The sequence below is a fragment of the Salarias fasciatus genome (assembly GCF_902148845.1).
Source record: "Salarias fasciatus chromosome 7 unlocalized genomic scaffold, fSalaFa1.1 super_scaffold_4, whole genome shotgun sequence".
NCBI classification, from domain to species: Eukaryota; Metazoa; Chordata; class Actinopteri; order Blenniiformes; family Blenniidae; genus Salarias; species Salarias fasciatus.
This window is the reverse complement of record NW_021941229.1, coordinates 11,590,026-11,661,299: the sequence shown is the minus strand read 5'-3', so window position 1 is coordinate 11,661,299 and position 71,274 is coordinate 11,590,026. Positions and strand designations below refer to the sequence as shown.

The 71,274-nt window shown below is 43.4% G+C and overlaps 3 protein-coding genes and 4 non-coding genes across 7 annotated transcripts; 1 reads left to right on the top strand and 6 right to left on the bottom strand.

Annotated features, from left to right (window-relative positions):
- Positions 1–32,460: 32,460 nt before the first annotated feature.
- pgam2 (phosphoglycerate mutase 2 (muscle)) lies at positions 32,461–34,419 on the bottom strand. The gene is made up of 3 exons (XM_030084846.1): positions 33,917–34,419; positions 33,500–33,680; positions 32,461–32,934 (listed from the first exon to the last, which is right to left on the bottom strand). Exons 1-3 carry the CDS (start codon positions 34,331–34,333, stop codon positions 32,765–32,767), a joined length of 768 nt encoding a protein of 255 aa, XP_029940706.1. The 5' UTR covers positions 34,334–34,419; the 3' UTR covers positions 32,461–32,764.
- A 4,199-nt stretch (positions 34,420–38,618) lies between these two features.
- On the top strand, positions 38,619–42,207 carry nefla (neurofilament light chain a). Its single transcript, XM_030085226.1, has 4 exons — positions 38,619–39,766; positions 39,877–40,001; positions 40,854–41,410; positions 41,509–42,207. The coding sequence occupies exons 1-4, from the start codon at positions 38,723–38,725 to the stop codon at positions 41,916–41,918; spliced, it is 2,136 nt and encodes a 711-aa protein (XP_029941086.1). The 5' UTR covers positions 38,619–38,722; the 3' UTR covers positions 41,919–42,207.
- Positions 42,208–43,695: 1,488 nt separating this feature from the next.
- Positions 43,696–49,065, bottom strand: nefma (neurofilament medium chain a). Its single transcript, XM_030084567.1, has 4 exons — positions 47,916–49,065; positions 46,948–47,072; positions 44,864–46,859; positions 43,696–43,709 (listed from the first exon to the last, which is right to left on the bottom strand). The coding sequence occupies exons 1-3, from the start codon at positions 48,972–48,974 to the stop codon at positions 45,299–45,301; spliced, it is 2,745 nt and encodes a 914-aa protein (XP_029940427.1). The 5' UTR covers positions 48,975–49,065; the 3' UTR covers positions 43,696–43,709; positions 44,864–45,298.
- Positions 49,066–62,378: 13,313 nt separating this feature from the next.
- trnas-gcu (transfer RNA serine (anticodon GCU)) lies at positions 62,379–62,460 on the bottom strand. Its single transcript has one exon. It is a non-coding gene; the product is annotated as a tRNA-Ser (tRNA).
- A 552-nt stretch (positions 62,461–63,012) lies between these two features.
- trnas-gcu (transfer RNA serine (anticodon GCU)) lies at positions 63,013–63,094 on the bottom strand. Its single transcript has one exon. It is a non-coding gene; the product is annotated as a tRNA-Ser (tRNA).
- A 2,450-nt stretch (positions 63,095–65,544) lies between these two features.
- On the bottom strand, positions 65,545–65,626 carry trnas-gcu (transfer RNA serine (anticodon GCU)). Its single transcript has one exon. It is a non-coding gene; the product is annotated as a tRNA-Ser (tRNA).
- Positions 65,627–67,984: 2,358 nt separating this feature from the next.
- Positions 67,985–68,066, bottom strand: trnas-gcu (transfer RNA serine (anticodon GCU)). The gene has a single exon. It is a non-coding gene; the product is annotated as a tRNA-Ser (tRNA).
- Positions 68,067–71,274: the final 3,208 nt, after the last annotated feature.

Here is a 71,274-nt window from a genome sequence, read left to right as displayed (position 1 = left end):
GAGAAGCCACTCTTTCTTCAACCCATCTGGCAGTTTGGTTTCAATTGCTTTTGTCACCAGTGGGTTCTTTATGGCCCCAGTCCTGCCAAGGTCTTTTAGGTCAGAGAGTGCTTTTTCGACACACCGTATTAGCTCCATGATTTTCTTTGGTTGCTGGTCTCTTATGTTTGGGAGTCTCTGAAGATCTTCTACTATCTCGATAGCAATGTTCGTTTTGTTCCCAAATCGATTTTCCAGCACTCTGAAAATGTCTGCTGCTGTCTTGTTGCTTGACAGATAAAGTTCTCTGACAGTCTTGTCGTCAATGCTGTCGAGGAGTTGAAACTTCTTTATTTCAGGTGAGCCTGTAGGTTCTCCTTGGAGTTGAAGGGCCTCCCAATCTCTTTTCCATCTGTGGAATTCACGCTTTATTCCTGTGAACTTGGGGAGTGATGCTGGCTTTAATTTAATTTGAGGTGCAGGCACTACGATGTTTGAAGCACTTGCCTGCAAACCCCTGTTAGCATCTTCCTTCATTTTTGCCCGGATACAATCAGCTGTTCTTGCTGTGAGCTTGAGGAGCAGAACTTCAAGATCCCGGATGCGCCCTTTGAAGTCTCGCTGTTCTGCTTGTGGGGCCCAACAGTTCCATTTCAGGAACTGCTTCCTTGCAGTCTTTACGAGGAGGCCAAGGTGTTCCACTAGAAAACTAAATGCTTCTTTGTCTTCACTAGGCTCAATGGAAGCAACACTATCTGCTGCTGATTCTGCATTTTGCAGTGCAGTGGTTAGCTCCTCTTCACCATAGTTGGCCCACAAAGTTTTATGAATCAGGTCCCGAAGCTCATTCAGTTTTGCCTCACAGTCAGCGACTGTTTTAGCGACAGTTTTGTCTAGGTCGGCCTTTTGCTGTCTACTGAGCTCTTCAGATTCATTGTCAACAGTATATTGCGCTGCAACATCCTCATTTGTTTCCATAACTTTACTTGCTTCTAGCGTTAGGCTTTTGAGATTATCCTTGAGCTCATCTTCTGACATTATTGTGTGTTGTCGAACTATGTTGTTTGCTAGGCGTGTGAACTGTCTTTTTGCTGCTGCTCGGGCAGTTTTTAATTGGTCCACTGTCACTGAATCCGTCATCTTGACTGTTATGGCGCAACCTCCAGTTCCTCACTGTTGCCACTGTGGTGTCTTCGTCCTCTGCAACGGTTTTTTCCACTGTCAAGTGCGTGTAGGTTTGTGCAGAATCCCCACTTGAAAGGATGTCCCCCAACTGAAGCACACAGGACTCCACTCGTTGCCTTTTTAGTTTCTTTTATTGCAGTTGCAGCGTTAGTTTTAACGGCCGGGTTAGGCGTTAGGTGTTTGGCGTTAGGTGGAAAAACCGGCTGTTCTTCAGGTGTCTTTTTTGACCGTGTTGGGGAGATCGCCTGCACGATCGCTTTGAGGTAAGTACAGAACTCTCCAGGCTATTTTGGCTCGCGCTGCTCGCGCTGTTGAGCCACCCGTGTTCCTTCCTCATCTGGGCTCACCATGCTCTGTCTAATAAGGTCCAGGTGCGCACTCAGGAGGCTCTGCCAGCTGACGTAGTGACTTCGGATAGGATGAGGGAAAGTGGGGTGAAAGGCAGCTCGACTCCAACCAAACAGACAGAGAGACAAATGAGCTTTTTGTCTCTCTGCCTGAGTTTCAAAACAGACTAACTTAAACAAAATTCACAAAATAAAATTAGACAGAGAGACAAATTAGCTTTTTGTCTCTCTGCCTAAGTTTCACAACAGAATAACTTGAAAAAATCACAAATAACATTAGACATGACCTTTTTGTCTCACTGCCTAAGAATTAGAATAAGATTCAATGAAAAAACACAAAAAAAATAATATCAGACAAATAAAAAAAAAGAACTTTTTCTTTAAAAGCTTAAGATTTTAAATAGGTTTAACTTAAAAGTCACAAAATAACAATGGACAGTGAGACAAATGTCGTTTTTGTCTCTCTGTCGAAGATTTAGATTAAGATTCACTGAAAAAAAACTTAGAAAATAGCATTTTGTCTCTCTGCCTAACTTTCAAAACAGAATAACTTAATGTAATGGTTGTTTTTTTTACCATTGCATTCTTTTCTCCGTCTAGCAGTCAGGTCAGGTTGTTAAATCTGCTACTGGTTAACCTGTAATCCAGTACTACCTGCTTCAGGGTCGAGTTACCGGCGACTAAACTGGTACTCCCTCAGACAGTGAATACACTGGGCTGGGTGGCGGGCGGCTGGTCGTCCTGACGAAAGTTTAAAAAAAGATTCGTCAAAGGCTTGAGGTTCCGGTGAGCCGTTGACAGCCATCTAGATATGGGAGTAAACCCAGACAGAAAATCCTTTGTGACGGATACTCAACTGTGCACAACGTGACACAGTTTTTCATTTGTTTTCGGTTATTGGTTTGTTTTGTTTGTTTCTTGTTATCCTTTGTTTTCCACGGTAAGCAACTCTTCATTACATGTCTGAATGTTAAGATGGGTATTCTGTGGCAAATGTTGCAAACTGTTTTAATGTAATGGTTGTTTTTTTTAAACAAAATTCACAAAATAACATTAGACAGAGAGACAAATGAAGTTTTCGTCTCTCTGCCTAAGTTTCAAAATATGATAACTTAAATAAAAGTCACAAAATGACAATAGACAGTGAGACAAATGACGTTTTTGTCTCTCTGTCTAAGATTTAGAATAAGATTCACTGAAAAAAAACTTAAAAAATAGCATCAGATAGAGAGACAAATGAGCTTTTTGTCTCTCTAACGAAGTTTCAAAACAGTATAAATTAAACAATATTCACAAAATAACAATAGACAGAGAGACAGATTGACTGTGCCAGTCTTCAGCCATGGTCCGCGGCCCTGATCATCAGATTGACAGGTGTTTTGATGCAGCGCCTGCAGTGATGCAGTCATTATTTCAGTCCATTGTGGTGAAGAAGGATTTGGCGGCCAATCCACTTTACTTCCTGTCCTTTAATGTGAGTATTGGCCTGCCGTTTATACATGCTTTGACCCACATTGAGTCACAATCAAGATCCACAAAATCACCCATGAAACAGTTACTAATTGTTTCTCTTTCCTCTTCCTCCTTGAGCAAGTGGACTGCTGGTTGGAGACGGAAGGTGGAAGCCTGAGGACAGCCATCCTCACCGGCTGCATTCACCAGTTAGTGAGGCTGGACTGGAGTAACTGGAGGAGAGATGGAGCTTGAGATCACGACGCCACGTTTCCATGCCCTCGAGCCAGGCATTCAGAGTTTCCAGCTACCTCTTCAGCATCTTGAAGGTTCACCCCCAACCAACCACCACTTTTTCCACAGATACCTACAATTCATAATAAGATTAGCTTGAACTAAATTCACAAAATCACATTAGATGGAGAGACAAATGAGCTTTTTGTCTCTCAACCAAACATTTAGAATCAGATTCACTTCAACAAATTTCTCAAAATTATGTCAGATAGAGAAACAAATGACATTTTTTCTGTAAATGCTTCAGATTCAAAACAAGTCGACCTTGAAAAAAATCACAAATAACATCAGACAGAGAGACAAATGACCTTTTTGTCTGTGAAAGTTACAGTAAAATTACAATAATATGTGATATAAAAACTGTCTTGTCATGGCACGTTGAACCTCACGAACTGTACTTTAAAGACCATTTGGGGTGACATGGTTAATGATGAGCATATCCTCGATCAGAGTCCGACCAGTGTGATGTTTGTTTGTTCTTTCAGAGTGTATGTGGGCCTGAATGAATATAATGTAGAAAAGCAGCTGAGCAGACATCCGTTTCTTGAATAACTGTTTTAATAATTGTCAATGAAAAGGCTGGTTTTAAATTACAAACACTGAACAAAACTGAGTGCTGTGTTCTAAACTAAGAGTGTCAATTAGAAAGTGCTCTCCATGGTCAGACATATTGTACCAGCTTGATTTATTTATATATCTCATTTATTGCTGTCCAGGAGAAATGATGGAAAGTCATTTTACAATGAAGTATTTTTCTTTTTGTTTTTTTTGTACATCTTTCTGGGGACATACAGATGAGCAAATGCTTTGTCTTTGTTTTTTGTGGACATTTAATATGGAAAATTAGAATCAGTTTGAATTTAATGTCATGTTCCCATTTAGGAGTTATTGTTGTAACATTTTTTTAAAGCTCTGTATCTGTGAATCTAAAGATGAGTTTTGTAAATTAGGCATGTGCTTGTGCAGACGACTCTCAGATTTGTTACTGTTCAAGGAAATGTGTCAATGGTGCATCTTTAAAATGCAAGACATTTGGAACAACTATATTCTCAAACATCCTCAATAGCTCACCTCTTCTTGAGCCTAGAAGCACTTTCTTTCATTGATAGTTAGCCCAGTATATTGAATTTCCTCAAGGAAAGTTTAAAATCCTGATATACACAGGATAAAATGTTGCTCACTGTGAAGTTTCATTTGCAATGCAGCTCACTGCTTAACAGGTAATTCTATTCTAGTACCCAGAAAGTTCCCCCATCTCAAAGGCTGTAATAAGACCACCCAGCAGATAAAACATGTTTCTTTTTTTCCAAATACACGATGAGTACACTGAGGATTTTTAAAGTCTACTTTAGATGAAGTATTTTTTTTTAGCTGAAAAAAGTCACAAGATAACACCAGGCTGCCAAAATGTGTGTCCTCATTTCAGATCAGTCTGTGAAAGCCTGATGAATAAATCATTTATTTTTAATCACGACTTTAAGCATATCCTGACCATGATAAATTATGGTCCCATTCAGAGCAATTCTATTAATTTCATGTCATCACCTCCTCAGTTAGTTAGTTAGTTTTTATTTTTCCGGTCACTGTACATTCAAATGTAATATATCCATATATACATATACACGTACATCCACACACATGCACATATGTACATAATTACATACACATACATACAGCTACATGAAAATTGCTACATGACTACAGCTGCATGAAAATTGCATTTTAAATTTTATAATATTCATTAGGAAGATTCTTGGTTACTTATGAAAGCTACAAGTATCCAAAACGTATCAAATGTGCGGCACAAGATGGTGTTCCCAGACGTAATATTCATAATGAAAAAAAAAAAAAAAAAAAAAGAAAACTTTTCATACTCACGTCTCACGTCTCACCGCCAGACGCAAGAAAACGTGCCGTGCGTCATACGTACAGTCCGCCACAATTTAAAAAACACGTTGCCAGAGAGACAGAGATAAACACAGGAGCGGACAGACGACAGAGCTTCTCCGAGCAAAAGTGTTGGCTTCTCCGGTGTAGTTTCACCAAATGTCCAGTAAACGGCGCCAAAAGACCGAGTGAAAGATGAGGTACAACCTGATAGCAAGTTTCACCCATAGTTTGATACAGCTTTTGCTGTTTGTACGGGTCTTGGGCCAAAGTAGCGACCGTCTGCCCCTGGCGGCCATCTTGCTAGCTCTTTTAAAACACCGTGTTCATGCAGTTATACTGTGACTTGATCAATTCTCGACCCATTTTCGAATACCTTTTGGTTTGTTACAAACTTCAGAGATGTAATTACGACCCTGCATACGTAGGAATTATTCTCACCAAAGAGCTCTATTCACAAGCACAAGTGTTTGTGTTAAATCAAGAGAAAATCTACAAAAACCCAGGTGTAGAATGAAAACTTCCGAGATCTCTGTCTCTCTCTCTTTGTCATGTATATATATATATATATTTCATTTTCTTTATCCCCTCAAACATATCTTACTGTATCGTCCACCACCATTTTTTGTGACCACAATGTATATTTGTGACATGCATCCACTCCAGTCATCGTTTATCCACAAAACCTGTTTCCACAGCAAAAACTTTCACAGAACAACTTAACTATCACTAGAATAATAAAGAGTTATTCTTTTATTATTACATTATTACGTTATTCTTTTGTTTATGTACGATTGGAATGGTTTTACACTCCACAAGAATGAAGGAATTTCACATGAATTTTGAAGGTTTTGATTTGAAGAATAATGCATTTGTGTGCTTACGAAAGCCAACGTTGTGTGCAATTCTTATGGCTCTTTTTATGCAGAAGAATAAGTCTTTGTAGAGATGCATTTTTCCATACTTCCACACAGTAACTTAGACAAGATAAAATCAGCGACTTCAATGAATTTTAAAGAATGTAAAGAGAATTCTTGTCAGGAACTATAGGATTTTGTCTCTGTTTTTTGCAGATGGTGTTGTCCTGTTGGCGTCACCGAACCTGGAACTGCGGCAAGCACTGCGGCAGTGTGCTACAACTGTGACTTGATGGGGATGACGATCAGCACCTCCAGATCTAAAGTATGAAGTAGGTGGTCTGTCCGCTCCGGGTCAGCGGAGAGACATTGCCCCAAGTGGAGGAGTTCAAGTATCTCGAGGTATTGTTCATGAGTGGGGGAGGGATGGAACTTGAGATTGACAGGCGTACTAGTGCAGCGTCTGCAGCGATGCAGTTGTTTTATCGGTCCATCGTGGTGAAGGGCGAGCTTAGCTGAAAGGCGAAGCTCTTGGTTTACTGGTCAATCTATGTTCCAATCCTCACCTCGGGCCCGAGGCAACCCAGGTGGCCGCCAAAGGCACCAGGTAGTAGGAGATTTACGAACCCCCCTCTTCTGCCATCCACAAATTTTAGGTGGATGATCATTGTCCTGCGCCCCCTTCTGGGCGCATGGAAGAACAGTGAGTGCTAATGTAGTGTGGGACACAACATAGGGGGAAATTGCAGATTGCGTGTCTGTTTTTCAGCCTATATATCAAAATAAAGAAGAGAGAATAATCCATTTAAAGAAAATTAGGCAGAGCGACAGATGATGTGTTTATCTCTATAGTCACAAGTGAGCTTTAGATAGTGAGACAGATTGTGTGTTTGTCTCTCTGGCTAAGTTCGAAAATAAGATAGTAACTTGAACTACATTCACAATGGAACATTAGACAGAGAGACAGATGACATGTCTCATATCTGTCTCGCTGCCTAAGTTTCAAAATCAAATAACTTGTACTATATTCAGGGGTGCACATAAGTAGTCTTCTGGTGCACACGTGCACTAAAAAAAAAAAGAGTGCCAGACCAGATATGGCAATGCGTGTTTGTGTACCTCGAAACCACAAACAAAATGTCCAAGAGGACTTTGAGCAATTATTTTGGTGTCCGTCCGCCTCCAAAGACACATCGTCCAGATGAAACAATCCAGAAGACGTGCGTATTCTCGGACAAGTGGCCGAGGAAAGTAAGCTGGCTGAAGACGGATGACACTCGCACCGAGGTGTGGTGCAAATTATGCCGTGAAAACCTCACTGCGGCAGATCTGTGGGTCTCCACACCCTGCGTGGAGACAGGATACGCTGCTGAAATGGAAATTGTTACCAGCCATTCATATTCAAGTAACGAAAAGTGAATATCATTTTTTGAGTTTGACATTTTTGGTGCCTGAATGTGGAACGCTGATCCAAGGAGGATTGGATACTGGATTGGCGCTAGTGGGCTGACTACCCACGCAGAGAGAGCAGCACAGCGAGGAAGACCCTGTGTGCTTGGATTAAGTGACCCTGTGTGAGGAAGCCAAGTTACTGGGCGTCGGAGGAGAAACTGCAGTTCAGCTGAGCAGCCACAGCTGTCTGCCTTCATCCTTACTTGATGTACACTGAGAGGCTTTGAGTGGCAGACAAGTCAACCCACCAACAGGAGGAAAAGAGAGAACTGTGCAGTAGTTCTCACTTCCTGATGTCCTCTTCAAAGGAAAATCTGCAGGACCCTCAGCTGTCGCTGCAGCGCGGAGAAAACGGGGGTGAGGTGAGATCTTCCCCCGGGCACCAGCAGTGGAGAAAAACCCTGCAAAGCGGAGAGAGTGTTCGCCTCTGCAAGGAGAGAATGCGAGTCGTGAGGAGAACTGTTGTGAAGTTCTCTTCCATAGACAGGACCAACGTGAAATGCATCGAGCCCACACAGTCGTGTTGTGGGGTGACGGAATGCAGAGCTGGGAGGAAACGGTGTGGTATTTTGTGAAAATCCACAGCCCGTTAGGCGCTGTGAGGCTGACACAGCAGCTGAAAGAAGCATGTGAAGGAAACACTGGTGTATATTACTGTGGAAGAAAAAAATGAAGATAGCAAAGTAGTGGTGCTGAGATGTCCCACGCAGATTTCCACCAACAAGGATCTGAAGTGTGGTGGGAATTTTCCCTCCAATTGTTTGACCAGTGGAATTGTGTCTGGCCTGAATTTAGCATCAGCCCCTCCGAGAGCTATGATTCAGTAGTGAAAGCCAATGCTGGAGTGCTGGAGATCAGAGGGAGGATGGTGAAAGACAGAGGCACAGCAGCCTCCAAAGAATATAGTGAACATAAAGACCTTTTAACCCAAATAACACAGTGATCTGTGGAATTGAAGAGAAGATCTTTTGTTGAGCATGACAAGGTCAGTATTGCTGAAGAGTGTGATCTAAGCTGGACCATAAGCGATCATGAAGCAAATGACAGTGACTCGGGGGAGCAGGAAAACGTGGGAAATCAGTGAGCTGAGTTTCCTCTGAGAAAGCACAAATATGCTCACCTGCTGCCTCAAATAAATCAGTCTATCACACCGATGGTTGAAGGTTTGAGCATGGCTGCCCCCTTTCTGGAAGCTTGGCCTGATTTGAAGTGGAAAAAACCATGTGAGATCAACCCCATTCTGCCGGCCTTAATGTCCCTGCCTAGAGAGGATCAAGCATCAGTCGAGATCTATGGCTGGGCAGCATGTAGGGGACCTGTGGAGTTTGCTTGCATGAACTCCTGGTACTGGTGGCAGAGGAGGTGGTGATGACAAGTGGAGGGAATTCCTCTTATTATGGCATTCTCCACATTCAATCTGCGGAGTATCGGAGAGGAGAAGAAGGGAAGGGTTATGTGGAAAGATGAACAAAAGCCTGAGAAATGAACCTGATTTGGGTCAGTCAGTTGGAAACATGTTGATGATCTGTGTGGATGGAGTGCGATCCAGCAGTGTACCCTGGCAGTGGACTGAAAAAGTTGCAGTGGCAGTTATAAAGTTGTACCTGGAAAGCAGAGCCCTCCTCTTCGCATTGAAGAAACCATCTTAGTGACATCCTGTGAGCAGGATAAGGAGAGGAGAAGGCAGATGCTGCTGCAAGCTTCCAACTGGTAAACAGGGTCAAGCCACCCACACGGATGAATTTGGAGGAACCTGGAGACCGAGCTGAAAGACCCACGACAACAGGGTTGAGCCAGGCTCCTGAAAATAACCTGACCGGAGAGACTGTGAGGCCAGCCAGGACAACCGATGAGTGTGAGGCTGGAAAGCACACAGACGAAAAAATCTGAGTGGTGGGCTGCGGAAGAGCACCCCGGTATTGGACAGGATGAGATGGAGTGTAAGAACATGAAGATGGTTCAAAGGAAACGTCACAAGAAAACAGTGGAAATGTTTGACATCAAAATGGCGTCAAGAAGAATGACCAGAGAATCCTCCTGGGTGACAATTAAAATTCTGGATGGATGTCAAACCTATGTTCCAGAGGGAAGACAGATGGAGTTTGGGATACCTGGGATCACCAGGCAGGCTTTGATCCCCAATGATGCAGTGGAACGCCATCAAAAAGATTCACTTTGGAAGATGAGGATGATGAAGAAGATCATGTGGAGCGTGCATGTGCGGCTCTTGATGACGGTCGAATTTTAGTCTGAGTCGACTCGAATTGCGCAGACCATCCCAAAGAGGGACCTGGAGTGAAGGTTTTATGATCAGACACAGATCGAGGAGTCCAGACAGGAGCCGAAGCAGAAGGAGAAGCAAGCTGCCCAGGTAGATCCATCAGGGTCACCAGCACAACGGATGCTACCTGGATTTCAGCATCAGTCCCCAGGGGGTAATTTCCCGGGGCAGCAGCCACTGAGACAGTACACCCTCAGACATGCACGTCCACTGTCATCATATAAGGAGGATTTTCCCATTTTCAAAAGGCTTGGAGTGAACGTCGACACATCTTATGATTCACAAGAAGGAGGAAGCCTTCAAGGTTCACAACAGAGACCTTTGACTCAAAGCCAGCTGTTCACTGGGGATGTAAACAGATAATCGCAGAGTGAGCCAGAGAGAAAGCAGCAGGGACAATCTGCAGCTTCTGCTGTTGTGGAAATGGAGGAAGACAGTGACGAGTAGAGTGACAATGATGATGAGTACATCCTGTGAGTTCTTTCTGTAGAAACAGGAGCTTGTTAGCGCTGCTTAGAGAGCTGCATCTTCATTCGGTGTTCAAAAAGCAGTCATACAGTTGCATTTTGAAGTCCACGAAGAGCAGTTGCTTCATGTATACATGCACTGAGTTGTTGAAAAAGCAATATTTTTGTTGAAGAATTTGTTTTTATCTGATGTACTGCCTGTATTTGATGGTTTAAACTAAAGCAAGTGTCATTTTATCAATGTCTCTGTATTTTTTTCAAACTGTCAAGTTGGTTACCATGAGAATACATTATGAAAAAATAACAGGCGAGGACCAAGCAACACTCCTCGGTTCTCTGCTGAGAACCAGTCAAAAAAAGTATGTGCACCCCTGACTATATTCACAATGGACCATTAAATAGAGAGTAAAATGACCTGTCTGTCTCTGAATAAGTTTCAGCATGAGATAACTGAAATTATATTCACGATGGAACATTACACAGAGAGACAGATGATATGTCTTTTTCTCTGCCGAAGTTGCAACGTAATATATAACCTGAACGAATTTCACACAAAAAATTACATTAGACAGAGAGACAGATGACCTTTATGTCTCTCTGACTAAGTTTCAAGATAAGATAGCTTGAATAATATGAAAAAAAAAATCAGACAGAGAAACAAATTACCTTTTTTTGTTAATGTATACGATTCAAAATAAGAATAACTTGAACAAAATTCGCTAAATAATAGTAGACGTTCAGACCAATGAGCTTTTTGTCTCTCTGTCTAAGTTTCAAAATAGGATTACTTGAAAAAAATTTCACAAAATATCAGTAGACAAGTTGAAAATAAGCTTTTTGTCTCCCTGCCAAAGTTGCAATGTAAGGTAACTTGACCTATATGGAATTTTGTACAGAGAGACAGATGACATGTCTTTCCTTCAGCCTAAGTTTCAAGTTAAGATAACTTGAATTATATTTACAACCGACCATTTGGTCAAAAGACAAATGACATGTTGTCTCTGTGCCTAAGTTACAACACAAGATCACTTAGTCTTTCTTCACACGGGAACATGAAACTGAGATAGATGACATGCCTGATGTCTGTCTCAGCGTATAACTTTTAAACTAAGTAAAAGTGAAGAGTGTTTCTGAGGAAATAACAGTAGATCGACGGACAGATAATATGTCTTTTTCTCTGCCGAAGTTTCAAATAATACAACTTTAACTTTATTCACAATGGAACATTAGAGAGACATATGGCCTGTCCGGGTCTTTAGCCATGGTCCTCGGCCCTGTCCCAGTCCATGGAAAGACCGTTCCCCCCCACCGTGTCAGGGTGCTTTTGTGTCACGATCTTGTTCACGAGTGTGTGTGTGTGGGGGGGGGTGTCATCAAACTGACAGGTGTATTGATGCAGCGCCTGCAGTGATGCAGTCGTTATTTCCGTCCCTTGAGATGAAGAAGGAGTTGGCGGCCAATCCACTTTACTTCTCCTTCTTTAATGTGAGTATTCGCCTGCCGTTTAAACATGTTTTCACCCACATTGAGTCACAGTCAAGATATACAAAATCGCCCATGAAACAATTACTAATTGTGTCTCTTTCCTCTTCCTCCTTGAGGGACTGGACTGCTGGTTTGAGACGGAAGGTGGGAGCCAGAGGACATCCATCCTCACCGTCTGCATTCACCAGTCCAACGATGCTGGAGTCAATGGAGGAGAGATGGACCTGGAGGTCACGAAACCACGTTTTGATGCCCTCGAGCCAGGCATTCAGAGTTTCCAACTACCTCTTCAGCATCTTGAAGGTCCACCCCCAACCAACCACCACTTTTTCCACGGATACCTACGATTCAGAATAAGATTAGCTTGAAGTAAATCCACAAAATAACATTAGACAGAGAGACAAATGAGTTTTTTGTCTCTCGACCTAACATTTAGAATCAGATTCACTTCAACAAAATTCTCAAAATTATGTCAGATAGAGAAACAAATGACCTTTTTCTGTAGATGCTTAAGATTCAAAACAAGTTGACCTTGAAAAAAAATCACAAATAACATCAGACAGAGAGACAAATGACCTTTTTGTCTGTGAAAGTTACAGTAAAACTACAATAATAAGAGATATAAAAACTGTCCTGTCATGGCACGTTAAACCTCATGAACTGTACTTTAAAGACCATTCGGGGTGACATGATTATTGATGAGCATATCCTCGATTTGAGTTCAACCACTGTGACGTTTGTTTGTTCTTTCTGAATGTAGCTCCTGCAGTGATGCAGTCGCCCATGAAACAATTACTCTTTGTGTCTCTTTCCTCTTCCTCCTTGAGCAACTGGACTGCTGGTTTGAGACGGAAGGTGGGAGCCAGAGGACATCCATCCTCACCGGCTGCATTCACCAGTCCAACGATGCTGGAGTCAATGGAGGAGAGATGGACCTGGAGGTCACGAAACCACGTTTTGATGCCCTCGAGCCAGGCATTCAGAGTTTCCAGCTACCTCTCCAGCATCTCGAAGGTCCACCCCCAACCAACAATCATTTTTTCCACAGATACCTACAATTCATAATAAGATTAGCTTGAACTAATTTGACAAAATAACATTAGACAGAGAGACAAATGAGCTTTTTGTCTCTCTGCCTAAGATTTAGAATAAGGTCCACTTGAAAAAAGTTCTGCAAAATAATATCAGACAAGAAACAAATGACCCTTTCCTTTGAAAGCTTAAGATTATAAATAAGTTTAACTGAAAAAACTCACAACATAACACCAGGCTGCCAGAGTGTGTTTCCTCATTTCAGATCAGTCTGTGAAAGCGGTCTTGTTCACGAGTGGGGACGGATGGATCATCAGATTGACAGGTGTATTGATGCAGCGCCTGCCGTGATGCAGTCGTTATTTCAGTCCATTGTGGTGAAGAAGGGGTTGGCGGCCAATCCACTTTACTTCCTGTCCTTTAATGTGAGTATTGGCCTGCCGTTTATACATGCTTTGACCCACATTGAGTCACAATCAAGGTACACAAAATCACCCATGAGACAGTTACTAATTGTTTCTCTTTCCTCTTCCTCCTTGAGCAAGTGGACTGCTGGTTGGAGACGAAAAGTGGGAGCCTGAGGACAGCCATCCTCACCGGCTGCATTCACCAGTTAATGAGGCTGGACTGGAGTAACTGGAGGACAGATGGAGCTTGAGATCACGACACCCAGTTTCCATGCCCTCGAGCCAGGCATTCAGAGTTTCCAGCTACCACGTGCACACGCAGCGGCTCCTCTCTGTCCCGACCAAACGGTGTTTTCGTGTTTTTTGTGCATCCCAAGGAGAACTTACTCCCGCAAGCTTCTGCTCGACATCCGTAGAATCATATCCAGAAATACATTCACGTCAGAGATTTCAGCGGACGTGGAAAAGCTCCGCTCCTACGGTCTGCTCCGGAGTCCCGCTCAACCCCCGACCCTCGCCTCTGCGGTGAGCCCACAGTGGAGGCACCACAGGCGGAACAGGAGGAAGCAGAAGAGGGGTAAGCGCGGAGGTATCCGAGCTAGGCCAGCCCTCATCGTCCGGCTATCCCCACCATCATCCTGGCTAACGTGCGCTCGCTGGATAACAAACTGGATTACATCCGCCTTCTTCGGACATCTGTAAAGACTGTGAGTGAGTGCTGTGTCCTTGTCTTCGTGGAAACATGGCTCAATGACAGCGTCCCGGACTGTGCTATCCAGCTAGAGCGGCTAACATGCTACCGGGCTGACAGAGCGCTCGTCGAGGGGGGGAAGACTCGCGGCGGGGGGCTCTGTGTTTACATCAGTGACGCCTGGTGCCGTGACGCCGTTGTAGTGTGTAAACACTGCTCACCACTGGTGGAGTTTATGACCATCAAGTGCCGCCCATTCTTCCTGCCAAGAGAAATTACAGCTGTTTTACTGGCAGCAATATACATCCCTCCTGGCTCCACCAACAACAGGAGTGGGGCACTGAATGAACTCTATCAGCACATCAGTGAGCAGCAGACAGCCCATCCTGACGCCTTCCTCATCCTGGCTGGGGATTTCAACCACGCTAACCCAAAGAGCGTGTTTCCACAACTCCATGGACATATTAACTTTCCCACAAGAGGTGCTAATATCCTGGACAATGTTTTCACTACACACAGTGGTGCCTACAAAGCCACCCCCCTCCCCCACCTCGGGGCTTCAGACCACACTACTGTTATGCTCCTGCCAGCATACAGGCCGCTGGTTAAAATCACCAGACCAGCGAAGAAGACAATCCGTGTGTGGCCAGAGGGGTCGTCAGCGGCACTCCAGGACTGCTTCTCCACCACTGACTGGAGTGTGTTCAGACAGGCGGCCACCTTCAACGACACCATAGACCTCCAGGAGTACACAGAGACCGTCACTGCTTACATGAGGAAATGCATGGACGACGTCACGGTCTCCAGAACCATCTCCACTCACGCCAACCAGAAACCATGGCTGACAGGGGAAGTCCACAGACTTCTGAGGGCTCGGAATGCTGCCTTCAGAGCTAGGGATGAAGCAGGCCTAAGGACAGCCAGGGCTAACCTGTCACGAGGTATCAGAGTGGCCAAGAGACAGTACTCCAGGAGGATCGCAGATTGTTTCACTGACAGCAGAGACACCAGGAACCTGTGGCGAGGGATCCAGACCATCACGGATTATAAGCCCGCTCCACAGACCTGTGACAACTCCACCTCTCTGCTGAATCAACTGAACGACTTCTTTGCTCGCTTTGAGGCCGACAACAACACCCCAGCACAGAAAGCCCCACCTCCTCCTGACGACCAGGTGCTGAAACTGTCCCCGGACAGCGTGAGGAGATTCCTCAAAGGGACCAATGTACGGAAAGCCCCAGGTCCTGACAATATTCCTGGTCGTATCCTGAGAGACTGTGCTGAGGAGCTCACTGATGTTTTCACTGACATCTTTAACATCTCGTTGAGCCAGGCTGTTGTCCCCACATGCCTCAAAGCCACCACCATCATCCCGGTTCCTAAGAAGCCGTCTCCATCCCACTACAATGACTATCGCCCGGTCGCACTCACCCCCATCCTTATGAAGTGCTTTGAGCGGCTAGTCATGCAGCACATCAAGTCTGCCCTCCCATCCACCCTGGATCCCTACCAGTTTGCATATCGGTCCAACCGCTCGACTGATGACGCCATCGCCACTGCTCTCCACTCAGCCCTGACCCACCTGGAGACCAAGAACTCATACGTCAGAATGCTGTTCATCGACTTCAGCTCAGCATTCAACACAATCATCCCCCAGCAGCTCATCTACAAACTGGACCGGCTGGGACTCAACACCACCTTGTGCAACTGGCTGCTGGACTTTCTGACAGGGAGACCACAGGCAGTTCGGGTTGGCAGCAACACCTCCGGCACCATCATTTTGAACACGGGGGCCCCCCAGGGATGTGTGCTGAGCCCCCTCCTCTTCACTCTGCTGACCCATGACTGCACACCCTCATCCAGCTCAAACCTCTTCATCAAGTTTGCTGATGACACGACCGTGGTGGGTCTCATCAACAATGACGATGAGACAACCTACCGGAGTGAGGCGAGCCGCCTGGCCACGTGGTGTCAGGACAACAATCTCCACCTGAACGTGGAGAAGATGAAGGAGATTGTTGTGGACTTCAGGAGAGAGCATTCCCAGCATGCTCCACTAACCATCAACGGTGCTGCTGTGGAGAGAGTGAGCAGCACCAAGTTTCTGGGTGTGCACATCTCTGAGGATCTTTCCTGGAACACCAACACCACATCACTGGCTAAAACAGCTCAATGGCAGCTCTACTTCCTCCGCAGACTGAGAAGAGCGAGAGCCCCGACCCCCATCACGACCACCTTTTACAGAGGCACTGTAGAGAGCATCCTGACCAGCTGCATCACGGTGTGGTACGGCGCCTGCATCGTGTCCTGCTGCAAGACCTTGCAGCGCATTGTGAGAGCAGCCGAGAAGATCATTGGTGTCTCTCTCCCCTCCCTCTCCTCTATTTACAACACCCGCCTCACCCGCACAGCCACCAGGAATCACAGGTGACCCCACTCACCCTGCCCACAGCCTCTTCAGCCTGCTGCCGTCGGCCAGGAGACTGCGGAGCCTCCGGGCCAGAACCAGCAGACTCAAGGACAGCTTTTTCCACCAGGCAGTCAGGAAGCTAAACTCCCTCCCTGCTCTGCCCCCACTCCCTGTCTCTGCCCCCCGCCACTGACCTCTGGCCTGAACTTTTCTGTGTTTTACTGTGTTATTAGTAAATTATTTTATTTATTTGTTTTGTTGCACCGTGGGTCCGAGAGGACTGTAATTTCATTTGTGCTGTATGTGTTTATGTATGGCATATTTGACAAATAAACTGACTTTGACTTTGACTTGACTTGATCTTGAAGGTCCACACCCAACCAACCACCACTTTTTTTGAGAGATTTCTCAGATTCAGAATAAGATTAGCTTGAACTAAATCCACAAAATAACATTAGAAACAGTTACTAATTGTTTCTCTTTCCTCTTCCTCCTTGAGCAAGTGGACTGCTGGTTGGAGACGGAAGGTGGAAGCCTGAGGACAGCCATCCTCACCGGCCGCATTCACCAGTTAATGAGGCTGGAGTCAGTGGAGGAGAGATGGACCTGGAGGTCATTGACCAGAGTTTTCATGCCCATGAGCCAGGCATTCAGCTTCCAGCTACCTCTCCAGCATCTCAAAGGTCCACCCCCAACCAACCACCACTTTTTCCAGAAATACCTAAGATTCAGAATGAGAATCTTTTTCTTTCATTCATGTATTGTATTTTTTTGTTTTATGTGTATTGTTTGCGTTATCTTTTGAATGAAAATAACTAAAAACAAACAAACAAAAGATTAGCTTGTACTAATTTCACAAAATAATATTAGACAGGGAAACAAATGACCCTTTTCGTTAAACGTTTCAGATTCAAAAAGAGTTTAACGTAAACAAAATTCTCAAAATAACAGACAGGGAGACAAATGAGCTTTTTGTCTCTCTGCCTAAGTTTCACAGCAGAATAACTTGAAAAAAATCACAAATGACATTAGACAGAGAGACAAATGAGTTTTTTGTGTCTCGACCTAACATTTAGAATCAGATTCACTTCAACAAAATTCTCAAAATTATGTCAGATAGAGAAACAAATGACCTTTTTCTGTAGATGCTTAAGATTCAAAACAAGTTGACCTTGGAAAAAATTCACAAATAACATCAGACAGAGAGACAAATGACCTTTTTGTCTGTGAAAGTTACAGTAAAACTACAATAATAAGAGATATAAAAACTGTCCTGTCATGGCACGTTAAACCTCATGAACTGTACTTTAAAGACCATTCGGGGTGACATGATTATTGATGAGCATATCCTCGATTTGAGTTCGACCAGTGTGACGTTTGTTTGTTCTTTCTGAATGTAGCTCCTGCAGTGATGCAGTCGCCCATGAAACAATTCCTATTTGTGTCTCTTTCCTCTTCCTCCTTGAGCGACTGGACTGCTGGTTTGAGACGGAAGGTGGGAGCCTGAGGACATCCATCCTCACCGTCTGCATTCACCAGTCCAACGAGGCTGGAGTCAATGGAGGAGAGATGGACCTGGAGGTCACGAAACCACGTTTTGATGCCCTCGAGCCAGGCATTCAGAGTTTCCAGCTACCTCTTCAGCATCTTGAAGGTCCACCCCCAACCAACCACCACTTTTTCCACAGATACCTACAATTCAGAATAAGATTAGCTTGAACTAATTTCACAAAATAACATTAGACAGAGAGACAAATGAGCTTTTTGTCTCTCTGCCTAAGATTTAGAATAAGATCCACTTGAAAAAAGTTCTGTAAAATAATATCAGACAAGAAACAAATGACCCTTTCCTTTGAAAGCTTAAGATTCTAAATAAGTTTAACTGAAAAAACTCACAACATAACACCAGGCTGCCAGAGTGTGTTTCCTCATTTCAGATCAGTCTGTGAAAGCGGTCTTGTTCACGAGTGGGGACGGATGGATCATCAGATTGACAGGTGTATTGATGCAGCGCCTGCCGTGATGCAGTCGTTATTTCAGTCCATTGTGGTGAAGAAGGGGTTGGCGGCCAATCCACTTTACTTCCTGTCCTTTAATGTGAGTATTGGCCTGCCGTTTATACATGCTTTGACCCACATTGAGTCACAATCAAGGTACACAAAATCACCCATGAGACAGTTACTAATTGTTTCTCTTTCCTCTTCCTCCTTGAGCAAGTGGACTGCTGGTTGGAGACGGAAGGTGGAAGCATGAGGACAGCCATCCTCACTGGCTGCATTCACCAGTTAATGAGGCTGGACTGGAGTAACTGGAGGACAGATGGAGCTTGAGATCACGACGCCACGTTTCCATGTCCTCGAGCCAGGCATTCAGAGTTTCCAGCTACCACGTGCACACGCAGCGGCTCCTCTCTGTCCCGACCAAACGGTGTTTTCGTGTTTTTTGTGCATCCCAAGGAGAACTTACTCCCGCAAGCTTCTGCTCGACATCCGCAGAATCATATCCAGAAATACATTCACGTCAGAGATTTCAGCGGACGTGGAAAAGCTCCGCTCCTACGGTCTGCTCCGGAGTCCCGCTCAACCCCCGACCCTCGCCTCTGCGGTGAGCCCACAGTGGAGGCACCACAGGCGGAACAGGAGGAAGCAGAAGAGGGGTAAGCGCGGAGGTATCCGAGCTAGGCCAGCCCTCATCGTCCGGCTATCCCCACCATCATCCTGGCTAACGTGCGCTCGCTGGATAACAAACTGGATTACATCCGCCTTCTTCGGACATCTGTAAAGACTGTGAGTGAGTGCTGTGTCCTTGTCTTCGTGGAAACATGGCTCAATGACAGCGTCCCGGACTGTGCTATCCAGCTAGAGCGGCTAACATGCTACCGGGCTGACAGAGCGCTCGTCGAGGGGGGGAAGACTCGCGGCGGGGGGCTCTGTGTTTACATCAGTGACGCCTGGTGCCGTGACGCCGTTGTAGTGTGTAAACACTGCTCACCACTGGTGGAGTTTATGACCATCAAGTGCCGCCCATTCTTCCTGCCAAGAGAAATTACAGCTGTTTTACTGGCAGCAATATACATCCCTCCTGGCTCCACCAACAACAGGAGTGGGGCACTGAATGAACTCTATCAGCACATCAGTGAGCAGCAGACAGCCCATCCTGACACCTTCCTCATCCTGGCTGGGGATTTCAACCACGCTAACCCAAAGAGCGTGTTTCCACAACTCCATGGACATATTAACTTTCCCACAAGAGGTGCTAATATCCTGGACAATGTTTTCACTACACACAGTGGTGCCTACAAAGACACCCCCCTCCCCCACCTCAGGGCTTCAGACCACACTACTGTTATGCTCCTGCCAGCATACAGGCCGCTGGTTAAAATCACCAGACCAGCGAAGAAGACAATCCGTGTGTGGCCAGAGGGGTCGTCAGCGGCACTCCAGGACTGCTTCTCCACCACTGACTGGAGTGTGTTCAGACAGGCGGCCACCTTCAACGACACCATAGACCTCCAGGAGTACACAGAGACCGTCACTGCTTACATGAGGAAATGCATGGACGACGTCACGGTCTCCAGAACCATCTCCACTCACGCCAACCAGAAACCATGGCTGACAGGGGAAGTCCACAGACTTCTGAGGGCTCGGAATGCTGCCTTCAGAGCTAGGGATGAAGCAGGCCTATGGACAGCCAGGGCTAACCTGTCACGAGGTATCAGAGTGGCCAAGAGACAGTACTCCAGGAGGATCGCAGATCGTTTCACTGACAGCAGAGACACCAGGAACCTGTGGCGAGGGATCCAGACCATCACGGATTATAAGCCCGCTCCACAGACCTGTGACAACTCCACCTCTCTGCTGAATCAACTGAACGACTTCTTTGCTCGCTTTGAGGCCGACAACAACACCCCAGCACAGAAAGCCCCACCTCCTCCTGACGACCAGGTGCTGAAACTGTCCCCGGACAGCGTGAGGAGATTCCTCAAAGGGACCAATGTACGGAAAGCCCCAGGTCCTGACAATATTCCTGGTCGTATCCTGAGAGACTGTGCTGAGGAGCTCACTGATGTTTTCACTGACATCTTTAACATCTCGTTGAGCCAGGCTGTTGTCCCCACATGCCTCAAAGCCACCACCATCATCCCGGTTCCTAAGAAGCCGTCTCCATCCCACTACAATGACTATCGCCCGGTCGCACTCACCCCCATCCTTATGAAGTGCTTTGAGCGGCTAGTCATGCAGCACATCAAGTCTGCCCTCCCATCCACCCTGGATCCCTACCAGTTTGCTTATCGGTCCAACCGCTCGACTGATGACGCCATCGCCACTGCTCTCCACTCAGCCCTGACCCACCTGGAGACCAAGAACTCATACGTCAGAATGCTGTTCATCGACTTCAGCTCAGCATTCAACACAATCATCCCCCAGCAGCTCATCTACAAACTGGACCGGCTGGGACTCAACACCACCTTGTGCAACTGGCTGCTGGACTTTCTGACAGGGAGACCACAGGCAGTTCGGGTTGGCAGCAACACCTCCGGCACCATCATTTTGAACACGGGGGCCCCCCAGGGATGTGTGCTGAGCCCCCTCCTCTTCACTCTGCTGACCCATGACTGCACACCCTCATCCAGCTCAAACCTCTTCATCAAGTTTGCTGATGACACGACCGTGGTGGGTCTCATCAACAATGACGATGAGACAACCTACCGGAGTGAGGCGAGCCGCCTGGCCACGTGGTGTCAGGACAACAATCTCCACCTGAACGTGGAGAAGACGAAGGAGATTGTTGTGGACTTCAGGAGAGAGCATTCCCAGCATGCTCCACTAACCATCAACGGTGCTGCTGTGGAGAGAGTGAGCAGCACCAAGTTTCTGGGTGTGCACATCTCTGAGGATCTTTCCTGGAACACCAACACCGCATCACTGGCTAAAACAGCTCAACGGCAGCTCTACTTCCTCCGCAGACTGAGAAGAGCGAGAGCCCCGACCCCCATCACGACCACCTTTTACAGAGGCACTGTAGAGAGCATCCTGACCAGCTGCATCACGGTGTGGTACGGCGCCTGCACCGTGTCCTGCTGCAAGACCTTGCAGCGCATTGTGAGAGCAGCCGAGAAGATCATTGGTGTCTCTCTCCCCTCCCTCTCCTCTATTTACAACACCCGCCTCACCCGCACAGCCACCAGGATCACAGGTGACCCCACTCACCCTGCCCACAGCCTCTTCAGCCTGCTGCCGTCGGCCAGGAGACTGCGGAGCCTCCGGGCCAGAACCAGCAGACTCAAGGACAGCTTTTTCCACCAGGCAGTCAGGAAGCTAAACTCCCTCCCTGCTCTGCCCCCACTCCCTGTCTCTGCCCCCCGCCACTGACCTCTGGCCTGAACTTTTCTGTGTTTTACTGTGTTATTAGTAAATTATTTTATTTATTTGTTTTGTTGCACCGTGGGTCCGAGAGGACTGTAATTTCATTTGTGCTGTATGTGTTTATGTATGGCATATTTGACAAATAAACTGACTTTGACTTTGACATGACTTGATCTTGAAGGTCCACACCCAACCAACCACCACTTTTTTTGAGAGATTTCTCAGATTCAGAATAAGATTACTTGAACTAAATCCACAAAATAACATTAGAAACAGTTACTAATTGTTTCTCTTTCCTCTTCCTCCTTGAGCAAGTGGACTGCTGGTTGGAGACGGAAGGTGGAAGCCTGAGGACAGCCATCCTCACCGGCCGCATTCACCAATTAATGAGGCTGGAGTCAGTGGAGGAGAGATGAACCTGGAGGTCATTGACCAGAGTTTTCATGCCCATGAGCCAGGCATTCAGCTTCCAGCTACCTCTCCAGCATCTCAAAGGTCCACCCCCAACCAACCACCACTTTTTCCAGAAATACCTAAGATTCAGAATGAGAATCTTTTTCTTTCATTCATGTATTGTATTTTTTTGTTTTATGTGTATTTTTTGTGTTATCTTTTGAATGAAAATAACTAAAAACAAACAAACAAAAGATTAGCTTGTACTAATTTCACAAAATAATATTAGACAGGGAAACAAATGACCCTTTTCGTTAAACGTTTCAGATTCAAAAAGAGTTTAACGTAAACAAAATTCTCAAAATAACATTAGACAGAGAGACAAATGAGTTTTTTGTCTCTCGACCTAACATTTAGAATCAGATTCACTTCAACAAAATTCTCAAAATTATGTCAGATAGAGAAACAAATGACCTTTTTCTGTAGATGCTTAAGATTCAAAACAAGTTGACCTTGAAAAAAAATCACAAATAACATCAGACAGAGAGACAAATGACCTTTTTGTCTGTGAAAGTTACAGTAAAACTACAATAATAAGAGATATAAAAACTGTCCTGTCATGGCACGTTAAACCTCATGAACTGTACTTTAAAGACCATTCGGGGTGACATGATTATTGATGAGCATATCCTCGATTTGAGTCCGACCAGTGTGACGTTTGTTTGTTCTTTCTGAATGTAGCTCCTGCAGTGATGCAGTCGCCCATGAAACAATTACTCTTTGTGTCTCTTTCCTCTTCCTCCTTGAGCAACTGGACTGCTGGTTTGAGACGGAAGGTGGGAGCCTGAGGACATCCATCCTCACCGGCTGCATTCACCAGTCCAACGATGCTGGAGTCAATGGAGGAGAGATGGACCTGGAGGTCACGAAACCACGTTTTGATGCCCTCGAGCCAGGCATTCAGAGTGTCCAGCTACCTCTCCAGCATCTCGAAGGTCCACCCCCAACCAACCACCACTTTTTCCACAGATACCTACAATTCAGAATAAGATTAGCTTGAACTAATTTGACAAAATAACATTAGACAGAGAGACAAATGAGCTTTTTGTCTCTCTGCCTAAGATTTAGAATAAGGTCCCCTTGAAAAAAGTTCTGTAAAATAATATCAGACAAGAAACAAATGACCCTTTCCTTTGAAAGCTTAAGATTCTAAATAAGTTTAACTGAAAAAACTCACAACATAACACCAGGCTGCCAGAGTGTGTTTCCTCATTTCAGATCAGTCTGTGAAAGCGGTCTTGTTCACGAGTGGGGACGGATGGATCATCAGATTGACAGGTGTATTGATGCAGCGCCTGCCGTGATGCAGTCGTTATTTCAGTCCATTGTGGTGAAGAAGGGGTTGGCGGCCAATCCACTTTACTTCCTGTCCTTTAATGTGAGTATTTGCCTGCTGTTTATACATGCTTTGACCCACATTGAGTCACAATCAAGGTACACAAAATCACCCATGAGACAGTTACTAATTGTTTCTCTTTCCTCTTCCTCCTTGAGCAAGTGGACTGCTGGTTGGAGACGGAAGGTGGAAGCCTGAGGACAGCCATCCTCACTGGCTGCATTCACCAATTAATGAGGCTGGAGTCAATGGAGGAGAGATGGACCTGGAGGTCATTGAGCAAATTTTTCATGCCCATGAGCCAGGCATTCAGCTTCCAGCTACCTCTCCAGCATCTCAAAGGTCCACCCCCAACCAACCACCACTTTTTCCAGAAATACCTAAGATTCAGAATGAGAATCTTTTTCTTTCATTCATGTATTGTATTATTTTGTTTTATGTGTATTTTTTGTGTTATCTTTTGAATGAAAATAACTAAAAACAAACAAACAAAAGATTAGCTTGAACTAATTTCACAAAATAATATTAGACAGGGAAACAAATGACCCTTTTCGTTAAACGTTTCAGATTCAAAAAGAGTTTAACGTAAACAAAATTCTCAAAATAACATTAGACAGGGAGACAAATGAGCTTTTTGTCTCTCTGCCTAAGTTTCACAACAGAATAACTTGAAAAAAATCACAAATAACATTAGACAGAGAGACACATGACCTTTTTGTCTCACTGCCTAAGAATTAGCATAAGATTCAATGAAAAAACACCAAAAAATAATATCAGACAAATTAAAAAAATGAACTTTTTCTTTAAAAGCTTAAGATTCTAAATAGGTTTAACCTAAAAGTCACAAAATAACAATGGACAGTGAGACAAATGACGTTTTTGTCTCTCTGTCTAAGATTTAGAATAAGATTCACTGAAAAAAAACTTAGAAAATAGCATCAGATAGAGAGACAAATGAGCATTTTGTCTCTCTGCCTAATTTTGAAAACAGAATAACTTAATGTAATGGTTGTTTTTTTTTACCATTGCATTCTTTTCTCCGTCTAGCAGTCAGGTCAGGTTGTTAAATCTGCTACTGGTTAACCTGTAATCCAGTACTACCTGCTTCAGGGTCGAGTTACCGGCGACTAAACTGGTACTCCCTCAGACAGTGAATACACTGGGCTGGGTGGTGGGCGGCTGGTCGTCCTGACGAAAGTTTAAAAAAAAGATTCGTCAAAGGCTTGAGGTTCCGGTGAGCCGTTGACAGCCATCTAGATATGGGAGTAAACCCAGACAGAAAATCGTTTGTGACGGATATTCAACTGTGCACAACATGACACAGTTTTTCATTTGTTTTCGGTTATTGGTTTGTTTTGTTTGTTTCTTGTTATCCTTTGTTTTCCACGGTAAGCAACTCTTCATTACATGTGTGAATGTTAAGATGGGTGTTCCGTGGCAAATGTTGCAAACTGTTTTAATGTAATGGTTGTTTTTTTTCAACAAAATTCACAAAATAACATTAGACAGAGAGACAAATGAGGTTTTTGTTTCTCTGCCTAAGAATTAGAATAAGATTCACTGAAAATAAAAAAACCAAAATAATATCAGACAAATAAACAAATGAACTTTTTTTTAAAAAAACTTAAGATTCTAAATAGGATTAACTTAAATAAAAGTCACAAAATGACAATAGACAGTGAGACAAATGATGTTTTTGTCTCTCTGTCTAAGATTTAGAATAAGATTCACTGAAAAAAAACTTAAAAAATAGCATCAGACAAGAAACAAATGACCCTTTCCTTTGAAAGCTTAAGATTCTAAATAAGTTTAACTGAAAAAACTCACAACATAACACCAGGCTGCCAGAGTGTGTTTCCTCATTTCAGATCAGTCTGTGAAAGCGGTCTTGTTCACGAGTGGGGACGGATGGATCATCAGATTGACAGGTGTATTGATGCAGCGCCTGCCGTGATGCAGTCGTTATTTCAGTCCATTGTGGTGAAGAAGGGGTTGGCGGCCAATCCACTTTACTTCCTGTCCTTTAATGTGAGTATTTGCCTGCCGTTTATACATGCTTTGACCCACATTGAGTCACAATCAAGGTACACAAAATCACCCATGAAACAGTTACTAATTGTTTCTCTTTGCTCTTCTTCCTTGAGCAAGTGGACTGCTGGTTGGAGACGAAAGGTGGGAGCCTGAGGACAGCCATCCTCACCGGCTGCATTCACCAGTTAATGAGGCTGGACTGGAGTAACTGGAGGACAGATGGAGCTTGAGATCACGACACCCAGTTTCTATGCCCTCGAGCCAGGCATTCAGAGTTTCCAGCTACCTCTTCAGCATCTTGAAGGTCCACACCCAACCAACCACCACTTTTTTCGAGAGATTTCTCAGATTCAGAATAAGATTAGCTTGAAGTAAATCCACAAAATAACATTAGACAGAGAGACAAATGAGTTTTTTGTCTCTCGACCTAACATTTAGAATCAGATTCACTTCAACAAAATTCTCAAAATTATGTCAGATAGAGAAACAAATGACCTTTTTCTGTAGATGCTTAAGATTCAAAACAAGTTGACCTTGAAAAAAATCACAAATAACATCAGACAGAGAGACAAATGACCTTTTTGTCTGTGAAAGTTACAGTAAAACTACAATAATAAGAGATATAAAAACTGTCCTGTCATGGCACGTTAAACCTCATGAACTGTACTTTAAAGACCATTCGGGGTGACATGATTATTGATGAGCATATCCTCGATTTGAGTCCGACCAGTGTGACGTTTGTTTGTTCTTTCTGAATGTAGCTCCTGCAGTGATGCAGTCGCCCATGAAACAATTACTCTTTGTGTCTCTTTCCTCTTCCTCCTTGAGCAACTGGACTGCTGGTTTGAGACGGAAGGTGGGAGCCTGAGGACATCCATCCTCACCGGCTGCATTCACCAGTCCAACGATGCTGGAGTCAATGGAGGAGAGATGGACCTGGAGGTCACGAAACCACGTTTTGATGCCCTCGAGCCAGGCATTCAGAGTGTCCAGCTACCTCTCCAGCATCTCGAAGGTCCACCCCCAACCAACCACCACTTTTTCCACAGATACCTACAATTCAGAATAAGATTAGCTTGAACTAATTTCACAAAATAACATTAGACAGAGAGACAAATGAGCTTTTTGTCTCTCTGCCTAATATTTAGAATAAGATCCACTTGAAAAAAGTTCTGTAAAATAATATCAGACAAGAAACAAATGACCCTTTCCTTTGAAAGCTTAAGATTCTAAATAAGTTTAACTGAAAAAACTCACAACATAACACCAGGCTGCCAGAGTGTGTTTCCTCATTTCAGATCAGTCTGTGGAAGCGGTCTTGTTCACGAGGGGTGACAGATGGATCATCAGATTGACAGGTGTATTGATGCAGCGCCTGCTGTGATGCAGTCGTTATTTCAGTCCATTGTGGTGAGGAAGGGGTTGGCGGCCAATCCACTTCACTTCCTGTCCTTTAATGTGAGTATTCGCCTGCCGTTTATACATGCTTTCACCCAAATTGAGTCACAGTCAAGATATACAAAATCACTCATGAAACAATTACTATTTGTGTCTCTTTCCTCTTCCTCTTTGAGCAACTGGACTGCTGGTTGGAGACAGAAGGTGGGAGCCTGAGCACATCCATCCTCACCGGCTGCATTCACCAGTTAACAAGGCTGGAGTCAATGGAGGAGAGATGGACCTGGAGGTCACGAAACCACGTTTTGATGCCCTCGAGCCAGGCATTCAGAGTTTCCAGCTACCTCTCCAGCATCTTGAAGGTCCACCCCCAACCAACCACCACTTTTTCCACAGATACCTACAATTCATAATAAGATTAGCTTGAACTAATTTCACAAAATAACATTAGACAGAGAGACTAATGAGCTTTTTGTCTCTCTGCCTAAGATTTAGAATAAGATCCACTTGAAAAAAGTTCTGTAAAATAATGTCAGACAAGAAACAGATGAGCCTTTCCTTTGAAAGCATAAGATTCTAAATAAGTTTAACTGAAAAAACTCACAACATAACACCAGGCTGCCAGAATGTGTTTCCTCATTTCAGATCAGTCTGTGAAAGCGGTCTTGTTCACGAGTGGGGACGGATGGATCATCAGATTGACAGGTGTATTGATGCAGCGCCTGCCGTGATGCAGTCGTTATTTCAGTCCGTTGTGGTGAAGAAGGGGTTGGCTTCCAATGCACTTTACTTCCTGTTCTTTAATGTGAGTATTGGCCTGCCGTTTATACATGCTTTGACCCACATTGAGTCACAATCAAGATCCACAAAATCACCCATGAAACAGTTACTAATTGTTTCTCTTTCCTCTTCCTCCTGGAGCAAGTGGACTGCTGGTTGGAGACGGAAGGTGGGAGCCTGAGGACAGCCATCCTCACTGGCTGCATTCACCAGTTAACGAGGCTGGAGTCAATGGAGGAGAGATGGACCTGGAGGTCATTGAGCAAAGTTTTCATGCCCATGAGCCAGGCATTCAGCTTCCAGCTACCTCTCCAGCATCTCAGAGGTGCACCCCCAACCAACCACCACTTTTTCCAGAAATACCTAAGATTCAGAATGAGAATCTTTTTCATTCATTCATGTATTGTATTATTTTGCTTTATGTGTATTTTTTGTGTTATCTTTTGAATGAAAATAAATAAAAAAAACAAACAAATGATAGGCTTGAACTAATTTCACAAAATAATATTAGACAGAGAAACAAATGACCCTTTTCGTTAAACGTTTCAGATTCAAAAAGAGTTTAACATGAAGAAAATTCACAAAATAACATTAGACAGAGAGACAATTGAGCTTTTTGTCTTTCTGCCTAAGTTTCAAAACAGAATAACTTCAACAAAATTGTCAAAATAAATGGGGTGACACCCAGTGAAGGAGGCCCTCATATTGCTGCAGGACCAGGAAGTCCTCAACATCGATGACAACGTGACAAGAACTAACCTTACTGCTGTGTTGTGCAAGATTGGCATAGCAAGAGCTCTTTATGCATAGAATGCACACGTGTAAAAAAAACAAAAAAAAAAAAAACATGTATCACACAATCCAGTCATTTTTTTGTGAACTTTTAATTTAAATTTGCCACTGAAATTTAACAATGAAATTTTGTGCCCTCCGCTTTGCTACACAGGCAATGGAACACCCAATCGCCAGGCAGCAGGAGGATGTCCAAAGAAACTGGGAGAGGAGTTGCTGCCATGTCTCCCAAGCAGCAGACACGTACGAGCAGGATGTTTGCTCTTCATGAACCAGAGCCTCCTGCTTTGGAACGAACCCCTTCTCAACTGAGGACAAAACATCAGCAAAACAACTTTTTGCTGAAGAATACCCTGATATTTCAGTTTTCTTCGATAATGTGGTACATGAACATGTCAAATAAAGGCAACTTGGTTCTGCGTATACTGTATATTTTGTTACTTTCCTTTCACAAAATCAAACATTTGCTGAAATTGCTACAATAGCAGTATTACATTACACACTATTTGTCTAAAGTGCAACATGAAATATAAAAAATTTATAAAAAATCAAACATATGTATCGACAGCTGTTGAGCAAGTGCAAAAGTCCAACTGGATTTAGAACAAGGCTATTAGCCAGCTGTAACAGAGGTAGGTAATCAAACTTAAATCATTAAATGTGATGCAATCACCCTTAAAGGATTAATCCATCCTAATTACACCAGCCAATGAGGAGAGAAGATGGTCAAGACTGGTCAGCCTATGAGCATTGACAGAGAACTCATCTAACCTGCATTTGAAGCACTGGTCTGGTGTCAGAATCCACTGGTCAACGCAGTTTTTACAGCCAACACAGCTTTTGCAGCATACGGCAATCACAGGCTCTTCCATTAGCCCTCTTTGATGGAGGGAAAAAAAAAGCACAACACATATGCAATATTCTCCATTGGGTCTCCATTGACTTCAACACAGTGCCTACAATGAAGACCCATTTGCAACTGAAAAGCTTGGCAAGGGACAGTTTTATCACAACATGGAAAAGCAATAATTAACGTGGACATTTCATTAGATCCTGCTTAAAAGGTAAATTTTGATATAGATCAAACAACAAAATATCTTATAGACCTTTGCATACAATGCAACCAAAGCCATACTTGATGTGTTATCATGGTGTTGGTCAGAAACAGCATGGCACTGCTGGCGTTGTTGGCATGTGTAAACTGGTCCTTCATGACTGGGGTAACCTCACTCAGTCCTTGAGCAGCCAAGATCACTTCTTCTATTTTATCATGGACCCCCTCAAGATCTGTGGAGTCCATGTCTTTATGACCACAGGGAGGGTTGAAAACAATAAATATTATACAACATTCACCAGTTCTGTTCAGATAACCTTTTTTTCCCAAATAGATGTTATCTAAAACAAAATAAAAGACAAATGTTGACAGGCAGTAACTAAAATGTTTACCTCAGTTTCTTTCCCTTGCTGGGACCCATGGAAGATCTGCTCTGGGACAGCAAGAAATTTTTTTTGGCATTTTGCTTCCAATACTTGGATCCTAGCAAAAGAGGAAGGCAATCATGTAACAGATATAATGTAAACGCATTTACAGCTGAACAGAACACTTTGTGGGTCAAAAAAAATTAATTGTTGAAGTAGATGGCCATGTAGTTTAACTACAAAGCATATTTATTTATTATTATGCAGCTATTAATTTTTTTAATTAGTACCTCTCGTCCCTTTAGAGTCCATAATCTCATTTCCCTGGGCATCAAGTTAGGATGAGAGAGTCATGACTCTGCAGGGCATCATGTATTTTTGCAAGGGAACCTGTCGCTTCAAACTCAAACAGCCTGAGTACAGCCATCCGGGCAGGCTTCAGTTTCCCCTGGGTGAGCTCAGCAATGAAAACAGACCTAAAAAGACTGTTGTGGAAGTGGTTTGCATTAACTCAAATCAATCAAGTCATTACATCTCACATAATCCTACATTGCAAATGATCCAATTACAATTGATTCAAGTTTTAAAATGATCTTGGTTATGAAGGATCTTAAGAATTACAAAAACAAATACGATCATGTTGAATTATTCATATGTAGCTCGTCTTGGACGTTCATGAAAGCAACCCCCCTTTTTAGTATTTAAATAATTTTAAATAATATACATGTTGATACTTAAATAATTTCACTAGCAAATAACTTGCTAATCAGTGGTGGGGAGACTGCGGGTACCTTTGGAAGGTGTTACTCATGAAATGTGTAACACTTGAGAAATGGACCTCCAGGCAAAGGCAAAGGCAACTTTATTTATAACGCACTTTAAAAACAACTAAGTTGACCAAAGTGCGACAACAACAAAAACAAATGTTTACATAAAATCAACACCAAACATTATAATAAAAACATTGTGATAATACATTTCAATTAAAAAAAAAAAAAAAAAAAAAATTCCATGCCCTCGAGCCAGGCATTCAGAGTTTCCAGCTGCCTCTCCAACATCCCGACGGCCCACCCCCAACCAGCCACCCACCACCACCAGCCCAAGTCCTGGCTCTGTCTGCGGATCCATCTCTGCCTACGTCTCCAGCCTCTCTGTCTCATGTCTCCCTGCACCCTCCACATCCTCAGTCACCAGATCCCAAAGTTACCATGTGTGTACCAGTGATCAGAGTGATGCAGAGTGATGCACTAATATCAAAAATAATATGATATATGATATGATATGATATGATATGATATGATATGATATGATATGATATCATCTTTGATTTCATTCAATTATTTAAGATTAATTATTAGTTGTTATTTTATTGCATTAATTTATTTTAATTATTACCATTTAAAATTTAATTTAATATTTTCACTTTTGTTATCCGCAAATGTAACTAAACAAGAGAGAAATGTGAGACAGTGTTAATACCTGTCTAAGAAATGTGTTTAAAGTGTGTGGTGAGGTGTTTTACAGCCTGAAAACATATATAATAATTGTTAAAAAAATAAAGCTGACAACTTTGCGGATTTCACCTGTTGTGAGTTATTTTTAGAATGTAACTCCCGCAATAAACGAGGGACCGTCTGTGTATTATCTTCAAACGTTGCAACATTATAAGATGTTGACTTGGAAAATAAGTTACTTTCAGAAAACCAGTGGTTTTGTCTGACTATTCCAGGCCCCCAAGTAGGTTTATAATGTAAACACACTGGTACCCTTTTTGTAATATATACCAACAATCTTTATCTATATTTTTTTATAATAAATTAAACTCTAAAGAGTATAGGTCTATATTTCTTCACATTGTAAACATAAACTGTTGAAGTTAAAGCTTTCTGTGAATTTTTCTTGTAAGGCTTTGTGAGTTGCATTTTTTTTCCTATTAAAAATCAATACAGTGGATGATACTATTCCTGGATATATCATTCAGATCTCTTATGGACATAAATACCTATGTCAGGGCGCATGTGCTACATAGATACAACGATAAATACAATTCAAGAAAAAAATTGTGCTTATTGTTACAGTGCAGCTGATTAACAAATCTACTAAAAAAAAAAAAAAAAAAAAAAATCATTGCAGAGATTTTATTGCGACTTTTCACAGAACATTTGCTGCGCTGGCAGTGGAGGCAGCCTGAGAGAGGAGCCTGCACTGGAAGTGGCCTGCAGTGGCCGTCCTCAACCGGGTCATCTTGGAATAAACTGCATGGAAGTGTTCCTTGTAAAAACGCAAACTGATATACCTGAGTGGACTTATATATCTTACACACATTTTGTCTTCTGGAGATTTGAAACACACTGTAGGATGTCTGATATGTGAGGGAATACTTTGAAGCAGCACGCTGCCTGCATGTTTTCAAGTTGTGATCTTATTGAAGTCGAAGCAAGGCGAGCTCTTTAATGCATCATGGAAACGCTGCCAGGTTGAACCCTTTGACTCCACTGTTTTCTGGCTCCCTTCCCCCTCTTTCACTCTGTCTCATATTTCACAGCAGGTTTGCACTTTGCTGAAGCCGCTGATTTTCAAGTAGGAAGCAAAGAAGAATGCGGGTAAGGGATAAGGGTCTTGGACAATGTAATATGTGGCTGGATGAAAAGAAAAATTATGCAGACACATAAAAACATGGTTTCTTTATTGGTTGTGCCAGGGTGGTGGGGCCCTCAAAATAGGGCTTAACAACAATTTAAAAGGGCTGAGTGATGTGTGACCGCATCAAATGCAGGGCCCAGCTGTCTGGTTGATTTGACAGCTCGTGCCTCTGTCATTTAAGCAACAAACAGAGGTTAATGTGTTGAGTGTGGCCCATCTCCAAAAGAACCATTTAACATTTCCCCAGGTGGAATGGACTACAAAAGATGGATAAATGACAACGCTGAAGGAGAGAGAGGGAAGAGTCTTTGTTTTGGCTTCTACTTCTTGACTTTGCCCTGAGCGGCCACGGCCTCCATGGCCTTTTTGACTGTTTCCTCATCACCGAGGAAGGCCATGGGTTTGGTGGGCTTCAGGTCTGCATCCAGCTCATACACAATTGGGATTCCAGTGGGGAGGTTCAGCTCCATGATGGCTGCATCAGACATGCCTGTGAAGACAGATTGCACAGCGACATCGAAATCAGCACAGAAAGGTAGCCGATGCACCATCTCAGTGTCTCCAGTCTCGCCAGGTTTTCTTAATGTCCAGTGATATTTGAAGGTTTTCTTTTTGCAACACTTCATAATCCAAGAAATCTGATCTGTCTCATTATGTAATTTCACATACCATTCCTGTATGACCTTTACAATTTGCCCTTCAGGCTCCCTGGATATGCAGCTCCCTGATCAGGCCACTCCTTGAAAAAGTCCAACCTTTCTACATAAAGGTCGTGACTGTAATGGGAACCACGCTCGTGACCCTCTACCCTCTCCCTGAGCTCTGCTGTGAGAGTCCCTGCAGGCTATTTATATACGCTGTAATCCACAACTCGGTGTGTCTGCAGGCAGACAAGAGTCTCACTGTGGCTATTCAGGTCCTGCCTTGTATGCAAATGCTTTCAAACTCATCACTTTGGAAGATTTTTTTTTCCTTTTTGTTTTTAGTGTTGCCTTCATCTTGATCTTTTTGTGAACAGATTTACATTTTGTTCACTTACAGGCCGTCGTACTCACCCTCTAAGTGCTTGACGATGCCACGGAGGCTGTTGCCGTGGGCAGCGATGATCACGTTCTTGCCAGCTTTGATTTGGGGAGCGATCACATCGTTCCAGAAGGGCAGCGCACGGGCGATGGTATCCTTCAGTGACTCACATGTGGGCAGCTCACCGGCCTTCAGGTCCTTGTAGCGCCGAGACTGGAGGTAGAAAAAAAAGATTAAAGGGTTGTTTTCTTCCACAACTGACAACAATTTCATACTTAATCAGAATGCAAAAGGAAAACTGGCACAGTAGATATCCATACAAGCAAGAATCTGGGTCCTGCTGTAACTTTGATTGTTTGTTTTAATGGTTGATGACAAAATATGATTGCGTATGAAGTATGTATCACTTTTCTTTTCTTTTTTTTTTAAATTTTTTTTAGTTATCTCACCTCACTGATGATTTTGTGGTAAGGATGGTCCTTGTCCATGGTTGGAGGAGGGATGTCAAAGGAACGACGCCAGATCTTCACCTGCTCCTCGCCGTGCTTTTCGGCCGTCTCAGCCTTGTTGAGTCCAGTGAGGCCTCCGTAGTGGCGCTCATTCAGGCGCCATGTGCGGATCACGGGAACCCACATCTGGTCTGTGCCCTCCATAATGGTCCACAGGGTCTTGATGGCACGCTTCAGCACGGAGGTGTAGCACACGTCGAACTTCAGGCCCGCGTCCTTGATGGCCTGGGCGCCGCGCTTGGCCTCCTCCACGCCCTTCTCACTGAGGTCAGCATCGAACCAGCCGCAGAAACGGTTCTCCTGGTTCCAGGAGCTCTCGCCGTGGCGGACGATGACCAAACGGTGGGTGGCAGCCATGCTTAACGGTGTCTCCTGAGTTCAACCAGACAGGAAGCCCACAGCCCTTTTAAGTTGTGCTCACACACACTGACCAACAGTGAACCCTGGCCAGCATGCTGCACTCTTTTTATAGCAGCTTGGATGGTGGCGGCGCCTAACAGGCCAGCCTTCTCTTCTCTCCACCTGTGAGAGCTTCAGATATTCTGAAGGACACAGAGTTGGTCCAATAGAGTTAGTGCTCGGCTTGGCTGGTCGGACATGTGGTGGCAGGGAAGGCCAAAGGTCAGATATTAAGCCAAAATAGCAACATGACTTTTAAACCGAGGTCTGTGGCACAAAACTTTAAAGATCAGAGTTGGCTGCTGAGAGGCGCCTCACACAGACAGATATTATGTAATTCTCAAAATGCTACTCAGTCAACAGTGTTATTTTGCTTTAAAATAAATTACGATAATAATACAAAGTAGCAACAAAGCAGGGAAACTGAAAATCTTTCAGGTGATCTGATTACAGACTAGTTTTCAGTACTGTGACTGAATAAGTCCAGGATGAATAAGGCCTCCAGTAAAAAGATTTGATTAAAAGTACGTTTGGAATGACCATTTGCTTAGTGCTGGACAGAGTAACTTATTCCAAATGTAGTGAATACAAGCTCACCAAAACTGCACTAAAACTGAGTGTGTTGCAGATGTAATTCAATGCTCTGCAAAGCTTGTTGACTCTCACACACTGTACACTTGAGTCTACTTTCACATCCTCTCACCAAATTTTCTTTTTGCTGTAAAAGACAGCTTCCAGGAGCCATGAAGGAATACAGACAATACAATGACGATTGATAATTGTAGCCATAAAAGTTGTTCTTTTTGTAATACCTTCAACAGTTGTACCTGTTTCTCATCTTGAGCTGTTTTACTGCACTTAATTTAGATTGATTTGGTTTGTTTGCCTGAAATATAATTTTGCTCTTCACCTATTGCTTATTTGACAAAATGTATTTTGATAAATATTCAACAATACCTCCCATCTCCAATCATCCGACCAGCTTTTAATTGAAATATCTTCATTTGTTGGGTTGTTGAAAAACATTTGTTTCTATTTCAGTGACTGACGATTGTTCTTCAAATACTGAATACAAATTTAGTAATAAAAAAAAAGTTTGTTGTAATTTGAATGATTTTGCTACAAAATGAGTGTGATGGGTTGCAATGGGCCAATGTGTTTTATTTCTTTGTTTTGTTTTGCGGGCAGTCCTGCTGCTTGCACCTGGCAAATTGAGTAAAGGTTGAAGGTTAACTCCACTGTAGATATTAGATTACATTATTCATTCACTTACACGTGTGGGTTGGAATTCAAAATTCTTTACTGGTCAAATGCACACCTATACTAACAGTCTATGAAATGTTTTGTGCTGACAAGTGATATAGACTTGAGCACATTCATATTTATAAAAAAGATGAAAATACATATATGGAAATGTATAAGCATGTTAATCAATGCATGTCATTGATTATTTGTTTGAAAGTGAAATTTAGAACTGCTCCAACTTAAGGTTGTATTTTTATACGAAAGGTGAATTCTGACAGGTAATTCCCACAATTGACCAGAAGGAGGAGCTCTAGTATTATAAATATCTGCTACCCACCATGCAACGTTGCACTCCACAACACAGATTAAACTGTGCAAAATACAAATTAGACAACATAGATCAGCATTTGCAGGCGGTGTCATAATTAAAACATTGTTTCATTACATTTAATGACTCGTTTATATCTTTGCCTCCATGAGAAATGCTGCACACCACTCACCAGAGTGTAAATGTGGTTTTTGTGCCTGTAAGACAAACGTTTCAATGCCAAATGTTTTTGCTGCATCATTTACAAACTGTGAATGTATTGAGGCAGAAACAAATGAAGTGGATGACACTGTGAAACTGAGCCACAGGAGTGAAGCAGAGACCACTGGGGTCAACTCCACATCGCCTGCCCTTCTCAATCAAATTATGATCCATTAGAAACATGACACTGCAAAAAATATCATAATAATGGACTTCCGGGCAGGACGCCAAACTGTGATCATGACATTGGGATGTTGTGCTGAACAGGGAGCCACACAGTGGGACTGATGCTGAATCTGAATCAAAATCTGAAAACAAAAAATTTGATTTTTTTTTTTCAATGTTATGCTATGTCCTTGTGAACCAAACCAGAGAGGACCTCACCTTCACCCATAGTCAGCTGATCACCGTCCCTCAAGCTAGATGAAGTGGTATGTTATATTTGGGTCCTGAGGTGTCACTGAACTTCTGTTTTGGGGTCCTGCAGTATGTGACAAGGGACTAGATAATGTTGTTCTTGTCCTGCACAACTGAAGCACTGAAGAGCCAGGCGTTGGAGAGAAAATTGTAACTGAGGGGATATGTCTAATCAATATTGATAAAAGAAATTGGAGTTGAAAAAAAATAACTTTTTTCACTTTTGAATGCATTACTAAGTTTAATTGTTGATGCCTCCTGTGCCCACTCCACACTTGGACAAGCCCCTGCATAAAGCAAGATGTAAGGCATTAGTAGACATTGTGACCAACAATAATTTGATGGCAGGAGTGTATTTTGATGCCAGCGAGCCTCATAGAACAGAAACGGCAATTAGCTGTGTAGGCGAGTTAATTAGTTTGGGAAAAGATCTTAATGAGCTACAGTGTCTGTTGCATTTCAGGCAGTCCTGTAAGCATCCCGTCAACCAAAAACCGCCTTGGTGCAGATTGTCAGACTGCTGTTAGGGTGGCAGAAAGTGTCCACAGAGGAGTTTGTGTGATCACAACTGTTAAGATGACTCAGCCTGCTGCAGAGCCCATGCAGCTCCCACCGAACCTCCCTCCCCTTCACACTTCTGCTCGGGCACAGTGCTGCCTTTAAATAACGAGGGGCCTTTGCTGCAAAGGCAAATTGCACAAGCAACACTCCGTCACATAGACATGCATACACCCTGTGCACACACAAACTCACACCAAAAAAAAAAAAAAAAATCACACACAGATATTACTGCAATATGCTTCATTTATGCATAGAGCTGCAGAGCCAGATGATTCTCCACACTTCAGATCTAACTGCACACCTGCATATTCACACGGAAAAGAAGAGAAAACGCCAGTCAGCAGCTGGCGTTATTGACCTCCTGGTGTTTCTGTGCTGCAGATCAGATGAGTGTTTGTCTTCTTGGACAAAGACCACTTTATCACAAATTCTTTACAAAAATGGGGCACATCATATGTTATAGAGGCATTGGAGAGGTCACATTAACACCACTTTGTAGTTTTAATCAGATTTCCCAGTAGGGCTTCAAATTGCAACCAAATCAATTATTCATATCACAACTATCTATCTATCTATCTATCTATCTATAATAGTAAAATATTGTAATGTATTGTTTTATTTTTGTAACATCTCCTTTTCAAAGGTGGAGAAGAGAAAAGTTTGACCTCTCTCGGGATGCTATTAGCTAACCTTTACAGGAAGAAATACAGATACAAATTTTTTTTCTTATGACATGACTTTTTCAAAATGTAATTGATTTAACTGGTGGAATCCCAACTCTAGCTTGCTGCAAAAATCTGAAAATCCTTCACAGTTAACATAGTTATTAGAAAAGCATCAGTTTTAAGTTTTCAAGAATACAAAAACACACCACTTTTACTGTAAGTCCTATAAAAGCAAACCACAGAGGTTACTGACATGAATAAATAATCACAATCTTAAATTGCACTATCACCTCATCACTGTACATTTTATGTTCTGCCCGCACCGCCAGACCACTTAGTCTGTTTGGGTGTGATTTTTCTCACTGCAGGTCTTTCCAGTTCATGGCTGTAGTTCTGAGCGCCACCAGTGTGAGAGATGCTGTGTCACGACTGTTAAACCAGGACACACAATCCACCCCCCCCCCCCTCATCCTGCAGGGACACCAGCGCAGTAAGTTGCTTCAGATGTTCAATGTTAATGTTTTTGCAGCATTGCTATGAATTCTGATACATCTGTGTCAAACATCTGTTCTTTAAAGTGACTTGGTTCAGTTAAACAACACTATTGACGTCAAAGATGCGCAGTTTTCCTACATGCTTTTTTAATGTTCTCATGTCTTCTTTCTGTTTTCATCCCTCAGTTATTTCCCTCCTACACGTATTCCCATGGTCCCTCTTGCTGTTCTCGTTGTTGCAGTGTAAGGCTATCGAGCCTGCATTGTCAGAGTTTAGAGAAAGCGCTTGCGTCAGACTCTCTCGTCCCGCTATAAAAGCCCGGGCTGCTGCAGCAGCAGGCAGTTGAGGCTTAAACCTGAGCTCATCGTACACCTCCACACGCACACACACATATACACACACAGAGGAGAGGGAGAGCAGCCCGTCCTCGCAGCCATGAGTAGCATCGGATATGACCCCTACTACTCCACTTCGTCATACAGACGCTGGTATGTCGAGGCTCCCCCTCGTGTGGTGGTGACCAGAGGAAGGACCCACTCCGCCTACTCCTCCCACACGTCCCCGCTGTCCTCCTCCCGCCTGCAGTACTCCTCCTCCGGCCGGCCGCTGCTCTCCTCGTCCCCGCCAGCCTCTTCCTTGGAGCTGGAGCTCAGCCAAGCCGCCCAGATCAGCTCCGAGTTCAGGGCTGTTCGCACTCAGGAGCGCAGCCAGCTGCAGGACCTCAACGACCGCTTCGCCGGCTTCATCGAGAGGGTGCGTGAGCTGGAGCAGCAGAACCGTGCGCTGGAGGCAGAACTGCTGCTGCTGAGGCAGAGGCACACCGAGCCGTCCCGCCTGAGAGCCCTGTACGAGCAGGAGGCCCGGTCGCTCAGAGCGGCGGTGGATGAAGCCAGAGCGGAGCAGCAGGCCGTCCTGGGACAGAGAGAGCGGCTGGAGCAAACCCTGAGCGCCCTGCAGGGTCGATATGAGGAGGAGGTGCTGGCTCGAGAGGAGGCCGAGGCGAGACTGATGGAGACCCGGCGTGAGGCCGACCAGATTTCCCTGGCCAAAGCCGAGCTCGAGAAGAGTGTCGAAACCCTGCTGGAGGAGCTGGCCTTCCTCAAGAGGATTCATGAGGGTGAAGTGGCTGAACTACAGGCCCAAGTCCAGCTGGGCGTGCAGGTGGCGGTGGAATCTGAGGCCGCCGCTCCTGACCTCTCGGGAGCCCTCAGGGACATCCGGTCCCAGTATGAGAGGCTGGCGGCCAGGAACATGCAGGCAGCGGAGGAGTGGTTCAGAGGGAAGGTGGGCTCCCTGACTGAAACTGTGGCCCAGCACACTGACGCCGTGAGGAGCTCCAAGGACGAGGCGGGAGAGTACAGACGCCAGCTGCAGGCTCGCCTGCTGGAGATCGATGCATGCAAAGGCCTCAATGATTCCCTGGAGAAGCAGCTGCATGACATGGAGGAGAAGCAGAGTGCTGAGATAGGAGCTATGCAGGTCAGTGAAGATGCTGTGACATCAAAGATCTTCAAAGATCTTCAGGATAGTCTTTTAAATCTATTGCTTTGATGATGCAGCTGTGTTATGTTTCTTTGGCTTCTATTTAGGACACCATTGCAGAGCTGGAGAGCGAGCTGAGCGGCACCAAACAGGAAATGGCGCGTTACCTGAAGGAGTACCAGGATCTGCTCAACGTGAAGATGGCTCTGGACATCGAGATCGCAGCATACAGGTGGGAAACTGAAATAACAACAGCAATGAAATACAGATTCTGACAACATAAAGAATAAACTTGCTTCATTCGTAGGTTAAAGTAGTACACATGCAGTAAAAAAAGATTGTTTTTAATCGTCAAGGTGGTTGTATAATAACATTCAAATAGTAGGTCATATTTCTGTCTCCTGGATTTCTCTTGTGGGTATTTGTATTGAATATAAATCCTTTTCAAAGATGTTTAAAAATAATTACCTAATCAATCAGCAAATCTGAATCCAGACTTTTTACAGGAGAAATGAAATGTCATCTGAGACCCACATTTAAACAACCCACAAAAATAATAATGAATGAAACTAGTGAAAACTTTGTTATGCTGTATACGTAACTTCTAAAACTAATACTTCTGATTAGGGATGTTGATGGAGAAGAAAGATGGAAATATGATCAGTTTGTGAAATTAATCATTATGATGATCACCAGAGGGCTTTAAAAAGCAGTCTTGTATCATAAAGCCTATGCTCTTCTACCTCAGAAATGGTAAAACCTGCAGTAAAGGGACTATATTTAGAGCTTTTTGTTGTTTTGGAAATATGACTTTTAAGAAAATACATACAGAGGTCATTGAGGTTATTTAGGACTTGAATATGAACACATTCTTCACAAAGTTAGAAAGTAGGTGAGCATCACCGCAATGTTCCCATTCAAATTGTACAAATGAGGTTAAGTCCCACATCACAGTGAATGTGCTTCTCTTTCAGCATATCAGAAACTGTAGTCGTGCTCATAAGAAAGTGCTTCTGAGACAGATGCCATCACACTGCAGTACGAACATCTTTTCTTTTCTTTTTTTCTGGCTCTGTCTGCACAGGAAGCTCCTGGAGGGAGAGGAGTCTCGCTTCAATGTCGGCCTGGCTGGGGGCGTGTCCTCCCTGTACAGCCACAGCCTGTCGGCGCCGTCCTTCGCCCGGCCCGTCTTCTCCAGCCTCGGCTCGGGCACCTCCTACATGCTGACGTCCCGCCTGCTCAGCTCCAGCGTCAGCACCACCGAGGGCATCATCTCTGCCAGCCACGCCCAGCAGGCTGAAGCCAGCCCACCTGGAGAGGAGGAGGAGGAGGAGGAGGAGGAGGTGGTGGAGGAGGAAGAGCAGGAGGGAGCAGAGAAAGAGGAAGAGGAGGAGGGAGAAGCAGAAAAAGAGGAGGAAGAGGAAGGAGAGAAGGAGGAGGGAGGGGAAGAGGAGGAAGCAGAAAAGGAGGAGGAAGAAGAGGCAGATGAGGGTGTAAAGGAGGAGGAGGAGGAGGAGGATAGCAAGGAAGTGGAGGAAGGAGCCGAGGCAGAGGAAAAAGAAGAAGAGGAAGGAGATAAAGAGAAGGGAGATGAGGAACAAGCTGATGAAGGAGGTGAAGAGGCGAAGGAGGACGTAGAGGGTCTGTGAATCCTTTTTTTAATGATATGCTAAAGTTCCTTAAAATAGTGTTCATTAAGGCCATAATGTCTTATAATAAAACTGCCGTGTGTTGTGCAGGTGGTGATGAAGAGGAGCAAAAAGAAGAGGCTGCAGAGGATGAAGGAGAAAAGGAGAAAAAAGAGGAGGGAGATGAAGCCGAAGCCAAAGAAGAAGCACAAGAGGAGGTGAAGACAGAGGGAGCTGATGAAAAAGACGAGGGCGCCAAGGATGAAGAGAAGGAGGAGAAGGTGGAAAAAGCCAAGAAGAGTGAGGAGAAGGAAGACAAAGCCGACACTAAGAAAGAAGAGAAAGCCGAGACGAAGAAAGAAGACAAAGCCGACTCGAAGAAAGAAGACAAAGCCGACGAGAAAGACGTCAAAGCTGCTCCCAAAAAAGACGACGCAGCTGAAGCGAAAAAGGAGAAAGGTGACGAAAAAGCAGCCAAGCCTGAACCTGTTGACGAGAAAAGCACAAAAGGGAAGAAGTAGGCCGGTCGCTTCAACAAACTCGGGTCAAGACTGTCTACGTGCGAGACATAACACAAACACAGCTGCCAGCAGACGCATCAGCACTACTGTCTCCATCCTGGTCGTGAACTCGGTGCTCAATAAAAAAGTCCAATAATCATTTACAGCAACAAATCAAGGTTAACTGCTTGCAGATGTCCAAAGTAATCCGCAATGATTTGTCTTCCCGGTGAGTGTAGGATGTGCTACTGCTGAATGTAGAAGTGAGTGTGAGAGTTTTGGATGATAAAATAAATTATTCTAATAGCCATGTGTGTGTCCTGACTCCAACTTTACAGTGTGGCCTCTTTTTGTCAGAGCTTGTCCCGGAGCATCCGTCGCTCTGCATTTATCACAGCAGGCATTCAAGAACGAGACGTGTGTGTAAGGTTTACTCTCTCCCCTCCATCTGTCTATAACAAACAGTGACTGTGCTGTCACAACATCGCTTCTCAGATCATTAACACCCTGTTGTGTTACACAGCCCGTCACAAGGAGCCGACGTGAAAGTCTGTATCTGCCAAATGTACCTATAACAACTGAAAAGCAAATAAAACACGCCTCATGCATCAGGAATGGCTGTTCTAAATATGATCACTTACGTACAGGTTTTGGGTTGTGGTTCAGCTGCTTTGTTATATCAGCTGAATTATTAGTAATCTCTGAATTTGTGGAATGAATTTGCATTCGCAAATCACAAGGAATTTTTCTTTTTTCCCACTAAAAGACACAAATGGAACAAAACCCAAAGTTTAAAGTGAATTTTTAAAGAATTTATATAAATGAAAATATGAAGTGTCCTTGAAATGCAGGGTTTTACAATACATCAGGCTCCTCTACAGAACTCTCCAAGTTATAGACATCAGGGATATTAAAAAGATTTTATCTCTTTGGAAAGTTTACCTTTCAATAATGTTGTTAAAGAGTGAGGAAACAGTGTCGGAGTTCAGAGAGTAACCTCAACGGTGACCCTATAAATCACTCAAAAACTGTTTGTAATGGGAGTCACAAGGTCTGGAAGACCAGTTATTCTGCTTTGCACCACAATTTTGTTCACATTTTCAAGCTGATCGACAGATTTTGTAGGTCTTTATAGATTAAAAAAAAAAATCATGGATGTTGTAAGGAGATTTAATGATTCCACAATAGCGTGCACTGTGGTCTTCAGATCACACTACATTAGTAAACATTAAGCAACAATGTCACGAAAACAAATAATTCAAATAATAACGACCAGAAATACAAAGATGTTCTTGACACACACTGGACCACAACATTGCTCTTCACCTCAAAAGACCTGAGACCTGGCATCACCCGTCGGCTGCTTCGTTCCATTCATCCCTTGAGAGACACATTAAATGTCGACAAGTAAGGACCATTTATAGCCCAGCCTGGTTTATAGAGTGCTCTCAGTCTATCCACACTGATGCAATACCGTTTTTGGCATCCAGCCTGCCACGCAAATAACATCTGCCATCAGTGTCTGGGTTTATGTCGCTGTTTGACAGCATGGAAATTAAGATGCAAATTTACATCTTGGCAAAGTCTGAGTTCACGAAGAGACAAGCAGGTCAATAAATTTCACTTTTGCATCAGAATGAGCATAAACATTGTATTCTTTTTTAAATTAGACTTTTGCTTAAAGTGTAATGAAAATTATTATCGGATGCGATGACAGGAAAGTGAAGGAAAGTCACAGTTGTTTTTACAAATAAACAAACATAAGAAATGTAGAACTTGGAATTTTTAAGAAATAGAAACACGTTATAATTTCTCCCTGAAAAATGTGAACCTCTACTGGAAGGACGTTCATAAAACTAGAAATGCAGTCATTTATTTTTGTAGGTGATTCTTGCCGTGTTGATTTTAAGTATAAGCTGCATTACTTTACCTCTGTTCAGGGTTGTCGACAGCTGGAGCTGACTGAGAGATTCAAGTAAAGCCATCACCAGGCTCTTCTGTCTGCTTCACCTCTGTCAAAATTAAATCATTGTTTTAATTCTTTACAGTTGTGGTTCCCAGCCTGGGGTCCATGGCCAGTTTTAGGGGCCGCAGACAATTAAAAGGAGGGCCAGTGGATTTGTCTTCTCTAAAGTTGTCAAAATTATATTTGCGTAAGTCAAAGGAAACCATTAAAACATGTATCTTGAAGGTTTTCTGCTTCTGTCTGTGCACATGTCTGCCAACATTTGGCCTCCCTGGTTAATATTTGGGCAAATCTGAGATTAGAGAAGAGTCTAACATAAAAATGTTGAGTCACAGTCAGTAATAATAAACTCAAACATGCTAGCATTACCTAAAAATGTAAGATCTAAAATTAGATGAAACTCATTTAAATCCTTCAGTTTCACAGCTTGTAAGCACAGTTCCAGAGCATATAAGAAATAATAGAAAAGGCAGAGACAGAATTTTTAACTTCATTATGACATTTATTGAGCAAATGCTGCTGGGAAATTGTTCATGATGAGTAAAGTCATGGGATTGCAAACAGTAGCACCTCATTTATTTCTGTATTTAAATTCAAGTCCATCCTATTCATACAAGAATGCATGTGTCTACGCATTTACAGTTACAATGTTTATTTTTTTTTTTTTCTCAGTTGCACTTGGATAAACATAACAGACACTGATAAAAAGCATGTTTAAGGCTAGGAGTTTCTTCAGGTTTGTTAAGCTTTAATTGCTTCAGTTACTGGATGTATATGGTCATGAGTTTTCCTCCCACCGCTGCCCGTCTCTCTCTACACTGTACGCTGTGTGTTTATTGTTAGTTTCATTTTGGCTCAGTTGGTATCTTCACTTGTCAAGTAAGGCTTTTTCAGCAGATCAACAAGTCTGCGTCTAGGACCCTCCCACCTCATCTGCCCCCCCATTTGGTTGTCCTAAACTCAAAAAACCTCTATAATAATATATCTCTCGCTCTCCCACCCCCTTTTACAATATTTACTGTTTTTACACTGTTTCCACCGGACATACGGATAAGAGAGGAGCGTGCTCCCCTCCCCTGAGCTTGCATGCAGAGATCCCCTTCCCACCCAACCCGACCCTGAGCTCACCATGAAAGAGGAAAAAGAGAATAAAATGTCCAGTCGCTTGCTCCTGACTGCGTCTGCAGCGAAGCCCGTTTAAAGCTCTCACTCAACATGCAGTTTGGAAATTGGTAGCATTTCAGGATTTGGCTTCTCTCTACGATTTGTTTTGTATGGTTGAGAGTGGTTATCTTTATTACATCGCTCTAGCTGTATGATTTTCTTTGTTATGTTAGTTCTGGTTTGATTGCTTGACGTGTCGACTCCTCATGGTCCCCACCCTCCCCTCCTCCTGCTCCGACGCCGCTTCCTCTTCGGCCGTTTGGATTCCCGCTCAGTCGCCCTCTGACACCTGCTTGATGGACTGGGTGGAGTGCTTCTCCGTCTTCTTGGTGGAGAGCAGCTTCTCCTGCAGCACCTCCTCCACCTCCTTCACGGTTTCCGTCACGGTGACGGACTTGGTCACGTGCTTGGAGCCGTCTTCTCCGGTCGTGATCGTCTCCACGGTCTTGGTGATCACCACCTTCTGGCTTCCGTCATCCTTAACTGGGCTCTCATCCACACCGTTGGCGATCACGTCGGCCTCTTTCTCCTCGTCTTTCTTTTCTTTCTCCTCTGGGCTGCTCTTATCAAGTTCCCCATTCATGGCAGCATCTTTCTTCTCTATCTTCTTGTCTTCTTTTGCATCGCTCTTTTTCTCTGGTTTGTCTTCAGTGGCCTTGGGAGCCTCGGGCTTGGGGGTCTCACTCTTCGGGGACTCAGCTTTGGGGGAACTGGGTTTTGGGGATCCAGCTTTAGGTGAGCCTTCTTTGGGTGACTCAGGTTTAGGAGAGGATGGTTTGGGGGATTCAGATTTGGGAGAAGCAGGTTTGGGAGATTCAGATTTGGGGGAGCCAGGCTTTGGGGATTCAGACTTTGGAGAGGTAGGTTTTGGGGATTCAGACTTTGGAGAGCCAGACTTTGGGGATTCAGACTTTGGAGAGGCAGGTTTTGGGGATTCGGACTTGGGAGAGGCTGGTTTTGATCCCCCTGTTTTGGGAGCCTCCTCCTTGGTGACCTCAAGCTTTGCAGCTTCTGTTTTTGAAGCCTCTGACTTTTCTACAGCTTTTTCTGATTTGTCATCCTCCTTCTCATCTTTTGCTGCCTTTTCATCTTCCTTTTTTCCTTTCTCTGCATCCTCTTTTTCTTCCTTCTCATCGCCGCTCTTTGATCCTTTGTCACTACCTGCATCATCATCCTGGTCGCCGCCCTCCTCTTCGGCACCAGCCTCCTCTTCCTCTCCTCCGCTGCCCTCTTTGTCTCCGGCCTTCTCTTTACTGGGCGAAGCTTTAGATTCTGGAGCTTTGGAGCACAACACTGTCTCCTCTACTTCCTCTTCCTCGCCGCCTTCTCCCTCCTCATCTCCTCCTTCGGCATCATCCCCCTTTTCTCCCTCATCCTCTCCCTCACCTTCGCCTTCCTCCCCTTTCTCTCCTTCCTCATCGCCCTCGCCCTCTCCCTCTTCATCACCTTTCTCATCCTCCTCTTCATCCTTGCTGGGTGCACTGGCACTAACTTTGGCTTCGGTGGCGGCTACGATCTCCTCCTCCTCCTCTCCCCCTTCCTCTGCTTCTCCCTCCTCTCCCTCTTCCTCCTCTCCCTCGCCACCCTCTTCCGCCTCCTCCTCTCCCTCGTCTCCTCCCTCTGCGGACAGCTCCTGTGCTATCTCTGCCAAGTCTTCATCAAGTTCTGCCTTGTCATCCTCAACCCTTGTCTCCTCAATGATCTCCTCCACAAACTTGTGCTGCACCTTCAGCCTGGAGCCCTCTGATTTAGGTTTGGAGATTTTGCTGGAAGAGACCACCTGGCGATAAGGATAAGTGCTGAAGTGGGTCTCCTCACCCTCGAGGAGTTTCCTGGTGGGACAGTGAATTTCATTTTATGTTAATTTAATCAATATATTAGTTTTTAAACTTAAAAAGTGTAATATACATTAATGTCTACCTGTATGCAGCAATCTCAATATCCAGGGCCATCTTGACATTGAGCAGGTCCTGGTACTCACGCAGGTGACGGGCCATCTCCCATTTGGTGCTCTTGAGCTCATTATCCAGCTGGTGAATTGTCTCCTGAGGAAACACAAAGCAAACACAAAATACGGTTGATTACATGCAACAGATTTGCATGCAGGGCAAGCAATCTTTTCTGCGGGTGCTGTTTTCCACACCGCTGTGAATAAACCGCAGAGTCATGGCAACAGTTTCCAAAGGCTTCTGAATAATAACTGCAGTAAGAATGAATTCAGCCCTCTGTAAATGGAATTTTAAGCCCTCTTGTGAAACTATCTCGTCTCTGTGCACCCAAGGCTGTTGCTTCAATTCATTCTGACGCAATACAGTATTTTAGAGAAGTCCATCGCCTCTCTTCCAAGGACAGCCTCCACACCGTTTTCAATGCACCCCCACCTCCTGCCCCCCAAATCTCTGTGGTGTGATGCAAGGACACAGCCAATGAAGGCATCGACCCATGCCTCTGACTCAGCAAGAGAGAGAGCGAGAGAGAGGGGGGGGGGGGGAGAGAGAAAGAGAGAGAGAGTCTGCTGCAGTGTCCCTCTGCCTTTAACCATTTCCTGACTCCAGGAATCCCTCAAGCTTGAAAGATTAACAGTGATATTTATGTGTCTGACATTAGACACTCTGCATATACAACACAAACAATTGAACTTTTGAAATGATAAAATGCCTCTTACTTAATTTTTTTTCTTTAACAGAACTTTTATGTCCATCACAAAAAAAACTGCGTCATTTACAGAAAAAAAAATGTGATCATAACTCAGTGAAATTTAACCTATTCATCACAGTTTCTAACAATATAAACCACAATTCTTTGTATCAGTTTAAAATATTCAAAAAGTTTGAACTTTTTAAAGGATCTTTACGCGCGGCCGTGCACATGCCTCCGCGCGCCCCTACCTGCAGGCTGGCCAGGTCGCTGTTGTGACGGTCCTCGATGTCGTTCAGCTGCCTCTCCAGAGAGTCCCTCGTCCCGCGCACGGACTCCAGCTCCACCGTCTTGGACTGCAGCTGGCGGCGGTAGTCGGCGATCTCGTCGCGGGCGGACTTGATGGCGTCCTTGTTCTGCTCCGCAGCCTCGGTGAGCTTGGCGTAGCGGCACATGAACCAGTTCTCCACCTGCTGCAGGTTCTGGTTGGAGTGGCCCTCCAGCTCGCAGCGGATCTCCCGGAGCGCCTCGGTGATGTCCGCCTTCTGGAGGTCTTTCCTCTCCACGGTCACCTGAGACGCCTGGATCTGCGCGATCAGGTCGCTCACCTCTTCCTCGTGGTTGTTGCGGATGAAGGCGATCTCGTCCTGCAGGGACTGAACTTTCTTCTCCAACTCGGACTTGACCAACTCCGAGTCGCTCGTGTCCTTCTTCAGCAGGCGGATGATGGCCTCTGTCTCCTCGCGGATGCGCGCCTCCTCGTCGAAGCGGTCCCTGAGCCGCTGGATGTCCTCCTCGATGTGGTCGGTGTCGAGCTGAATTTGCGCCTTGTCATGGTGGATCTGCTCCAGCATGGAGCGCAGCTCCTGCAGCTCCTGGTCATAGAGGTCGTCCAGCTGGGTGCGCGACACTTGCTTCTGCCGCAGTGCCTGGATCTCCGCCTCGATCTGCTGGTTCTGCTGCTCCAGGTAGTGCACCTTGTCGATGTAAACGGCGAAGCGGTCGTTGAGCCCTTGGAGTTGCTCTTTCTCGTTCGATCGCTTGTAGTCTCCGTTCAGGATGGAGGCTTGGTTGTAATCAACGCTGTCGGCGGAGCTGAGCACCGTGGAGCTGTACGCCCGGGACACCGGCACGTTCACGCTCCGCTTGTAAGACGTGGTCACGGTGGAGCCGGGACTCGCCCGGGACCAGGACTGGGAGCGGAAGCCGCTGGAAGGGGTGCCGCTGGAGCGGCTGTAGCCGTAACTACTCGTCCTGGTGTCCATCACTCTCCTGAAGGGACTCCCTATCGTGTCCACCGGGTAACTCATCCGGTCAGACAGCAGTAGAGGATGTGCGCAGAAACGAAAAAAGGGGGGACGGTGCAAAGAGGTGGAGGGTGCGGTGCGGCGGGTGTGTTTATGTGGGTGTATGTGTGTGTTATGTGTGTGTGTGCGTGCAGGTGAGGGGTGTATGGCTCCCACAGCAACTGAGACCTCCTCCTACTGCTCCTTATATATGTGAGGCAGTGCCGCTAACAAGGCAAGCTCAGGAAGTTTTGTTTGGTCCACGGATGGAGGGGAGGGGAGGGGGGAGCTCCCCACCCCCCAGGCAGTCTGGTCCTGGGTCCCGTTCAGTCTGAGCCACGTGGTCTAGAGGCTTCTGAATTAAAGTAAACACACATAGATAGATAGATAGATAGATAGATAGATAGATAGACAGACAGACAGGAATAGATCACAGTTACTAAAGTTATGCTGAAAAACTCTTATGAGCAAGTTTGTTTTATTATAAATGTATCTTTCAGGATGACAAACTTGATTTCTACATGGCTCATCATGACATTTAAAAGTCAAATCTAAGTCAGGGGTCTCAATGCCCTCAATGGTTTCCTTCCTTTATCCAAAAGTGTGAGTGATTGACTTGCTTGATGACTCCAAACTTTCTGTGTAAATGTCAGCGTGTGTGTGTCCTTCTGTGTTGTTATTTTTTTTAACAGATTTTTAACAGAGGCATTTAATGAATAAACAGTTTGAAATATAAATGTAATCTGACATGTATAGTGCAGAGTAAACAATGTTCTGAGTAAAGAATCACTGCTGATGTGGCCTTGTCGTTTCAGCACCACGGACAGCGACAGGCTTAAAACTAGCAAAAGAACATCAGCTATTATTTTTCTTCATCTTCATTTGGCATTGAAACAAACTTAAGCAAAACAGGCCACTCTATGACATCTATTTTTGCTTGTCTTTTATTTCAGAATCTTACTGTATGTGAGATCATGGAAACAGCTTGTGAGAACATTAATATTTGTCTTTAAGGGAGCCCTGCCTGTAAGAGAGGCCTAAGCAGAAATAGCTATGTAGATATTGTACAGAAAGTATTGTTATGATTCTTTAATTTGTGTCACAAGAAATGCAGTCCTGAAAATGTATATTAAAACAACTACTACAACTTCCATTTATTTATTTTTCAATATATTTTTTCAATATATTTTTTCTAAATAAAATTTAGAAAATTCCCCCCTGACCCCCAGACTTATTTTTGTGTGCACAAAACTGTCTTTCTTTCATATTTTATTTGCATTCCTTAGAAACCAACTAAAATCCACTCGGGAACAAAAAAAATTGAAAAAAAAACTGTGTAAAACGTCCACCTAAAATCACAAGACCACTTCATTTATATTCATACCAGTTTCTTTGTAACTTTTTCGCAGCCTTAATTCATGAGATATATGTTTAGTCACAAATACACTCCAATAATCAAGGAAATAATTTGTATGGTTAACATACATCTTCTCAGATGCAACTACATTTTTTCTTTTTTTTGATGCTTCATTTTAGGTTTGGTGCACAGATTTGAGAGTTTTACACATAACAGAAGCACTTCTTTCTACTTTTCATCTGGGAGAAATAATTTCCTTTATTCCAATTGCAGCAAAGCCGCATGAGACTTGCAGGTTAATCCGTGAATTTGATGAGAACCCCCACCCCTCAAACAATGTGCTCAGTATCTGTCCATTGGATCAGCCTCAACAGTGCTGTATTGATCCTCTATCTATCTTGCTGCCTATACTCAAGTATCAGGTCGCCTGAGGTCAATGCAGAACAATTATGGCTTGCTGGAGTTAATGCACCAAAAACACCTGCCTCAGTGCATTTTAAATTCATTACTTAATGCGTTTAAATCTTTCACATTCCTCTACGCAGTCCTCCATATGTGTTGCATTTCATGCTAAGTGAATGCTTACATGCTGTTGATCATGATTCAAACCAGTCAACTGCCTTGTGAACTAGACACCCTCCAAATAAGCATAATCACCTCTCTGCATTTTCTTGTTCTGCTTCATTGACTTTCCACTGCAAGTCTTAGCTGGATAGAGCTAATACATCAAGCACGGCCAATTTTAGACTGCTCCAGAGACAGAAAGGCAGGCCCAGAGAAGGAATAGAGACAGAGAGGGAGGGAGAGGCAGTCACAATGACTTTCTTGTCCTGTGTGTGCGCATGTCTGCCTATTTTAAGCAACAATATGTGATATAAATGATTAGCCGATACTCTGGGAGCCCCACCCATCATCTCGTCGTGTGCTGACGTTTCATTGTCCTTGACCACCCGCTTCAGGACTTTCCCTCATTCCGGCTTTCCTACCCCCCCAATATGTTCTGTTTCTTCATAGTTCAGCTGTGCATTCAGGACCTCGAGCTGCTTTTGAAGACAATGTTAGACATGCAAGGTGGAGTAAAGATGTGTGTGTGTGTGTGTGTGTGTGTGTGTCTGGGTATGTGTGTGTTGAGCAAAAACAGGGAAGTCGTTCAACATCAGTTCTGGGCTTCGGCGCAGTGCAGAAAGGTTGGAGTGTTTTCAAATGGCACTGCAGCAGAAAGCGACTCTAAAAAGCAGATGAGCCCATCCCAGTCTGTCCCAGCCAGCAACCTGCAGAGACCAGGCCACAGTGCCGGGGTGTGTGTGGACGGTATTTCTCTTTGAACAGGGTCAAAACGCTTGCTTCACAACGTGGAATCTCGCAGAGGCGTGCTGCAAGGTCAGCATGACCTTCTATGCAGTCGATATACTGCTGAGTGCTGTAAATATAAAATGATATGCTCAACCAGCATCCTTTGACAACCCATTGGATGGCATGCAAGTGTGCAGAAAGTTGCCAGATTCAAGATCATAGCTTTAAATTTTGTCGTACTCATTCAATTTCAAGCTTCTGGCTTCTCCAAACCAAGTGAAGTGATGCGAAGATGGAGTGTTTTACATCATTTATCTGTTAAAAGAGACAACATGCTTTAGCTGTTTAATTTACCAAATATACCAATCAATCAAAATGTAGAAGACTGTGATTTGTCGCATTTTGCATCCACAGTTTACGAATTTTAAAAATCTAATTCCAGAATCTCTGTTTTCTCTTCCTCTTGGGTGTTTCCATGTTCGTATATGGCATAAGAAGAACTTTACATTGGTTTGGTTTGCAGAATGGACCATTGGTTTGCGCTCCCACTCCATATCAAGACAGTCATGTCTTCAATAATGTTGCAGCCTCTCTGTATGGAGTTTGCATGTTCTTGCCGAGTGTGCAGCAACCTCCAGAGGAAACCTCTAGGCTTCAGTCATGTTAAACTATTTTTTGTGTGTATTTTGTTTGGATTGGATATTGAAAATATCGTGAAGTTAAGGCATTTGAAGGAACACCTCCTCTGCAGCTGCTGTACTGTCTCATCCAGTCAACATGCTGTCTGCTGCATTTATAACCTCATAATATATTCATGTGGAAAAGCAGAAGGTCAGGAGCCAGTGAAAAGGGAGAGTGAAATCAAAGTAAAGATGGAAACAAAATTAGTGAAGTCTTTATCGGGCACTCATTAAGATAAGTGTAAATTGGGATTTTTTGTTGCTGAATGAAATTTATGTCCTTCAAAACTCTAAAATCAGTGTAAAGATACACATTTTTTGTAAATTATATAATCATATCTCCTGTGAAGTGATGTAAAACAAAGAAAACCCTACATTTTACTGTGTTTTTGGTTGAAAATCCTCTAAATATGTTTTGGTCACCTTAAATATCATCTATTGAGGACCACTGTAGTGCAATACCATGTGACATTCATTAAAAGAAAATAAGTGGATTTATTTTTTTGTATGTTTAAAAGTTGCTTCAGTCACTTTTCTATATTGAGTTCAACACAGTTTTTCCACATCAATCAACCAGGAGGAAAAAGGACATCTTGTGTGAAATATTCAGTAATCAATGTGAGACCTTCAGCTTCATGTGCTATAGTCTCTGTCATGATGGGGCTTATCCTCCCACACTCTCAATATCTCGGCATTATTTCTTACTAGACCTCTAAAGATAATATAGAAAATGCCTTTACATATCTGGAAGGGTGATTAATCTTAGTCAATGCCAGTGTGCAGCAGTCATGGAGCCACAGGGAAAAGATGTATGAGAATGCAGGTGATCAGACAGAAGGACCTGAAAAACACACATCCATAAATACCTCTACTGTTTACTTGTATTTGCTTGTTTCTTTTGCGTTTCTGTGTTTTTTCACCATGCAGTGTTTCTGTCACACCATCTGCCCCTCTTCCCCCACCTCTTCTGTGTCTCTTCCTCCGTCATTATGTCGTTGAGTCACAGTCACCTTGACAATTATATCATTTTGCTCACTGTGATAATGTTGTTTATTTGGAATTCCACGATTCCTGTATATCCTTCCTGCTTTTGGCAGCAGTTCCCCACCAGTAGCGTATGTCTTCCATAGTATATTGTGTGTAAATGTGTCGAGGTCATGACCTTGTCCTGGTGTCACCCTTTCGTCTGGTGCAATGTGCTTTTAATGTTCTGTAATGTTGAGTAAATGCCTAACAGTATAAAGCTGATATAAATTGTTTTCATGTTTAGGGCACAGTAAGTAATGGAAGCGGCTGGTTTTATGATATTCATAAAATTTTATGAATGGTGCCATAAACCCTGCACGTTTTACTACATTTGCATTAGTCTACACATTGGCACGTGTGTACTTAACAGACTCATGAAGTTAAATTGCTGGATCTACACTATTGCATGTTCAGCTTCCGTATATTGATGAGCGTCTTTTCCCTAGAGGATTCCCCTGCTTTGCTGACACACATCAGCCAAGAAAAATCTATAAAAGGGCTTTCTTTAAGGTTGAGAGAAAATAATTTGTCAAATAGCCCTGGACCCGAAGGGAGTTCTGTCTCCATTATTGGGTAATTCAATGTGTGTAAATATAGCTTTTAAAAAAGAAAGTCTGGATAAGTATATGTCAGAGCATGCATTACCCTTTTAAAGGAAATTGAGTGTGAGAAGTGCTGCAGACACACAAAATACAAAATCCTAGTTTCACAGAGACATTAGATCTCTCAACAGCTTTTGAAAAGGGGTGCAATGGTATTTATTTTATTTCTGACATTTTCAACAAACTTACTCATTGAATATTGTCAGTGAATGTTACATTTCATTATATAATATTTGTAAATGATGTTGGTTATAATAACGTTTAATAAAAAATAGATCAACAAATTATGTATTTAATTAATTATTAACTTTAGTTACTAAAAAGCCCACATGGTCTGAATCAGCCAATCAGAGCAGCTCCTGCTTTTGCCTTTGAACTTGCCGCTTCCTATTAACGAGAGAGGTTTTTTTTTCTGGTTAGCGTAATTTATTTCAAGTAATATTTATTTATTTAAAGGAATAAAACATGGAGTGTGTTATATTGAGAAGTCATTGGACACAAGAGTGAAAAAGAGGAGGATATAACCCCAACTTTACCTTCGCTCTCAAACACAACGACCGGTGTATCGTTTTATTTTGGCATCTAATGGTAAGTCCATGATGATTGTCTTATTTGGCAGTGACTCCCTCTGCTCAGCTCTATGTGATGTTTATTGATATTTCATCAGAACTAAATATTTCCCTTTTGGTGGAGGTATTAGAAACTGGGCAGCAGAGGTTGTGGTCTTATTTGATGAGGCCAAAATGAAAACCTGCTGTATTTTTCTTATGGCTGAAAATATTGTGTTAAAGTTTACATTCGTGTTTGAGTGGCAGACTTGAAAAGCTCTCATTTTCACCATTTTGGTTGAATATCTTGCGCTTTGTGCAGCATAATGATGTTTTCAATTCGCTTTGAATGTATGTAGACGCCTTTGGAAATTTGCACCACCTCAAGCACATCTTACACATCATATTCATCCCAGAATGCAGCTGATTCACCCAGAAAAGGGGAATTTCACCCCCCAAAAAATAACTTTTACTTTTCAGAATGTTGTTATATTTCTCTTTCATGCAACTAAACCTTTAAAGAAAATGTTTTAACTGTGTGTTTTCAGACTGGTAGTGATGATTATTCCTGAACTGAGAGTATGAGTCTTTTAAAGTGTTTTCAAATCAATAAACCTCAAAGTGTTCACTGAACTGGACAGTTAAAATGATATTTGGCAATTGATTCCCACAAATTTCTTTCAGAGTCTCTAAAATAAAAAAAAAGACTCTGGGTTGTTGGTGTGGAAGTGGAGCATCCTGCTCTGGACTGCAGTGCTCTGCGGAGGTCAGGATGGCTGTGAGCTCCCCAGATGGAAGGGTGAGCGGTGTGGGGTTAAAAGGTTCAGATGGTGCGGGGGGGGGCAGACTGTGACAGGTTGTAGATGGCTGTATGGGGTGATGCTGGTGGGCGGGCTGCAGGCAGTGATCTCATGTATAAAAAGAGCGTCAACAGAGGAGGGGGAGGAGGGGGGGAGTGTATATGAGAATACAACGGGAGGGGTTATATGAGGATCTGCAGTTTATCTGCAATGCATCAGTAGCTCTCTCTCTCTCTCTCTCTCTCTCTCTCTCTCTCTCTCTCTCTCTGTGTGTGTGTGTGTGTGTGTGTGTGTAGATGCAGCGTCTTTCCTCATAGATGATCCTTCGTGGACGGCTAAGTAGCCACAGAAATAAAACTGTTTCACATTCTCCTCACATAAGGAAAGCAATTGGCAAAAGCCCAAGAAGCAGTTATGTCACCTCACACACACATACAGTATGGATTCCTGTAGACACACACACACACACACACACACACACACACACACACACACACACACACACACACACACACATACAACCACAGCAATGCATTACAAGCTGTCGAACTTGGTTAGCATCAAATGTGAAGTGTTTTGAATTTACAGAATGGTAAAGTCATTCTTCAGTATAATTGGTGTGTATTGAATAATAATGGGAAAATCAGTCAAAACAAGTCAACACTAACCATGCACAAACGTAAAAATCACTTCCCTCGTCTGTGAGTGTTGGAGAGGGAACCTGAAAAGTGGTGAGATCTCATTTTCACCCGAGACGTCTTCAGCAAGGGAGACATCAAACTTTTAATAAAGCGTCAGCATTACTTTTACTCTTCCCTTTGGTGATGAGATTATGGAACAACAATATATTGCAAACAGAATGGAGGCTCCGGTATAAATCTTCCTGCTCCTTTAGCAAATGTGAAACCAATTTGAAGCACACTCATACACACCTACACATGTACTATTTATCACTCAATAAACTTGCTTCCTTAAATCCCAGTAGAAAGGAAATGCTCTGTGATTTATATTGTTGCTTGCTCATTATGCAGCATTTGGTGCAAAAGATATATGGTGTGGAGTGCAGCACAATAATCAGACTGTTTATTCATGCAATATTTTTGCTATGACCTCCAGTCGGCTCCCAATCCATTACCCCGCAGGTTTGTTCCCTGTTTTAGTTATTGCAAAGAGCCATATGATTACCACGGCCTTGACCTTCAGCAGGTCAGTTTGTTGTTTTTTTGAGCACTGACTGCCTGTTTATCATCATCATTTCTGACTGAACAGGCCCAATATGATCATTAAACCCACGCTAATAGAGAAACTGCAGAGATTTTGTTTGGTCTCAAAAAAGTGGTCTTAGTCTTGCAGCAGGAATAAAAAACATTATAAATCAAAAGAACACAGAGAAGCTCGGGCTTGTTCTCTGATGAGACTTTTTTCATCTTGCTCCAAAGATATATAGTTTGATATATAGCTGCTGTGTCTGCTGTGATGCGGTTGTCTCGTTATAGCTGTTTTTCTTCCTGGACAGACCGTTTCTCATCCCACGATGTGCGTAAAATAACTTGATAAGAATACTTGAGAAGATAACTGGAGGACCAGTTTTTAGAATGCCTACTGCCTCCAAGTTTTGATTTCACTATGAGTTGTATTGAAAAGTATAAATGGACACATATACAGTATGAGTATATATATTATGTGTACAAACTTTCCAGCACATATTGATGCCTATTGTCAGTTTAGAATCACCAAGTAATCTCAGGAAGATAAGACGAACAAGAACAACTTACAAACAAGTCTTGGATCTGAATGGTCTGGAAACATTGATCTCAGTGGTTTGTCTTGTAAAATTCTTCATCGCCTCTGTCATTGTGGGACAACTAGTGGTCACAACAAACCAAAACAAAACAAGTTCTTGTTGCAGCCGTGAAGAACTACTTGCTTTGATGTTTGGAGAAAAAACTGGCTCTGAGAGTTGCAGGCTGACTAAAGTGAGCCAGGGTTTCCAGGATTTAGGTTTGTTTTTACTTTATGAGGTTGAGTTCAGGCATGAAAAATCTTGAAATGATGAAGTAGATGGCAAAAAATGGGATGGTCATTTTCAGGTGAATTACCTCATCTCTTTTTTTTTTTTACTGATTTGTGAAGCAAGATAGCATGAGACTGACAAAATATAATTTTAATCATGATTTTTTTTAATTTATGTTCAGGTGGTCCTGACTGTGTTTTCAGGAATGTCTGTCTACAGAGCCTTTCCACGGCCTTCAGCAGTGTCCTCTTCCTGGTTATGTGAGCCCTTGTTATCCCCGAACCATATGTGTCAGCATGTATTGTGTGGCTTTGTAAGTTGTCGATATGTCCCTGCACCAATGTCACACTGAGACAAATTCGTTTACACATGTTGTTGTCTGCAAATAGTCCCACAGCATCCCCCGCAGACATGGTGCATGTGAAGAACGCAATTATTCAGGGTCAAGACAGATACAGTGCACATCACAGATCACGGTCCCTCTGCCTTCGTCTGTCTTCCTCCCACATGCTGACAAGGTCTCGTCTCTACAAAGTCTTTAAGCCTTTATAGCCAAAGTCAGCAGCTTTTGTCATCTGGAGGGAGAACTGAACCATCAGCTCAAAACCAGAAGCTTAAACTCGATTACCCCAAAGAGGGAGACCACTTCTGAAACCGCCAAATAATTATTAAATCAGTGTCTGGTTTCTCCTTTCTTTTTCCTGTCTTGTCCTTTGAGAAAATCTACTTGTATTCGTCATGTAAGAGGATTAGTTTGACAACTCTATGGCCGAGCAGTGTTTAGCATTATTTTCATAGGAAGGAATCAATCAGCAGGGAGAATGATCCAGCAACCAGGAGAATCAGCGCCGTGTGCCAAGTACCTGAGTCATGCCCATCGCCATCCAGGGTATAGATGCCAAATCACTTGATAAAGCATTTGTTTGCTCTTCCTCTTTGCGTAAGACTATAATCTGCCAGAGGCATATGGTATATTAATTCATGCCAATCTTTTTCTCTGAAAATAAGAAGTTAAATGATGTTTCTGTGCAGAATTTGTCTTTTTTTTTTTTTTTTTAAACAAAAAAACACTTGATCTTTCATGACATTGTTCTGCCTTACTTCGTGACCTAGTATGAGTGCTCAATTGCTTCAGTTTTGTTCACAGGTCTCTAAAACCCCAGACCACGAACAAAGCTCTGACATCATTTTTGTAATCTGCAGAGTCACTCATAGCTCTCCTCTGCAACCCCCCTCCCTCCTCTGCTGTCTGCACCTACACCCAAGCAGAATGACTGGCTCTGTTTTTTATGTCTCTAGTACTCCGCTCCATAATTCCTCAGACATTTTAATGCTACAGCCTCTGAGAATTGTCTGGTTGATGTGTTCACATTCTGGAGGAGAAACAGAATCCGCATTTTCGGCTCCTCGAGTCGAGCAAGGTCAGAAGAGACATAGCCCGGCATTTGAATGACAGAACAGGAACTCTCGTAAAACAACAAGGTGTTTTAGCTCTCTTCTCACAGTGAACAATGTTTCTGTAAGGTCAACTTGAGGTTGAGCAGCAAGCGTAACAGGTGACTCACGACATTTGGTTAAAGTTGCAGTTAGATTTTAGTACAGAAAGGACTTAGTGAAATCTGAAAGAAAATCATACGTTTCATCATAAAAACGTCAGTGGTTATCATGGTTATAACAAAATTCTTTTTTTTTGTCAGATACAGATGAGCTTAAAGTCAATTATGTTCCATTGTTTTGGGTTTTTAATATGGTTGTACTCAAGGGTTTGACGGTTGCAGCTTTACCCACAAACCTTTGGGCTTGGGAGCAATAAATTGGGAGCATCCTGTCAGCTGCGTTATAGGAAACCTTTAAACCATCATCCTCATTGCATTGTTGAAAGAGAGAAATATTCTTGATGCTGGCCCCTCTGTGCCTTGCATGACTCAGTTCAGTCCAGCAGTTATGAGTCAGGAGCTGCTCTACAGTGACTCTGTGTTTTAGTGAGCAAAGAGTAAACCGCAGTTACACCTTTTCATATTGCTTTCAAGAAGTTCTAGTTTAAAGCGTTGATCCATAACACACAACTACAACTGTAAAGGCCAAAATGGCTGCTTGCTTTTAATATCGGCTGAGAAAGTGTGTGTGTTGGCTGTGGAGCTGTGCTCTTGTGTCTTTACAGCATGATGTCCTTTCTATCTAACATGCCCATGTGTCTGAGTCTAGGTGCATCAGCTTCCTCCCACAATTCAAACACACACTTCTCTATGGGCCTGATCAACATTTAGACAATGTCATTTTGCACAATTTTTGATTTGTTTGCTGTAACAGTCTGAAATGTTTGATAACGACTTTCACCAACACTGTTTGCTTATGCATATGGGGACTGTCTATTTACATGAGCATGCAGCTGAGTAGGCTTTATACAAGATCTCAGTAAATCAAGCACTATTTATCCAACTACATAAAGAAGTAGAATTGTTTCCTGACTGGTTTCAGTTCCACATAAATGGCAAAGAATAGATGTAACTTTCTCTCTGGACAGGCAGTGCAGACGGTGAGTTTATAGTAAGAAGTTTATCCAGTGATGCAGTGCTGGAAGGCAATAATGTGTCTTTTTGCCTCCAAAGGCTCCATTAAAAAAGCTGTAAATTTTTTCATTTATAGTTTATCTGTCAGACTTGTCTGTGAGAGCATCTTCAAGGAGTCTAATGAACACGTTAGGAGGCAATATACTGTATATGTGCAAGTATCTTGTGCATTTACAGAGTAGTACAGATGAATATAAAGAATCAAGCTTCTGGGTGTTTAAGAACCCTGGGGTAGTAAATGTGTGTGTGTGTGTGTATTGGGTTGTTTTTTATTATTTTGTGTCATTCCAGTATTTCTCCTGGACTTGTCAACAAAGAGGCTGACAGAGGCACAGAGAGGAAAGTAGAGTCATGCTGCAGAGGTTGGGCTGCAGAATCATGATACAGCTGAATGAGGGAGGGCGAGGCGAGGGAGGAGAGAGAGGGGGAACCTAAAATAAAAGGAGACATCGAGTGGGAGGGAGTGAGAGCAGAGGCTCGGAGGTGGGATCTGAAGTGCCTGTGTGTGCGTGTGCGTGTGCATGTGCTTTGGGATGCTTACTATCCATTCAGAACTCATTACGTAACTGTATTTGTTGCTGCAGCATAGCACAACACTGTTGCATTTTAAGGGGATGGATTTTGTGAGTCTCAGTCTTCCTTACTGTTGTACTCAACAAGTCACCAACATTTTTACAATCTCTTAAGAAAAAACTGCTACAATTGATTTCTTATCTTCCATTTGGACCATTTAAACCAAGTTAAATATCAGCTTTTTTCAGTTAGGATTGGTTTGGATCAGCACAAGGTAATGGCTGAAGACTTTTTCTGGTTCTTGTACACATGCTGCTTTAATCTAAACATATATATAGTATTTAAACTTAAAACTACTCAGATTCTCATAAGTGGCTGGATACTTCTTTTAATCTCTACGGATGATTGTTTGACATGAAAACCCACACAACACACCTGATAGAAGGGAAAGACTAAGAGAAAGAAGACATCCAGTCCAGAGAGCATGTAAAGGCTGTGATATAGTTTAACTCCTTGTGTTTCCAAATAACAGAAACACAGTGTGAAAAACCAGAGAGAATTAGAGCAAAAATAAATTGGCTGACCTTTTTCAGCTTTCACTGCAAGCATTTAGAATTTTGTGTTTAATGCTTGAAGTTGTGTGATTGTTTAAAGTTATGATGTTACATTTCAGTCCATTTTAATGGAGCATGCCCTAAGTGAATGGAATCTTAACAATATTGAAGATGGACAAAGTTGGGATATAACCGTTTTTTTTGGAATATTTCTGAAGAGTACAGAAATCTCGTGTCAGACAACATGGGATTGACCAACAGCAACTCAACGCAACTTTCCTTGTAAAGCATTTTTAAACAGACACTGTGGAAACAAAGTGCTGGACATACAGAATATATGCAGGACAATCTCAAGTCAAAACAAATTAAAATACAGTAAAACAATAAAATTCATTCCCCTAGATTGAAGGAAAGGTCCATGTGACCTAGTGAGCTCATTTTTAAAGGTTTTTCTACCCTTTCTTAACCTTATTATGACAAAACGCGCCAAGGAAGTGATTGTTGGGGTGAAGAAATGTGTCATGCCAGGCAACATGCCATTGACTGCTCACATATTCAAGACGAGTATGAGGATAAATTCATGTTTAGTTAAGTCTCTCCGGGCAACCGGGATGAATTAGACACAGTTGGTGTTTGGAACATTCCATCTGAAGCGAAAACGGAGTTGGCACAGATGTAGAGAGGTATAGCAATAACATCCAGATGGTGGAGTCATAAGGTATATTGACCTATAACCTGAGTAGGAAACTACTTTTGGTGTCGAACTAAGTATGTAAGTTGAAGCGGGGAAAACAGTTAGTTGAGACTTCGTGCACCATGGAAGGAAGCTCCCAGATCTGGCAATAAAGAACATTGAATGTGTTCTCCGGGTCCTTCTTATAAAGGCAAAGAAATCCTTATTTAATTAACCTTAACGACTTGGTCACCTCGTCTCATACATGTCAATTTAAAGGTTGTATAGAAGATCTTTATTACTAACAAAAATGAATTAAAGCTATGAAATGGCGTTATTAAGCTGTAGCAGCCTTGTTTTTATCGTGATTAAAAAAAAGAAAATACACAATCAACTCTGGAGGTTGTAAAACCAACATTACTTTAGCCAATCAATAACGAGGTAGCCTCGTTATCTATTGGTTTTCCATTTTACAAATCCTACTGCTCCTTAACACGTTGATGGAGCCACATATCCATCGAGCGGTTATTGGCGTCCTTGAGGCGACGACAAAGATCTCGTGACAGACAACATGTCACTAACTGCTAACATCATCAAGAAAAGAATGATGACAATCTCAAATGAAATTATTGAGAAGTACCATGCTTTTAGACTTATTGCCTGCATATAAACGTATTCAATCTCGTTCAAAGCATGGACGAGAAATCTTGCCCCATCCCTATTGGTCGAGATCTGAAGAGAGGAGACATGTCGAGTCAGACAACGCGGTGTTGTCCTCAAACAACTGCACTAGAAATTCGACGAGGATGGGAGTCGAACCCATGCGTGCAGAGCACAATGGATTAGCAGTCCATCACCTTAACCACTCGGTCACCTCGTCTCGTACATATCAATTTAAGTGATGTGTCAATATACAGGACATACAGTCATTCCTGTAGTTTGACGGATAGATACATGTGTCATTGAGCTCCATTTTACAAATCCTGCTCCTCCTTCTGAACCCTTTGATGAAACCACATATCCACTGAGCGGTTAATGGCATCCTTGAGTCAACGACAATGATCTTGTTACAGACAACATGTGACTAACTGCTAACATCATCAAGATAAGAAAGATGGGAATCTCAAATGAAATTATTGAGAAGTACTATGCTTTTCAAGGAACTGTTGAAGGCCATGGAAATGCCATGAAGCAAGCTGTAATGAATTGAATCTCGACTACTCTGAAGATGGACAAAGATGAGATTCAAACTGATTATTGGACTACATCTGAAGAGGGGAACCTTGTCATGTCAGACAACGTGGTGTTGTCCACAAGCAACATTAAGATCATGGAAAGTGATCACCTCTACTCCTTGTTGACAGAAGAACTGCTGAAGGCCTCTGAAATTGCAGGGAGAAATCCCTGAGACGTAGCAACTACACAAGAAATTCGACGAGGATGGGAGTCGAACCCATGCGTGCAGAGCACAATGGATTAGCAGTCCATCACCTTAACCACTCGGTCACCTCGCCTCATACATGTCAACTTAAGTGATGTGTCAGTATACATGACAGTAGGGTTGGGCGGTATGACCAAAATCTTATATCACAGCATCAGAATTTTCATATCACGGTAACGGTATATATCACGGTATGTATTTTTCCCCTGTAAATTCAAATAATTGCTTAAAAATAACCGAACTGTCACATTTGCTCATTTTCCTCTTTTATTTTTGAAACTCCGCTTTATATAACTTCAATTATAAAAAAAAAAATCACAACACGAAAGAAAAAAAGACCTGAGTTTTTAGCGTCACTCGAGGAGCCGCTAGTCTCTGCGTCCGCCATTATGGCTACCACCTCTCCTGGATACACTGGTGTTCCTCTCAAACGCACCCTGTGCTTACCTGATCAATGAAACGCAGCGAGCAATCCCCGCACGACGTGGGGACACGCTGTGATAATGCACAAACTAGGACTGAGCGACATGGGCAAAATTTCATATCTCGATATCCATGCCAGATATCTCGATATCGATACGATATATTACAATGGATTCAGTGAAAGTTAAAGGAATACTCCACCCAAAAAACGATTTGGCCTCATTTTCTACTCACCCTCATGCTGAGAAACACTCTGGAGCACTTTTTTGACGTTTCAAATGCAGTTGGAGATGTTTGGGGATTTTCGTTGTCAACAAACAGGGACCGACAGAGCCCGACAGAAAAAATGGTCCATAAAATCCAGAAAACGTTCCCATTTTCCTTCATACTGCTCGTCCGCTGTAATCCAAGTGTCCTGAGCGCGTAACGTCCATAATTAATTCTTAACGAGGTCATTTAGTACATTTTAAGAGCCCAAACAGGGCGCTCTCACACAGCTCCATTGCATGTCTGCGCGCGCACCCTGAACTACGGAAGCCGCGGCAGACCAAGCCAGACGCTTGCGCGCTTTCAGCGACTACTTTTCTAAATTGCAAGCGTAGAAGAAGAAGTTCCGCTGTATATATTCTGCTGTGAGTAACCGAGCTGTGGACAATCACAAAAGTGATTGGCTACTGTTTTAAAGCTTTGAATTCGGTGTCCTGCTGAAAGGGCACAAGCGTGTTGCTTGGTCTGCCGCGGCTTCCGTAGTTCAGGGTGCGCGCGCAGACATGCAATGGAGCTGTACAGAGCGCACTGTTTGGGCTCTTAAAATGTACTAAATGACCTCGTTAAGAATTAATTATGGACGTTACGCACTCAGGACACTTGGATTACAGCGGACGAGCAGTATGAAGGAAAATGGGAACGTTTTGTGGATTTTATGGACCATTTTTTCTGTCGGGCTCTGTCGGTCCCTGTTTGTTGACAACGAAAATCCCCAAACATCTCCAACTGCATTTGAAACGTCAAAAAAGTGCTCCAGAGTGTTTCTCAGCATGAGGGTGAGTAGAAAATGAGGCCAAATCGTTTTTTGGGTGGAGTATTCCTTTAAGCATTTTTCAGAAAAATAAAAACACAATACAAAAGGATGTAAAAAAAATAAATAAAATAAAAAATCCAGTTTTATTTATGAGAACTCACTGCCACTACCACCAAACTCGTTTGTGCAGATTCTGCAACCGCCCTCTGCCATCAACTGTCAACCAGTAAACGAGGTTTGTGGTTGGCTGGCCTTACCTGTGCATGGGCAAGCTTACATGCAGGACAAGCAGGGGAAATCTTGATATCGTTGATTTTGAGAAACTAATGTCCTGAGTGTTCATATCCCGATATCGATATGATAACGATATATCGTTCAGCCCTAGCACAAACACACCCAAACAATTGCGCTCCGGCTGCCCTGTTAGCGAGTGTAGACAACTGTACACTGACTCAGAGAGCCGCAGCAGACGTCTGCTCTCTCTCCGGTATAAACGGTATGGCAAAATTTCAACCAGTATATACTTTTACACCCTCACACGGTATTATACTGTCATACCGCTCAGCCCTACAGGACAGACAGTCATTCCTGTAGTTTGACAGATAGATAAAAACATGTGTCATTGAGCTCCATTTTACAAATCCTACTCCTCCTTAACACTTTGATGAAACCACATATCCACTGAGTGGTTATTGGCGTCCTTGAGTCGATGACAAAGATCTCGTGATAGACAACATGTCACTAACCGCTAACATCATCAAGATAGGAATTATGGCAATCTCAAATGAAATTATTGAGAAGTACCATGCTTTTCGAGGAGCTGCTGAAAGCCTTTGAAATGCCACGAAGCAACCTCTGAATAATTGAATCTTGACTACTCTGAAGATGGGCAAAGATGATATCCAACCTGATTATTCGACTAGATCTGAAGAGAGGAGACATGTCGAGTCAGACAATGTGGTGTTGTCAACGAGCAACATTGAAATCATGGAGAGTGATCACCTCAATTCCTTGTTGATGGAGGAACTGCTGAAATTGCAGCAAGAAGTCCTGGAGACACAGCAACTACACTATAAATTCGACGAGGATGGGAGTCGAACCCATGCGTGCAGAGCACAATGGATTAGCAGTCCATCACCTTAACCACTCGGTCACCTCGTCTTATACATGTCAATTTAAGTGATGTGTCAGTATACATGACAGACAGTCATTCCTGTATTTTGATAGATAGATACATACAGTACATGTGTCTCGGGGTGCCCTCAGATAGTCGACGATTCGATGGTTCGTTCGAAGGGGCCTGATTCGACTGCCAATCAATCACGCAGTCGAAGCATTGAAAAAATGTGGTTAATAAACGAGGACCATTCCATTCCAGCTGTATGGGGTTGCTGAATGATTGATTTTACATAGAATTGCTTGTTTTTTTTCCAATTAAACATGATAAGCCTATTTGATATACATGTTAGCCTATCAAATATACTGTGGAAAAATTTACTTGTACTTTTATTCAATATTATATCTATTTACTGAATGAACCACCATGGTGAGTGGCACAATCCGATTTTGCGCAGAGCTCCATCACAGAGCAGCATCTCGGTGGCGATTTGGCTTAACTTTAAAAGGCTCACAATGTCGGGACAAAAAACAGAACTTCAGACCAAGTCAAAGATGATCCAAAAAAAGTCAAATGCAAGTTGTGTCCTTTCATATCACTTCACAACAACATGGCTTTCTGCTTTGAACGGGTAAGTAGCCAGATAATTGGGCTAATAAAAAACGGTTCTGTTACTCAATTCCCATTTTTAATGCTGACTTTTATTTCGTTTAATTGTAATATTTTAGGTTATTATTATATTATTATTTTTATTCATCTAAAAGGCATATTCTATTTAATTTAGTGTTTGTTTTTGCATGGATGTTGCGCTGCGAAACAGACCTGACACAGCGCAATTAAGCCTATTTTATTTAATTTGAGCAGATAATGTGAGAACTTGTTTAGCCAAAAAATGTGAGCTTATCTGCAGAGCTTATAGATAAAAATAAATTACATGCTTTAGCCCGTTTGTTAGAAGAGGGTTTGGTTATGGTCATTTGAACTATACTTCATTTGTTTGATGTTTAGAGTTACCGACACTTTGGTCCAGTCTGTGTTTCAGTGTGTAAGAAAAAAATAAGTGTTGTTTTAACTGCCTGCGCTGTTTTTTTGTTGTTGTTGTTGTTTAGTTTAGTTTTGTTTAATTTTTTTATTATTAGTGTAATCAGGGCCGACTGTAGGCATAGGTGCCCCGTGGGCACCGCTCTGCACTGTGCTGCGCTGCTCCAACGCCCCGTGTAGGCACGGTATACCCCCCACTCCGCCCCTGCTCCGCCCGCTCCGCCAAACAAGATGATAGATTCGACTATCAGTTGACTATTGGCAGATTCAGACGAATCAGATTCGACTATGGAAATTCTTAGCTGGGGACACCTCTACATGTGTCATTGAGTTCTATTTTACAAATCCTACTGCTCCTTAACACGTTGATGGAGCCACATATCCACCGAGCGGTTATTGGCGTCCTTGAGGCGACGACAAAGAGCTTGTGATAGACAACATGTCACTAACTGCTAACATCATCAAGATAAGAATGATGACAATCTCAAATGAAATTATTGAGAAGCACCATGCTTTTCGAGGAGCTGCTGAAAGCTTTTGAAATGCCATGAAGCAAGCTCTGAATTAATTGAATCTTGACTACTCTGAAGATGGGCAAAGATGAGATTCAAGTTGACTATTGGACTGTGGGGGGGGTTGGAGGGGGTTGGTGCTGAGCGGGGTGCCGAGCAGTGCGGTACTCACATGCAGCGTCGGAGGGGTGCAGAGCAGTGCTCACACGACGGAACATGGAGCATCAGGGCGCCCTTGTACGGCCACGCCCCCCCCCCCCCCCCCCCCCCCCTCCCCCCTGTACACTGCGCCCTAGGCGGCCGCCTAGTTCGCCTATCCCCATTCAAACCACGGCACACAGATGACGCCATGACTGCATTTGCACTTCATGCCACTAGGTGATGTTCAGCCTTATTTTACACAGACACCACAGAAGCAGAAGGGCGCTGCAGCCGCTGCAGGCTCTCTCTGCATGTTGTTAGAAAAAGAGTGCAGTGTTTCCTGCAGGATAAAAGTTTGGCCAGGGGGGAACGTGTGTGTGTGTGGGGGGAAGACGAGCGTTGCCGAGAGTTGCCGAGCGGGGGGGGGCATGCCGAGCAGTGCGCTGCTGACACGGAGCGTCCAAGCAGCTGCTGCTGCTGCTTCGCGGTGCACAAGTTCTAATTAGCCGGAAACTCTGCACTATTTTTTTTTTTTCCCTGTCCGTTGTCTGGGCGCTGCAGAATTTAGCACAGGCGGGGTGCCTGGACTAAAAAGGTCTGGCGGAAACCCTGGAATGTGACCTCAACTCCTTGTTGACAGAAGAACTGCTGAAGGCCTCTGAAATTGCAGGGAGAAGTTCCTGAGACACAGCAACTACACTAGAAATTCGATGAGGATGGGAGTCGAACCCATGCGTGCAGAGCACAATGGATTAGCAGTCCATCACCTTAACCACTCGGTCACCTCATCCAATATGGGTAAGCTTAAGTGATGTGTCAGCATACAGGAAGACAACTCTTCCCCATAGTTTGGAAGACAGTTCCATGTGACCCAATGTGCTCCTTGTTGAAGTTTTTTCTCCTCCTTCTTAACCCTATTATTACTAAACATGTTCCCCGAGTGATTGTTGGAGTGGTTGGCTACAGGAAACATCATGTCAGACAACATGCCGTTGACTGCTGACATTAGCATCTTTTCAGTCACACTCAACGTCAGTTCTCCCCATGGTTAAAAGTACACTGATGTTCGTCCCTGCTGGACTACTCTGCTCAGGTATTGGTTGGATGGGAGGCTTATTGTTTTTCCCATGTTTTCCTGGGTGTTCCTTTACAAAATTGTCTCTGTTTCTCACAGATGTTGTGAAGCACACAGCACGCCATTTTCTTGCTCAACTCCAGTTTGTAGTAATTTCTCCTAAGAAGCGCCTTCATCGTCCTTTAATCTTCTGAAAAGCCATTTCAACCACATATCTTGCACTGCTCAGCATGTAGCTGTACGTGCACTGCTCTGAGGACAGTCTCTCTGATGGTTTCATAAGCCACTCCATCATGGGGTATGCGGGGTCACCAATATTGTAATGTCCAACCTTGCAATCAGAGATGGTAAATTCATTTTGCCCCAGTAACTGTCCATTACTGAAAATATCCCAACAATTTGACAGCTTTAGGACTCTGGTATCATGCACACATCCATGAAATTCAACACACATATCCCAAAAAAGTCCTTTGCCATCCACAACTGCCTGAAGAACAACCAAATGCCATCCTTTGCAGTGGTCTCTGTGATATTCTTCTGGTGCAGTTATCGGAATGTGGCTGCCATCTCTTGCATCTACACACTGTGGGGCTCTCTAACGATTTTTTTAAAAAAAAATGTCCATTTCCAAAAATTTTGTGGTGTCAGGGGTCTTGATGTGTCCCGGGAGAAGCACCTTAATGACTGCACTGCAAAATTCCCGGACACAGTTCAACACAATGCGCAGTCTTACTTAGACAAGATGGCTGATGGTCTCATATTCACTGCCAGTGGCCAATTTCCAGAAGGCTATAACAACACTCCTTCTGTCTGGGACATACAAGCAGTAATTTGTGTCCTTTTTCACCAGAACCTCCCAGGCTTGGTCACAGACGTGATGGAAGGACTTCTGGAACACATGGAAGTTTTGCATGAACTGCTGCGTATTGAAATCCGGGACAATTGTGCTCCACCAGTAGCGTGGTAACAGTAGCAGGCGTACCAGCAATGGGCGATCTCCGCATAAATCAGGTCACCCTTAGGACCATCTTTAAATATAAAGATAGACATCCTTAAACTGATTGCATTTTTTTTAACCTACTATTACAGCTAGGCTAACTTTTACATTTACCTTCCTTCTCAACTGCCGTTACTGTAGAATGTGACGACGATGACAATGGGTAGTCACTAACAACTTGATGCTGCTTTCATAGCTCACTCTGAGGATTTGCACAGCCAAGAACACATTCAGGAAGTCCTCCATTGCTGTCGTGTAGGTTTGTGTGACTGTGGCGCGAACCTTCTCGCAGACTCTTGCTCTCGCTTGATTGTTGCTTTCAGACGATGGTTCAAGTTTATCTCTGTAGTCGGAAATACAAAAAGCGGCAACGCTGATTGTCGAGGGCCTGCGAGGGTGGGGGTTGGTGGGGGGCATCTTCTCCTATTGACGTCAATATAGGTTAACAGACCGTTTTCTTGGGTACAGGAGGGGCTGCCTCCCTGAGCAGCAGAAAAAGGAGGAAAGCTCAAACAGGCACGAAGGAAAAAAATGCTTTGGGGGTGTTTTTGATGAATACATAACTATATAACAAGGTTAAAACATACAAAAAGTGAATTTTGCATGATACAGCCCCTTTAATACACATTTTGGATAACATGAACTAAAAATCTTAACCGGGTTCCATATGTAAAGATGATGGAATCAGTTTATTGCAGACAATCACATTTTCACACAACACTACAGTCCTGGGCTCTCTGTGCCGCGCTCCCTCTATGTCTTTTTTTCATCTCTGGCTCCAAAATCATGACAAAATCATCATAACATGTCAACCTCCTTGCTGGCTTCATTTTCTAATATCAGAAACAAACAGTTGATGTCATGAATCCTCTGTCCAGCTTATAAACAGTCGATGGTCCCAACTCGTGGGACCTGTCGTGGATTTTCATTTAAAAAGTATCCTAGGCCAGTTGCGTTGCAGACAGAGTCAGAGTCAGAATGCAAAATAGAGAGTTTTATTACTAAAACTCCCGGCAACCAGCGTGACCATCTGAGACTGGCGCAAAGACTGATTTCAGCCCCATCCTTTTATACTATTTTCTGGGAGTACATTGTATCTCATATGAACCTTGTCAAGAATACACACACGCTGTACAACACTCTGTAACACTACATGGTGTCTGTACACATCTAGGAGCACAACTGCAAACCTGTCAGTTCCCCCGCCCCCCGGCAAAGGTGCCTGTCCGTGACCTCTTCTGAGTCCTTATCAGGATACACTAATTCTCCATCCATCCTTCACGAATGCCAGATGTTGTTTAACAATACACATAGTGTTACATTCCTTGTCAAATGAGCCCCATTTGCGTAAGAGGGAAACAGAGAGGCGAAGTTACATGTAGCTTTTTTGCCTTTAGAAAAAACAGATCATCCAGCTGCCAGGAGGCTGCCGTAAAAATGAAAAAATGGCAGGCAGGCAAACATAAAAAGAATACCTTGTCTTTTCCACACCTGTGTCCACAAGCACACTATATCTAACAGAGACATGCATAATGTGAATAATACTAAATAACATAATATAATAAGCATGATGTGAAGAATGCTATAAAATTATTCATCAGACCCAATAAAGTTAATGTTTTAAACCAAACCCTGATTCGTGCAAATAAATCATTGTTCATTGAAAGTTTCTTGTATTTGCAGCCATTTCCCAAATGTATGGGTATTCTGTTACCCCACATCTTTGCCTGTTGATTGACAACATCTTCCTCAGTGTGCTGTCCGTCTGGGACAAACTACCATGAGATGTAGAATATTGATGTGTTAGGAAAAAGATTGACAAAAGAGGGATGGGTAGAGGGAGGCTGCTTCTTTAAAAGCAGCGACTTGCTGTTGAAGGAGGCTTACATCAGCTCTGTGCTTCATCTTTGCTCATGCATAGGAAAT

Excerpts from the sequence above, each read along its gene's own strand:
- pgam2 (XM_030084846.1), bottom strand. The coding sequence starts at position 34,333 with ATGGCTGCCACCCACCGTTTGGTCATCGTCCGCCACGGCGAGAGCTCC. Across the intron at positions 33,681-33,916 it reads ACCACAAAATCATCAGTGAG|TCTCGGCGCTACAAGGACCT; the intron begins GTGAGATAACTA and ends TTCTACCTCCAG. Across the intron at positions 32,935-33,499 it reads CATCGTCAAGCACTTAGAGG|GCATGTCTGATGCAGCCATC; the intron begins GTGAGTACGACG and ends CTGTCTTCACAG.
- nefla (XM_030085226.1), top strand. The coding sequence starts at position 38,723 with ATGAGTAGCATCGGATATGACCCCTACTACTCCACTTCGTCATACAGA. Across the intron at positions 39,767-39,876 it reads CTGAGATAGGAGCTATGCAG|GACACCATTGCAGAGCTGGA; the intron begins GTCAGTGAAGAT and ends GCTTCTATTTAG. Across the intron at positions 41,411-41,508 it reads GGCGAAGGAGGACGTAGAGG|GTGGTGATGAAGAGGAGCAA; the intron begins GTCTGTGAATCC and ends TGTGTTGTGCAG.
- nefma (XM_030084567.1), bottom strand. The coding sequence starts at position 48,974 with ATGAGTTACCCGGTGGACACGATAGGGAGTCCCTTCAGGAGAGTGATG. Across the intron at positions 47,073-47,915 it reads GCGACCTGGCCAGCCTGCAG|GAGACAATTCACCAGCTGGA; the intron begins GTAGGGGCGCGC and ends GTGTTTCCTCAG. Across the intron at positions 46,860-46,947 it reads ATTGAGATTGCTGCATACAG|GAAACTCCTCGAGGGTGAGG; the intron begins GTAGACATTAAT and ends CTGTCCCACCAG.